General features: G+C 39.6%; 4 protein-coding genes and 4 long non-coding RNA genes across 11 annotated transcripts; 4 read left to right on the top strand and 4 right to left on the bottom strand.

The window, feature by feature from the left end:
* Nucleotides 1-1,212: 1,212 nt before the first annotated feature.
* On the bottom strand, nt 1,213-4,294 carry LOC148846734 (F-box only protein 13-like). Its single transcript, XM_088948128.1, has 2 exons — nt 4,155-4,294; nt 1,213-2,742 (listed from the first exon to the last, which is right to left on the bottom strand). Exon 2 carries the CDS (start codon nt 2,716-2,718, stop codon nt 1,486-1,488), a length of 1,233 nt encoding a protein of 410 aa, XP_088804254.1. The 5' UTR covers nt 2,719-2,742; nt 4,155-4,294; the 3' UTR covers nt 1,213-1,485.
* A 3,898-nt stretch (nt 4,295-8,192) lies between these two features.
* On the bottom strand, nt 8,193-11,865 carry LOC148846733 (uncharacterized). 2 transcript variants are annotated; one of them, XR_016100568.1, is made up of 2 exons: nt 11,457-11,865; nt 8,193-8,614 (listed from the first exon to the last, which is right to left on the bottom strand). It is a non-coding gene; the product is annotated as an uncharacterized LOC148846733 (long non-coding RNA). The 2 variants fall into 2 exon arrangements; XR_016100567.1 differs by lacking the exon at nt 8,193-8,614 and adding an exon at nt 10,508-10,816.
* A 6,742-nt stretch (nt 11,866-18,607) lies between these two features.
* LOC148846732 (proteasome subunit alpha type-5-like) lies at nt 18,608-34,294 on the top strand. Of its 2 annotated transcripts, none has more exons than XM_088949298.1 (10): nt 18,608-19,027; nt 19,185-19,233; nt 19,331-19,412; nt 19,857-19,937; nt 29,260-29,373; nt 29,451-29,552; nt 31,616-31,674; nt 32,569-32,671; nt 33,782-33,847; nt 33,935-34,294. In XM_088949298.1, exons 2-10 carry the CDS (start codon nt 19,220-19,222, stop codon nt 34,025-34,027), a joined length of 714 nt encoding a protein of 237 aa, XP_088805424.1. In that variant the 5' UTR covers nt 18,608-19,027; nt 19,185-19,219; the 3' UTR covers nt 34,028-34,294. The 2 variants fall into 2 exon arrangements, with proteins under 2 accessions (XP_088805424.1, XP_088805425.1); XM_088949299.1 differs by having other exon boundaries at nt 18,611-19,027; nt 19,194-19,233.
* Nucleotides 34,295-36,839: 2,545 nt separating this feature from the next.
* Nucleotides 36,840-53,718, bottom strand: LOC148846730 (alanine aminotransferase 2-like). Of its 2 annotated transcripts, XM_088949297.1 has the most exons (15): nt 53,193-53,718; nt 51,120-51,170; nt 49,691-49,741; nt 43,448-43,513; nt 43,296-43,357; nt 40,101-40,179; nt 39,920-40,024; nt 39,713-39,823; nt 39,369-39,506; nt 39,107-39,181; nt 38,786-38,906; nt 38,533-38,687; nt 38,000-38,074; nt 37,517-37,720; nt 36,840-37,137 (listed from the first exon to the last, which is right to left on the bottom strand). In XM_088949297.1, exons 1-15 carry the CDS (start codon nt 53,349-53,351, stop codon nt 37,021-37,023), a joined length of 1,569 nt encoding a protein of 522 aa, XP_088805423.1. In that variant the 5' UTR covers nt 53,352-53,718; the 3' UTR covers nt 36,840-37,020. The 2 variants fall into 2 exon arrangements, with proteins under 2 accessions (XP_088805423.1, XP_088805421.1); XM_088949295.1 differs by having other exon boundaries at nt 39,713-40,024; nt 53,193-53,619.
* LOC148846731 (uncharacterized) lies at nt 37,028-37,554 on the top strand. The gene is made up of 3 exons (XR_016100656.1): nt 37,028-37,163; nt 37,256-37,334; nt 37,425-37,554. It is a non-coding gene; the product is annotated as an uncharacterized LOC148846731 (long non-coding RNA).
* A 9,550-nt stretch (nt 53,719-63,268) lies between the features above and the next one.
* Nucleotides 63,269-67,112, bottom strand: LOC148846728 (uncharacterized). The gene is made up of 3 exons (XR_016101305.1): nt 66,215-67,112; nt 65,711-65,821; nt 63,269-63,809 (listed from the first exon to the last, which is right to left on the bottom strand). It is a non-coding gene; the product is annotated as an uncharacterized LOC148846728 (long non-coding RNA).
* Nucleotides 63,803-65,045, top strand: LOC148846729 (uncharacterized). The gene is made up of 2 exons (XR_016101304.1): nt 63,803-64,217; nt 64,418-65,045. It is a non-coding gene; the product is annotated as an uncharacterized LOC148846729 (long non-coding RNA).
* Nucleotides 67,113-67,285: 173 nt separating the features above from the next.
* Nucleotides 67,286-71,025, top strand: PME1 (pectin methylesterase 1). The gene is made up of 2 exons (XM_088952054.1): nt 67,286-68,767; nt 70,107-71,025. Exons 1-2 carry the CDS (start codon nt 67,678-67,680, stop codon nt 70,787-70,789), a joined length of 1,773 nt encoding a protein of 590 aa, XP_088808180.1. The 5' UTR covers nt 67,286-67,677; the 3' UTR covers nt 70,790-71,025.
* The last annotated feature ends 40 nt before the right edge of the window (nt 71,026-71,065 follow it).

Here is a 71,065-nt window from a genome sequence, read left to right as displayed (position 1 = left end):
TTTAGATAGAGAGGCCTTTCACTCACAAGAAGATATTAATAGAATAACTATATTTTCCTCATACTCTGAGCGTTCTTTTAGTCCATTATTTTGCAACAATTTGAAGATGACAACTGACCAGTAAGAGAACATCTACCAATAATTTCTGGGCTGATTTACTTTGTACACCATTATGCAATTTCCCAGTTAAGAGGCTGACTGATAGCACAACTTAACTCAACCCCGCTCCCGTCTTTTTTTTTTTTTAAACCCCAAACTTCACCTTTCCCCTAGCCCAGAATACACCATTCTCTCCCTCACCAGCTCAACAAACCCCCTCAAACAGAAAAGATACATAAAATACTTGGTGACCATATCTAAACCTAGGCACAGGGAGATCAATCTTATCTTCATGAATAATAGGTTTAACATGATGAGCTAAATCAGTTAGCAAGGTACCCAGGAGATCTTACTGAGAAGATCTTGCAGGTTTTGACAAACATAATTTTGCTTGGTCCTTCATCCCCAGGTCTTAATATTGCATCTTCTAATGTGCTTGATCAATTTCCTCAAGTAAATGGGTAGTTCCCTCTGGGTTTAAGCAAACTCGGTAGACTTGTTAATTTTAATGAAGTTACCCTCCTGAGTTTCAGTACTATTTGGGAAATTAAACCATAAAGCTAGCATTTACCCTACTTGATTGGTTAATTTGAAGAAATGATATGTATTGATGGATTTTGCGGATAAAGCTTCATTCATTGCTGAACACACACAAAAACGATCTATTCCAAAGATGTATAATGTTTTATCAGCTCAAGTTGCATTGCTAAATTAGACAGTGAGAGTCACATTTGATACACCCATCCATTATCCAAAATGCTTGGGGTGCGTGAAGAAATTACTGAACAATGTTAAAAATAACAATATGCCAATAGAATAAGCATAATAATGGTGATGAACAAGTGACGAGATTAGGAAAGATGCTATTAGAAATCAATCCATCTCAAGAGAAAGCAACTGAGATGCTATAGCCTGGCCAAAGAAGATTGCCAGCATGATAGAGGGCTCTATAAGAACCAAGGAAAACCAAAAGAAAGTGATCTCATGAAACAAGATATGAATCCCAAGATTCAATGAAAGATATGGTTCAAAACTAAAAACATGGAGATCTGGGAAGTCGAAATGAAGATTGACGCATTGGTAAAAACAACCACAAATAAACACCACATGAGATGAAGACAAGGTATATTTCTCTCTCTAATAGCATTTAAAAGAAACTTACATCAGCTCTCCTTGAGGTTTAAAAACAAGAATAAGCTTAAAATCTTCATTAGTTGAACAAAACATTCAAAGGTACTTACATCCATAAAATTTTATGCAACTTTAGTTTGCCATTGTACAATAGGAAGACAGTTACATAAACCTTTCTTGAAATAAAAAGCAAACAGAAAAAAGGCCATCTTTAATTGGATTCATCGTCTCACATGCCCTTCCTTGTACCTTTCTTCATACATAAACCTCCATCCTGGGCTCGAAACAGAAGGCAGACATGAATTCCTTTGCCTCCCCATTCATAAAACACTTTGGCAATTCAGTCCATTCATTTCTCACCAAATCACATAAGTAACAACTACTAAACTCACCAGAATTCACACATATAAGTATCTGATCTCCAGATCCTACACAATTTATATCTGCTTTCTTGCCATAAAATTCATGTGACATCGATGGAGGCATAACTGCAAGCTGATGCCACGACCGGTCCCTCTCACAGAATTTCCAGACTCTAAGATTCGCGGCTTCTAGGAACTCTGACAATAGCACTACCAATACCTCACCCCTACACTCAACAACATCAATGGAATACTCAAAAAAGACCGGAAGCAACCTTGGATACTCAAAGAAGCATGTGTGGGCTAAATTGCATGAGATAACCGTCCCTGAGGAGCTAAGAAAATAAATAATCTCTTCACCATCTTTGACAGTTATAACAGATGAGTATTGCTTCGATGGGCTTCTTTGCATGTTAGTCATGACAACATCTCCTGCTTTACTGAGAAAGTAAAGAGTCTCATCTCCAGCCATCTCAGATTCTAATGAATTGCTGGTTTTCCTACTGAGCACAATCTCTTCTTGCCACAAGTTTTTCTCTGAATCATAGACTTTGACAGAGAGACTTGGGAATTCACCAGAGACTAATACAAGCTTATACGAGGAGTGGTTAGAAGATGAAACCATTGCAATGGCATGGACAGTCTGACTTTGAGTGGTCTCACCTACAGGAGGAATTTCTCGGCAGGCACCTGTGACTGGGTTGCAGACAACAAAGTCACCAGAAATAGTGCGGAAACATATCAGACCACCAGAAGCAGCAACTGGAATGAAATTGCAGCTGGGATTTTGTTGGAGAAGTTGGTTATTAAGATTTTTCCATTTCCTTTCAGCAGTGTCAAAGATAATTGATTGGTCAAGATGGGGACCAACCATGAAAAACCAAGGATCCCGATAGGGAACCTGAGAGCAGGCAAGTTGAAAAGTTGCAGAGTCTGCAACAGAACTCCATCTTTTGCACACTGAACGGAGGCGGCAGAAGCTTGATGTTGGTAGCCATGAGAGCACCCTCTCGAGCAGGTCTTGGTTCAACTCGTCAAAGGACAGGCCCAACATCCCAATATCTCTTTCTTCAGGTAGTTTTCTCTTCAAGGTTTTCTTTGATACCAAGTTCTGATCCATTTCCATGAACTGGAAATATGTAAAGAAGATCTGCAAGACCAAAGGCAAATGGCATGTTATTAGCAAAAGGGAATCTCCCTAGCCTGTAGAAAAAAGAGAGTATGCATGGAGGTGACAAGCTTGTGCAATGTACAAGAAGTTGAGAACACGATATCACAAAAAGAAAATGAAAGAAAGAAAGAAAACCACATCCTAAATTACCAAATATCTCGAAAGGAAAACAAAACTTTGCAGGACAGGTCAGGAAAAATTTTCAAGTAATTGTGCTTTTAGAGGTAAAACCATTAGAGCATAAAATCAGAAAGCTATAACTATTTCAGGAAATCGAGACTCAAGAGCTCTGTTCACTAATTAGATTTTCCTTTTCTTTTTGAAAAGGAATCTAAACAGAAGAGACGACAAGGAAGAGAAACAATTACATAACAATCATATAAAATCAACAAACGAAAATTTGATTTCCTACAAAAACGGCCAAATGTATACGACCAAAATGACAGCTCATTAATGTAATTGCAGTTGACAAAAAACTGAAGAATACAGTACAAAAATCTTTCCAATCTTCATACAAAGAGAGCGAAAACACAGAGAAGTTAAGGATTAAATCGAAATTCCAAAATACTAATGACTCTTCTTCTTAACAAGAGAAAACCCAGAAATCTCAAGAACTGTTTAAAAACTGTACAGACAAGCCCCCTACATATTATTTACAATTTTCTTAAATATATATTTACAAATGCATCAGGAAAACCTTTAAGAAAGGGCCAAAGAACAAACAAAGAACGGTCTAAACTGCACAGAAAGGTCAGATAGATATTGCATTCTTGCTTTAACGTCCAAAGATTAACCAAAAGAAGTTGTTTTCATATAACAATCCAGGATCATTTCCTGCCCTCCACTCCCGTGAGAAGCACAGGAAAGAAATATCTCCAGAACACTAAACAGTCAAGGCATCATCTTTCTTTTAATTAGATATCTTAACACTCTATTGAAATCAACATTTTGTACAAGCCAGAATAAAACAATTCCATTCTCTAATTTAATCTGAAAGGGAAAGATTACAAGACCAAAGCACTAGGTAATGGCACTAGCTAAGAACATTGAGCAGAAGAAGAGATGAATTTCATTTAGCAGGCCAAGGAGCTTCATTAAACAAACAGGAGCACTTAAAGGAAAAATCAAGAAAAAGAAAATAGGAACTAAATCCAGGTAACCCACATTCGATCCTTCTGAGAAGTCAAAGAAATCTCAAGACATAAAAAACGAAAAACTCAAACATTTTATAACAGAAAACAGCTAGAAACAAATCAAGAAAAAAAAAAAAAAAACCTGCTTGCTTTGCTTGAGGCAGCAGACTACATCATTAATTGATGAAACCATCTTCAACTCAAAAAGAAAAACCATAAAATAATGAGAAATAGAGCCAACAGAGATGGAGAATGCACCTGTTATCCGAATTCCTGCCCCTTAACGAACTGTGAATGAAAGACAAGTTTGCTCCTTCTTCCTCAGAGACATATATATGGAGAGAGAGAGAGAGAGAGAGAGAGAGAGAGAGAGCGAAGCTTCCTGGGGAGCTCTTTTTGTTTGGCGTTGACAGAGGGGGTGGTGGGCCGGAATCCGAAACGGTTGGGGGACCACGCTAACATGCGCCGGCACGCGACAGTAAAACGCAACTAAACGAGTAAAACTTTCTTTGCCTGCTGAATGACCATTTTACCCTCGCACGAATCCCTGTCATCTGGCTTCTAATTTTCAAAGGCTATGCTTAGAGTCAAAGGATACAAGTCGGGGCTGGTTAGTTGGGTTGAGATCAACCGTCAGCCCTAACTCAATCTAAGTACCCGATGACTTGGAAGTTGGATGGATTCTAATTGGTTTACTCACCGGTTGCGTGTGGGATTGCTAAAAAATAACACTTCAATTAACCCAACCAAAAATCTAAATCAGGTTCATACTTCTCAACCCAACCCTAACTTAAATTTCAAGTTTTTTCAACCCAAGTATTAACCATAGCTAGTAGACAAAAAAGCCTCAGCATGTCATGAGTCAATCAAGCACTGGTCCGAGCTAGCATAGTTCGGAGTTTGGACCAGCGTCGGGTCCAGGTGTTAAATAATTAATGATAAAAAATTTAAAATGGTAATACTTAAAAAGAAGATATTTGACGCCAAGCCACTACTCTTGATCTTTATCTACGAAGAGACTAGAGACCATCAATGGAAGAATGGCCCTAACCATTGCTTTGGCCAAATCAGAATCAGGTTCTTAAAGCTTAAAAGCTCCAGCGTTTTCATATATATATATATATATATATATATATATATATTTTTAGTCAAATAGACCCACTTGGAACGTCAAGTCAGCTTAGAGCCCGTTGGGGAGGGGCTTCTGTGGTGATTGAGCTGCATTCATGAAAGTCTGATTTTTTTGGTTACTTGTCAGATTTTTGCCAAATTAAATACAGCTTGACAACCTTCTGAATTTCTTTATCTCATGCAATGCCATAGACAGCTGAGTGAAAGCCCTTATTCTCAAGGGGCCGGGCTCTCATTCAGCAATTCTTTTTAAAGCTTTTAGAAGGCCCAAATAAAATATACATTGGAAAAAGTCCCAAATATTTAACGTGAGCAACTCCAAATTAATAAAAGTATATATATATATATATATAGGTTGCATTTAGTGGGTTTCTTCGGTTGACATTTGGGAGAGAGAGGATGGCTATAAACTTAAATAAAACCCAACTGAATTATGTGTAATGCCATGTAGAGAGCCCCATAATCACTAATATAAAAATCATAGCTATATGCAGTAAACCAAACCCTAATTAATGCATAAATAGGCGCAAATTAGCCGTTTCATAAAATATGAACAAAAAGAAGAGAACAGAGGAAAGCGTTTCTTCAACAACTACAAGGTGTAGATGCAAAAGCGGTGGCTGACCTTTGTAAAGCAAAAGCGACCAGACCTAACCTCCTCCGCCTCGTCGAGGAATCTCTCGCTCTCTCTCTCTCCCCAACTCTTGCGCCCTCGTGCCTCGTGGGTTTATATCTGCATACTTTATTTGTTTCTACCTCGCAAGTCAATGCCAATAACCCTGGCAGACACATTAAAGAATGGGGAGAATGAGAAGAAAAAGCCGTTAATTACGACCCCTTTCCTCGGGCTGTTTCAGGCGGGATACTGTTACTCTATCTCTCTCTCTTGTATGCAGAGATCTCGATGCCACCTTTGTCAGTATCTCTTCTAGCTGTTATCCTTCGTGGATCTCTCCTCTCTCTTCTCTCTCTCTCTCACACTCAGACACTCTCTCTCAGTAGACAGTACACACTCTCGTTGAGAGTTGAGAGTTGAGTCTTGAGACTGTGTTAGCCATGTATCGTAGATCTCTCCCTCACACTCACAGATTCAGTCACAGTCACAGTCACAGAGCTAGAGTGACAGACGCACACACACGCATTGAGATTTGAGATAGTAAGATGCTTTTTGGTTCCCTCAGCCTTGGTTTTAATTGCCATGGCATGCCATGCCAATTATGCCATGGGGGTGCACATGTTTGTCAATGGCTAACACGTGGGGTCCTCCTGGCACCTGTCAAATAGCTTTACAAACACCCAACAAGTCAGACCCAGACGGACGGGTAGACCCCGGCCTTTCAGTTTTAGATCGTTAGATATGAGTCTAAATTTTGACCCTTTAATGGGACCCAATTTGATAGAGACAGACCATTGCACAAGGGTCATTCCAACGTCTGGACTCTGGAGAATGCAGATTGCAGAGGCAACCCCACTCCCCACAGGCCAAAACAATTAAATGGTGCAGTAAGACAGTAACCCCAACTCCAATCAAGACCCCTGTCTGTCTATCAGGCAGCGGAGTAACAGTACTGGCATACGTCAAATTAAGCTTGAAAGATCTTCCCACCAGAGATGCATGACTAATTTAAGGGAACGGTGCCGCATATAGTCAAAAATCAAAATGGCTTCTTTCCGGTCAATCACAAAAATAAATCATAATTTCTTTAAAAAAGCATCTTCATATATATATGAATTAGAATTAGAGAAGAAAAATGGACCATATCATATGCATATAAAAAAATATATATATATGCATGGTATTGATATGTCATATTACTCATTATATGCATGCCATGCATGTGTAGTAGTAATAGTAATAGTATAGGAATAGCTTAATAGCAGAGTTGTGCATCATCGTCTTTCACTTTTTACTACTACCAGTCTACCACTACTGTTACGTTATTTCTTGGAAATTTCCTTAAAATTAAAGGGCCGGCCAACGAGACCTTTTTTTTTTTCCCAAAGGTATTCAAGTTGTAACCTGACTGAAAATGGCATTTCAAAAACATGCTTCCAAGAATCCCATCCCTCTCCCGCCTGGAGAAACATTTGTTAGTGTCCCTGCAGATTAAGAATCAGTATAGATTTTTGTCAAGAATTAATTATTGGGAAAGTTCATCCTTTCTTCTTTCTTGCTTATTCTAGCTATTTTAAAATACATTTACATTTACATTTAATTAGCATGGATTCTCTACGCAATTCTCTCACTCTTGTAGCTTACGCCTGTTCAGAATACATACATTATATTAAAATAACAATAATAAAAGATAAAAAGGGCCAAACCCAACCGTGTTCCAACCCTCATCATTCATAAACAAATAATATTACAAGTTTTCCAAAAAGAGAAAAAGGAAAAAAGCAACACCCCCCGTGGCCGTAAATACTTGTATGTATTGTACACAGTTTTAGGCTTAGGTAATAGGGTTGGGTCCGTTTGTCCATCTCGGTAGTCGAGATTGTTTTTCCAATTAAATAAACGGAAGAAACAACATTCCCCGCCGCACGTGAAAGGGCAGTGTGCCTTACTTATGCATGCTTTCTCTTCCTTTATTACTTAAAAGCTTCTTTTTGAATTTATTTTTCAAGAGAAGAGATTTTCTTTTCTTTTTAATTTTTCCCCACTTCCTCTTCTGTTTGGTCAATGCCCGATGTAGGGAAAAGTAGCATTGTAGCTTCCACTATGCTTAGCAGCGAGGTAAGTAGTATAAATAACAAATAAAACTAATGGATTGGATAAAGAAATTTCCAGTTGGCTGACTAGTGACCTGTGGCTGTGATTGAATCCCAGCAGCCCCACCTAACTAATTATAAGCCAGAGAGCAGAGATTTTGGCATTGTGCTCCCCCCAAGACAAGGAGCAATGAAGACTCCTAACTTTGGAAAGCGCTGTCTTGGGTTTGGGGTCACAGTAAACAAACAAATGCCTGCATCGACATAAAATTTCAGCCAGTATTTCAAAGTTCAAACTTTTTTTATGGTAGACGATATTATTTGTGCCTTATGTTTATTTATTTTTTGTGAAAATTTCTTAAATTATCTTTACTATTTAGCTAATTGAAAAACTCTATCTTTATCATTTATATATTTTCTTAAAATATTCTTATTGCTTTTGTTAATTGACAAATGTTAATGAAAAATATAAAATGTTAAATTTGCCCTTTATATTCTTTAAATTTTTAAAATAAAATCTAATTGATGAAAAATTTCATCAATCTCTCAAAGGTATCTCTTGGAGAAAAGTGAAGACACTACAATTGATAACCCTGTATAGGATACCCTTCTACAACTGCCATTGATGCATTACAACCCAAGTGGTGGACGTTTTCTAGAATTGGGAAGATAGGGAATGGAAAGGTGAGATTTTGTATTACAACTTTGTTCTCTTTGATCTGCAAGAGGCAAGGCAAAGCACGTGTTCTCTTTCGCGATTGCAGTTCCAGTCTTGAGAGCTCTCACCGGGGCTTAATTGCTCTTGACAAGGTAATTAGATCCTTATTCTCATTGCATAGAGGCAGGTTACGTATTGCGGTGATACCATTCTCTTGAAGCTGAGAATCAGAAAAAGAGTTGGTGAAATTAAAAGTCTTATAGTGCCAATTCGAACGATTTTGAGGCGATTTTCCTGCTTGGTCTTAGCTAGGAGTCTTAGCTCCGTCGCCACCTGCCTCTGTAGGGAGTCTACGTTCTATACACTCATGGGTGCACTAGACACGTGAACCCGCAAATAGGAGAATAACATGCTGACTATCCCAACGTTAATGGTCAAACACGAATTAACGTGGTATGGTCAGTTCAATCAGACACGAATCTGTTCCAACTTAACCCACTGGTCATGACAAAAGGGGTATTGTTAAACCTCATTATTCGATTTTCTTCACTGATTTCCCATGGAGCTTTCCTCCTTCCACCGAACCCTTCCTCCATTGGGGACGACAAGATAGCTCCGATGGTTCATCAGCAGTGACAAAGAGAACCCTTCCTCCTCTTCTCTTCTTCTTTTCCTATCCATTCTTCTTCTTCGACAAATGGTAGGGTTCCTCTTCCATTCTTCTTCTTCTTCATCTTCTTACAAGTGTTCACTTCTGTTCAATTTTCAACAGAAACAACCCACCTAGGAGGACCGATAACCACAGCATCCACCTGCGGGAATAGGTCCGATTTGAAGTCCAAACAAGTATGGCCGTGTTTTTCATGGTATTTGTAGGTGATAAATTTAGGGCAATACTGTAAGTGAATTTATGTATTTCTGTATGACCTAAATGTTATCTAACAACTGATTTTTTTTTTCATACACTTTATAAGTGAACTTTTGAATTCATCTTTCATTTTGGGTTTTATATGGGAAAATCCTAATCCATCTCATGAGTTGTTGATGTGAATGATTAACATGTCATTTAGCCAAATTTGTGGACTTGTTTTTATTGATAACATGGGCATTGTGACTTGCGTTTTTATTGATGCAAATTCAAGCAACAAACAGAATGAATATTCTGCTATTTTTAATCTCTTTAAGAACAACCTTTATCAGTTTCCTTGTCATTTCTTCACTCATCAAATACCTTTCCTCCATCTCCTTGAACAGTTTCCTTGTCATTTCCTCACATTATTTATCAAAATTTTAAACATACCTTTTAGGTTATTGTACATTTGAATTATAGTTCTTTTTACACTGTTGTGCAAGGTATGAGTTTTCAATCCACTTGTGATCATCCATCATATAGGGACTTGAAAATTGAAATATAGTCCAATGTTTTGTAATTGCAGAAGGAACTGGGTAATTTGAGTATTAAAAACACCTTAAAATCGGCACAAGTTGTTTTGCATTTGTCCCGGGAAAATTGTAAGTGATATAACACATTTTCATGTTCTATGTATGTTAAAATGACAATTGAAAGATTTGATAACTAGTATTGTATCTACGTAGGCAAATAAATCAGATTGTAAGCAGTGCGATTATTTTGCAAGGGAAGTTCCCCAAGGGCTTGATGATGATGGCATTTCAAACATGCATAATCAAGAAGATCTAGAAAGCCAAATTGATGAGGTTGACAAATTAGTGGCTGATATGGATGGTCATCTGAAGATACTGAAATTATTGCAATTTTCTCACCAAATATATATTGAAGGGATGAAAAGGGCACGTTTTCTAATTATTATTTTTATGATTGGGATTATTTTAATGTATATGCATAAGAATTAATCCCAATATAACCTCCAACCCCTACACATGTACCATTAATAGTCTATGTGAAACAATTTTTAATTTTTGATTTAGAGCACTAATGTGGATGGACACTAGCAAAACATTGAGACCTGATATGCTGTTTATACTTTGTATGTCTGATATGTTGTTTATAAAAGATTTGCAATCAATGTTTATTAAAGTCACAATGCCCATGTTATCAATAAAAACAAGTCCACAAATTTGGCTAAGTGACATGTTAATCATTCACATCAACTAAAAACAACTAGGACTTTCCCATATAAAACAAAATGAAAATAAAATGAATACAAAAATTCACTTATAAAGTGTATGGAAATAAAAAAAAAAAACTTTGCTGTTAGATAACATTTAGGTCATACAAAAATACAGAAATTCACTTACAATATTGTCCCAAATTTATCACTTACAAATAGCATGAAGAAGACGGTCATACCTGTTCGGACTTCAGATCGGACCTGTTCCCACCGGTGGTTGTCCAAGTCGGTGGATGTTGTGGTCGCCGGTCCTCCTTCCAAGTGGGTCGTTTCTGTTGAAAACAGAACAGAAGCGGACACTTGTAAGAAGAAGAAGAAGAAGAAGAAGGGTTCTCCTTGTTGCCGCTGATTAACCGCTGGAGCTCTTTTTGTTGCCACCGATGGAGGAAGGGTTTGGTGTGTTGGTAGGGTATGGTGGAAGGAGGAAAGCTCCAGCGGAAATCAGTGAAGAAAATAGAACAATGAGGTTTAACACCTCTTTTGTTACGACCAGTGGGTTAAGTTGGAATTGGTTTGTGTAAGATTGAACCGACCAGATCACGTTAACGCGCATTTAACCATTGACAATGGGAAATTGGGATGGTCGACGTTTTCTTCTCCTATTCGTGGGTTCACGCGTGCACCCACGGGTGCACAGAACGCGGACTCCTCTATGGGGGTGAGCAAGCCAAACTTGAGATTGGAGACAAATTGACAGATCAGTTCATCGGAATCCCCAAGGCACACGAGGCCATGGGGATTTCGTCTAATCGGTTACTATTACAGTCACTAAAAGCAGAAGATGAATCTGCGTTCACCGAAGCTCCGCCTCATCATTAATGTTGAGTTCTCTGCATCTCTTCTGAGAAAAGGATAAAACAAATTCACAATTTCACTTAAAGAAGAGAAAGTATCCCATTAATAATGGTAAACCTTGTATAATTGCGCGGTGTAGACTCCATACAATCATTACTGATGGCTGAAAATGATAGAGCTCCAAGATTACCTGCACCCCCTCACCCCATGATTGTTCTCCCATCTCACTCCTCGGTCGAGAGTCTCTTCACTGGTGGAGCTGGCACCAGCCCTGGTCCTATGACGCTCGTCAATAATTTATTGACGAAAACGATTATGGGTCAGTCTATCAGTCTTTCTCGCAGCTTCTTGTTGGGGCCATGGCTTCGAGTTGCTGTTGTCAGTATGAGGCCCAACTTTTCCACGGATAATTCAACCCAGGAGTCCTTTAAGCAGAATGATTTAGATGATGGAGGTGAAAAGGAATTTCGTTCCTGATAAAATATCAAGAGACTGATCTATTCTTTCTTTGTGGAGTAATAGTGGCAGGGAACTGATTTGTTCGAGACTTCGAGGTAGAGTTCTAACCATTTCAGTTGTGACTCCTGATGGAGCGCGATCCGGCCGATCTTAGCTGTCCGCTACCTTGCTTCTGAACGGGGTAGCAGGGAACCTGAAACGGAGGAGATGGGAAAGCTCCGGGGGGAACCCGGTGTAGAGGCTCCGAAGCTCAAGTTAGAATCTTTCAAAAGCAAGGTAATACCAGATAGCGCAAATTTTGCATACCTCCGTTGTCGGGGGGCAGGGGGCTCTTATAGTCACTTCGTGTACTCGTCCCAAGGCCCTTGTCAGATCAGGTATGATTACCCTTGCGCTTGTCAACTCGGCCGTCGTCCCTTCTGCTGAACAGAACCGTCACTGCCTAACCGTCTAACTGGAGATGGCGGCGTCAATGGCGGTGGCAGGTGGCCGTTTAGAGTGCTGCTGCCAAACGTCAGATCCCAAGTCAGTCAGGCGTGGCGCCCTCGGGCACGGACTTCCCTGGTGTCAGGCATGGTACGACTTGTTTGGCTTTGGTGCCCAGAAGATGATGCGAAGTGTTGAGCGAGGCGGTCTTGAGCTCGGAGGTATCCCGAATTGTTACAAGGTGGGTCAGTTCGGCGAAGTGTATCCCGAGCTGTTACAAGGTGGGTCAGTTCGGCGAAGTGTATCCCAAGCTGTTACAAGGTGGGTCAGTTCGGCGAAGTGTATCCCGAGCTGTTACAAGGTGGGTCAGTTCGGCGAAGTCTATCCCGAGCTGTTACAAGGTGGGTCAGTTCGGCGATGTCTATCCCGAGTTGTTACAAGGTGGGTCAGTTCGGCGAAGTGTATCCCGAGCTGTTACAAGGTGGGTCAGTTTGGCGGTGTGTCCCCTTGTCCCCGCCTAGGCTTGGCCCCTTCTACCGAGCTGTCGTTTCTGCCACGTGTCACATAATGAAGAGGTCGGGCCAAATCTTCCTTCATCAACTCCCAAAGTTAAACATGGTGGGGTTTCAACCGATGAAGATGAAGCGGAAGGACTTCGAATAAGCTTACGATGAATTCTCCGAATTTTCTCTGTCTTCTCCCGCTACAAAGATCAAGACACTCGTATGAGTTCCCGATGAATGAAGATTTGGCCTGACCTCGTAATTACACAATACGTGGCAAATGCAATAGTTTGGCACAACAGCATGCCTAAGGCGTGAGCACCAAAGGGAGGAACCAGCGGTCCGAACTCCCTACCAGCAGTCCAAACTCCCTACTAGGAGCCCAAACTCTCAACTAGGAGCCCGAACTCTCCCTTAGGCCTCGAGCCAAACCCAAAGGGCAGTAGCCCGAACTGGCTTGCCCTATGGCAGTTTGGGACACACCTCTCTGAACTGGCCTGCCCTATGGCAGTTCGGGACACACCTCTGAACTCAAGACTTCACCTCACTCACCACTCCAGCACTTCGCCTCCATGACGCCAAACTGGACAATCGTACCATGCCTGACACCGAGGAAGTGAAGGGTTGAGAGATCCATCACATGGACGCCCAAAGATTGCGGAATAAGGGGCGAATTTCAAAAATTTTTCTCTCCCTTCAACTGGGAATCACATTCCCTATTTAGAAAATCATATTTTCAAGGATAAATCTTGAATTTTAAACTGAACCAGATCTGAACCAAAAGGATTGGGAGAGAATGATACCTGATACGGAGAAGCAATATCTCCCAACGAAGGTGTTCACGCCCAAGGAAGGATCCAAAGACTGCTCCCACTGAAGATGGCGCAGTGCAAAATGGAGCAGAATCAGCAGTGTTCTTCCCCAAGAACTCTGTCCTTCGCAAGAAACAACAGGATGGAACATGAGCACAACTCCCTTTTCAATCATTTCTCAAAGAATTGATGTCAAGATCCAATCTTGACTTCTCCCACAGCTGGAGATCGAACTGGCAAACAGGGCGGCAAGAGCAGGGAGGCGGCAAGAGAGTATTCGCAGGGTGCAGAATTCTCTCTTCTTGATTTCAGCACTAAAGATGATCTGATGTGTTCCTTTTTTTTTTGGTTTCTCTCAAGGCTGCCGCTCCCTCCTTCTTTTTGTTAACTTGAAAAGATCAGCTCCTAATCCCATTAGGAGGTGCTTATCCAAATCATATTTGGATAAGCATTCTCTTCTAATGATAAGGATAAACCCTTATCTTATCTGCAGATTAGATTAGCTTTATCCTAATCTTATTAGGAGGTTTCTAGATCTGAATCACATTCAGATCTGGACTCTCTGAGTGGATAGGATTAAGACCCTATCCTAACTGCTAATCCATCTCAGAATTCGCCCCTTTAATTAACTAAATTAATAGTCCAGTTTGAAATGGGCTTTAGGCCCATTAAGCTTATGTGCTCACTTAACCTTCCTAACTGCTGCCCAGTTGGGCTTCCTTGTATGGCGTGGGACCCAAGCATTGATCTACACATCATCCACATGGGTTCGGCCCAGCCTTTGTTACAAGGCCTAGTCGAATACACTGTTAAAGACAGTGCACCCCCTGAAACCCATCAAATGGGCTCTATGGGCCCAACACTTACCCTAAGTGGTCCCTGGGCCAAGCCACCTTGTAACACCCAGGGACTGTGGGCAGATGCAAGATTAGCCCATCAGGCATTATCCTCAATGGTCTTACACTTAACCTCCCAGCCCATAATGATCATACACTGCCCGACAAGAGAGGACCTCTCCCTCGACTGCAAGGAACAGTGCTGCACTCTCCACTTATATGGATCCCGGGAATTAAAACCTTTTGCAAACATTTTAGAAACCATAATGTATATATTTTGCAAAACAAATTTCAACGGTTGAAATCGGCTGCCGGCAGTCTTGGTTTCCAACAGTGAGAGTGCACCCCCGACCATTACCTTTGTCCGACAAAGGGGCTGATCTTGTCACTATGATCACCCACTCAGATGAATTCTCGGATTGTCCCAACATACCCAGGTTTTGACCCCCGCTAAGGATCTCACTGATTGGTACATCAAAGATAGCCCGATCCGACACCTAGTGCAGTATCATACTCGAGTCTAGGAGTCGGGTGTAACTTTCCAGTTTTGTCCATCAATCTCCAAGGTCCAGGGCAATACTGGAAATCTGGTTCAGTTCAAAGATTCAATTAATCTCACATTGTATGTGCCTAAGGTCTCACCCCGGTAGCTGAGACAAGCCACCCCAACCGGCTTGGTGGCACCACAGTGTCAGCCTTGTCAGGATAGGTCTCCCCAGACCGACCCACTGGCTGTGAACATTCAAAACTAACACGAGTCTCAATAAGTGTCCAGTTTAAGGGTAATACACAGAAACATACCAAGGGAACATGAATCAAATATGTACTTTTATTCATTTACAATAAACTCATAAAGTACATCAATTTTGATTGAAGCTAAGGGCATACAAAACTGTCTAACAGCTCCCACTTGCACTTAGGCCCAATCAGGTACTAGCCGGAGTCCCATGCTTTCCACGTGTTTCTCAAACACTTTCTGTGTCAGTGGCTTAGTCAATGGGTCTACCACATTCTCCGCTGATGCTACCTCTTGCTATCATCCTCCTGTAGGTCCAGTGTTGTCATACAACAATGGAATGGGTGATGTGCTGAATTCCAAATTCATGAATGAACACCTTCATTCATAAGGCAACATCACTTACGGCAATGCGCTTGGCCTCCGTCAGGTATTGATGGCATTTTAGCCCTAGCCATTCCCATTGTCGGAGGCCCTTCACCGTCTCTTTATCAAGAGTGACACCAGAGTCAGGGGCGGCCATCCCCCACCCAGTCTGAAAAGGCCACCCTAGTACACTTTGCACCCCGAAGTAGTCCCGCTTTCACGCTGAGACCTTGTTGGGAAGTTCATGCAAGAGCTTAAAACCTGGGCGAGGAGACAGGTAATACGCCCGCCTACTTCCGAGAAGAGGACCGACTTGTTTCTTAAGCATTAAAATAGATGGGAATATCTCCAAGTCTAAAGGAAAGCCCTGTTCGCAGAAAAGGGAGATTGTCCCCACCAAGTTACGAATGGAGTTCGGGTGAATCTGGCCGATGGTAATGCCGAAGTGGTTTATGACCTCGACAAGAAGGGGGGTGGAAAGGCAATCGCAGCCCCATAGTGAGCTGCTCCCGAAATATCACGATCTCTTCAGGACCGTGTTCCCAAGGAAAGCTACTCGAAGGAATGAAATAGACGTACTCCCTAGGCAAGTTGTAATAGGTAATAAGGGATTGGAGCCCCTCAGGCGTCATGGTCAAAGGACCAAACCTGTCTAACATCCGACCTCGACGAGAGGTAGACACCAAACTGCCTGAAGCGGCTCGGCCTACGGGCTCAAACTATTCCTCAAGTTCTACCTCAGGTTCACTAAGGCCATCGGGGGATGCAACTCGGTTCGTAGAACCTGGATCAAACCCACTTGAAGAACCGTCTGAGCTATCCAGACTAGACATCAAGGAGAAAAGGTGGATTCCAGGAAAGTACTCACCCGAAAAAAGTTTTGAACAGACTTCGGAAATTGGAACAAGCAAAAAACCTTGAAGGCGAACTAAAAAGCCTGGACACGAGTTGAAACTTGGACGCGAGCTCAAGAAGCAAAACGCAGAAGTGACAAAGCGGCTGGGGTCCCCTACTATTTATACCCACAGTAACTGAGAACCAACAGTGCATATCAGAGTCAATCCAACGGCCCGCATTCGCGCTAACCGCACGTCCCTTGAGGCCGAAACGTGATTGGTGCACGTCTTTCTGAAACTGACAAAACGCCGGCGCACGTCTTTCTGAAGCTGACAAGACGACAGTGCACGTCTTTCTGAAACTAAAAGTATGACCAGCACACGTCTCCTCGCCTTTCAAACGGCAGCGACGCATTTTTTCAAAATCAAAAAGACTCGTTGTCACGTCTCCCAGCGGCACGCTTTTTTGAAATTTGAAATAAGTGCGCGCCGCCACGTCTGTCAGCATTTGTAAGTAGGTAAGCGCGTCTCCCGCCTTTTGGGCGCTCGAGAAACCCAAAGAACCCTGACAACGCACCTCGTGCTATTAAGATTCTAAGTACAAGACAAATCTACCTACCACCTCGCGAACTCCCCGCACCAGAGCAAGAACCTTAGCACGAGGAGTGGGGGGCAATTGATGAAGGAAGATTTGGCCTGACCTCGTAATTACGCAACACGTGGCAAAGGCAACAGCTCGACACAACAGCATGCCTAAGGTGCGAGCACCAAAGGGAGGAACCAGCGGTCCAAACTCCCTACCAGCAGTCTGAACTCCCTACTAGGAGCCCGAACTCTCAACTAGGAGCCTGAACTCTCCCTTAGGCCCCGAGCCAAACCCAAAGGGCAGTAGCCCAAACTGGCCCGCCTTATGGCAGTTCGGGACACACCTCTCCGAACTAGCTTGCCCTATGACAGTTCGGGACACACCTCCGAACTCAAGACTTCACCTCGCTCACCACTCCAGTACTTCGCCTCCAGGATGCCAAACTGGACAGCCGTACCATGCCTGACACCGAGGAAGTTCGTATCCAGGGGCGGCGCACCTGATTGACTTGGGATCTGACGCTTGACAGCCGCACTTCAAACGATCACCTGCCACCGCCACCTGCCACCGCCATCTCAGTTACAGAGATGGCTCCAACAAGGATCAGTGGCAGTTCTGTCCCAACAGAAGGGATGGCACCCGAACTGACAGAAGCACAGAAGTAATCATACCCGACCTGATAGAAGCCTCGGAGTGAGTGCGCGAAGTGGTTATAAAAGGCCCCCTACCCCCAACAACAAGGTATATAAACTTTGTGCCATCTGGTTTTTATCTTGTCTTTGAGAGAATACTAATTTGAGTTTCGGAGCAATCTCACTGGATTCCCCCTGGAGTTCCCTTATCTTCCCCATTTCAGGCTCCCTGTTGCTCCAGTCGGAGGCAAAATTGTTGACAGCTAAGATCGGCCGGATTGCGCACCTTCAATTCCATTTCATCTCTTTTTTTTTTTCAATGAAATCTTTGTTGAATTCTGGGAATGGAGGTGAAAAGCATTTCCGTCTTAAGCCCTAACGTCCGTTGAATTTGGTGATTGTCCAATCCCCTATCCCGATGTTTATGATTCACGCTTGGTTTAAGCCCTGCTACCTTGCTCGATTCATCAGGATTCTTTTTACTTGGTTAGGTAATTGACATGAATATGATGTCATACTAAGCATGTTGTCTTCTTTGCATCCCATTATTCAGAGCATTCTTGGAGTCTGTTGCTACATAATGAGACTTTTGACAGAGAGAGTCTCAATCAAATAAGAGAGAAAAAAACTTGGAGTGGTTAATTGGGCACTAGGGGTTTTGCCAAGCACCGACACACCCCACGTTTCATACGGCAAGCACCGATGTCGGGGTGAAGAGAAGTAGTAAGCACCTGGTCCTAAACTGATAAACACCGGCGTTGGGGTGAAGACAAGGGTATTATTGTTATTTTGTTAAAATATAACAATCACTTGATGTGGTATGTGAACGGGATTACAACGGAACCCTAACGATAAGGGATTAATTAATCAATTGTTAAAAATAATAAGAATACTTTAAGATAATATATAAATATTAAAGATAGAGTTTGTCAATTAATTAAACAGTTTATGAAATTTGTCTTTTTTTTTTTTAATTTTTAAATTAAATTACAATTGAGGTTTTTACTTAATATCAAAATACAGGAAAGGTTTATATGATTATTATAAAATCTTATATTTTACCCTTCTCTTATTTTACTCATGAACCACGCAACGTCCTCACAAAATTGTGAGGAATTAATACGGTCTCCTTATCAACGAGCCAATTGACACCTTACTTTGTCAGGATGAATTCGTATTATGGTATCGGGCTTAGATTACCTAATAACTGGGCCGGGCCCATCTGAAAAGTAAAAGGCCGGAGTTCTAGGCCTAGGTCCAAAGCGAATCAATATCTTTTCTTTCGAGCTGGTCGATCCGGGCGTGAGTCCAGCCATCGTTCCAGACTTCCAGTTTTAGAAAATTGATTAGAAGCATCAAGTATCTTTTCCTTGGCGAACCAACCAGCAACCACACTGTCTTGTTTCGCAAGCTTGAACAATTCTCCAAAAACACACTTGGACGGTTGCACCTAGGTCCAACCGAAGAACCTCTCTTTCACTCTCATAAACGCAGAGGTAAGAAGCCCCTATTCTACAATGTGCCTTATTTCTTTTTGTACTGGAATTTTGTCTTTTTTTTTTTCTTTATTCAGATCTAAAGTTCAATTCTTTGTCCCATAGTTACATTCAGAGTAGAATAAGGTCTCTGAAATCTCATCTGGCTATATCTTAGATTGTGCAGATTGCAAGGTTCCAGTCGAATCGAAGATGTTTCTTACCAGGTGAAAACATATTGATACCAACTACGGGATTTTTTGTCTACATATTCTCAACTTTTGTTTTATTTTTATTGATTTGTTTTGTTTTGGGTAACTGAAGGACTGAATATGATAGAGGTGTCAACACCTTCTCTCCAGAGGGGCGGTTGTTTCAGGTTGAATATGCGATTGAGGCTATCAAGGTAATCGGACTTGTGCTTCTTTGTGTTTTGGTCAAGTAAAGGAGGGTCAATTGTGGAGGAAATGTGTGCTTATTGCAGTTGGGTGTGAATGCATTTGGGTTAAAAGAAGGTGCTTTATGAAGGGTATTTGTGTTTCTCGTAGTTGGGTTCAAAGACGGTGCTTTATGGGGTATTTGTGTTCTTTCGGTTGGGTTTCAGCGCGGTTTCCTATTTCCTGTTCTCCTCTTTCTTCCTTAGTGCAATTATTTTTTCGGTGATAATACCCTGTTTCAGTGCAGTTGGGTTGAATTGGGATCGTTTTACTAAATACTAAGGAAAAACGAGTTCTTTGTAGAAAGAAATTGTGTTCGTTGAAATTGGATTTTTCTGCAGTTGGGTTGAGGCTGTTGAGATTTCTACCGACTACATGCGGTTGTTTATTGAGGGAACTCGCGTTTTTTGCAGTTGGGCTCAACCGCAATTGGGATAAAGACCAAGGAAGGCGTCGTGCTTGCCGTAGAGAAGCGCATAACTTCACCATTGCTGGTTGTTCACCTTTATCTAGTTGATTTATATTTTGTTGATGTTTACTTTATGTATTTTGTTTTTCAGCCATTGGTCATTATTATTTTATTTAACTCATCTTGTTTGGTGTTGTCCCTTTTGTGTTAAATTAAAGTAATTTATATACATGCATATAATTCCTCATGCATTGCAATATATATACGCAGACAGTAACTATTTTATCTACTCATTGAGGGAAAAGTTTTTTTTTCCCTTGGATCTGCTACCCACAAAGACGCCACCCACATGCACCAATATGAGACTACATCCGTGCATATGTAACATCTTTCCATGAATGACAACTGAGATGTTTCCGATGTGTGTGGCTTTAGTGTTTTATGAGTAGGCTTGTAGATAGTGTTGTGGGATCTGGACTCCAGTTTTGTGTGTAGTTTCTCTAACTCATTATATTTGGAGTATGATAAATATTCCCATGGGATTTTGTAAATGGTCAGAAATTCATCAATACATATTACTATATTAATAAGCAACACAACATTTTATGTTAACAAATACAGACTCAAGGAACCTTGTAAAGGGAAGGCAATGCATGTATTAGTCTATTAGATACTAATAGCTAATGAATTTGTTAACGATGCAAATGAACCCTAGTTTGTAACATGGACTTGAAAATCATTTGAGTGGATCCATAATTCTTGGGATTTTCCTATAAAATATTGAAGCTGAGGAGTGATGGAGAAATTGGACTGAACAATGTATCTATATGGTTTTGTTTCTTCATTGTTGGTAATGTTTACTTGAATGTTTTTTCTCTTTCCACTCAAAAAAGGGCTGGGCAAGGTCCAAATGGGAATTCTTTTCTTTTCTATGCACCTCAATGATGTTGATCGGAGGTTTCATGGTATGATGGGAGATTATTCCCCATCTCATATATTCAGTTTGCAAATGATTCCATTATTTCTTGTAAAGATAAGAGTAATTCTGCTTCCACCATGAAGGAAATCATAGATAGCTTGGAATTTCTGATGACTTAGAGTTTACATGAACAAAATATGCATTACAAGTTGATTGCATTGCCTCAATCCTGTATGCAACTTAACAAATTGGTCAATGAGGTTTCTGGGCTTACTTTTGGAGAACACTAGGTAGATGAATTTTGGGATCCCATATTCAAGAGATACAACAAGAAACTGGTCGATTGGAGAAAAAGTTACATCTCATTTGGGGGGCAGGGTATGATGTTTATTATATCTAACTTAATAGCCTCCTCATGTCTATAAGTTATTCTTAAATGCTCTAATTAAAATTGCAAACAGAAATGAGAAAATGATGAGTAACTCTTTTCTTGAGGTCACCAAATAGATCATTTGGTGGATTTTGGAACATGGTATGCAAAAACAAAGAAGAGGGGGACTGAAGACACGATGCATAAGGGAGAGGGATATGTCATTTCTAGGAAAATAACTTTGGAGTTTCCTAGATGAGCAGTATGGCCTATACCACGTGGCAATCAAAAGAAAATATGACCATCAAATTAATGAATGCTAGACTAGGAAATGGAGTCTCCTTATTATTTCCTTAGCAATTGATCTTTTCCATGCTTCATACCTTTGTACACATAACAGAGCATGTTAACTGTCAAGAAAAGAAAGAAAAGGAAAAGAACATTTCTATCTGCATCAGCTATGACACTGCCTGGGGATGGAGTTAGGTTCTGCGAGGATTTGTGATAGGGGAGATCCCGTCTTTACTGGAAGTTTCTTGGATTATGCTCATTATCCCCAATGCATAACCGATTGATTTTTCCTCTTGATTTGAATTCGGTTAGTGTCTAGCTTGGAACCCAGGTTTCAAGACAGGTTCATGGGACCACAATTATGAGAACATCATTTGACTCCTTGATAGCTTCTAAAGTGTATTTCTTTCCAATAAGAGCAGGGATGATTTAATATGGGTTTTGTAACCTGTCTTCTTTTCAAACTACTTTTATATGGGAACAGGAATCCTGTTTCCTATTCTTATGAAGGACCATAGAAGATACTGATATTGATTACTATCAGAAAAACTATAGAAGATACTGACTCCCAAAAGGATGCATACATTTTGCTGGAAAGGTTGCTCATGGGGAGGATAAACACATATGAAATGCTACAGACAAAAAGAGTTGGTGTTACTTCTTGTATGTGACTGAAATATCACAATGTGGAGACACTTTGCACCCTTTTCACATATCCATTGCTCGTCTATCTTATATTTATGCAATCTTTTGAAAGGCTATTAATCTCATCCACATTAACTTAGTGGCAGAGAAGGATCATGAATTTTGAAGGGCTATTATCTTTATTCATGGTATCTTATCACAAAGAAAAATCATGAAATGTTTGATGCATGCTCTGGTTTGGGATATATGGGAAGAAATGAATGCTTAGCTATTCTAGACTAAGAAGAGATCCTTCCAAGCAATGATTATTCTTCTGACTATCAATTAGGTTAATAAATTTGGGCTGTCCAACGATACGTCCCGTATCGGGCGTATCATATCATTGGCTTAACGATACGCCCCTACAGGGGTTGTATCAGGGTGTGACCTGGTTCAGGGGGTAGACCAGCCTTAGGCTGACCCCTCTGAACCAGTTTCAAAGAAAAGGGGGGGGGTGGAGCAAGCTTCGATACAGGCTGATACGCCCCTACCGGAGTATTGGTCTGTATCGATATTTTAATCCTTGCCTGTAATAGAATGCAGTGGTGATCTGGGCTCCCCTATGCCTAGAAAGAACTCTTAGAGGGTTGAAGCAATGCTTAGAAACAACTTCAGTATGATCATCATAGCATGTTTTGGACTGGCTGGTAGAGGTACTCAGCAAGATGCTAAGCTACTGTCTTAGTGTTTCTGATTCACGGAATGAAATTATCGGTTTTGATGGACTACAAAATGACACTCATAGAAGAAGTTTTGCAGGTTATCATAGCTTGGATCTGAAAAGTTTACGATGGCCTTTTACCATGAATGCTGGGAGGTGATCAAAGAGGATCTGAAGAGAATATTTGATGAATTTTTAGTTAGAGGCAAAGTGGGAAAGGCAATAAATGCTACTTTTATCTCTTTGATTTGAAAATATGTGGATGTAACTTCAACAAGTGAATTTAGGCCAATTAGTCTCACCACAAGTTTGTATAAGATTGTGGCTAAGGTATTATTCGTGAGGCTAAAGAATGTGTTTAATCTGGTTGCCACCTAAACAAAGAGCTTTTGTTAAAAACAGAGAAATCCTAGATCATATTCTTATAGCTAATGAGGCAGTGGAAGACTTCAAAAAATTGAGGAAGGGGCTTGTGTTTAAGATCGTGCTGATTGGGAGGGTAGGAGAGGCATTAGACAAGGGGACCCATTATCCCCCTTTTTAATTATCTTGGTGGTGGAAATTTTCAGCAAACTTTTGAGGAGGGTAGATGTGAGAGACATTTTTAGAGGTTTTAGGGTGGAGAGATTGAGCCGAATTGTTTCTGATTTGCAGTTTTCTGATGACACCTTGATTTTGGTCGAGTTCAGGGAGTTTCATAATGTGAGAGCTCTTAGGAGAATTCTAGAGATACTAGAAAGAGTCACTGGCTTGAGAATCAACTTTGCCAAATGTAATTTGATGGGTTTACAAATGGAAGATAGAGAATTGGAGGAGTGTGCAATTATCTTGGGTTGTGGGATTAAATAGTTGCCAATTAAGTATTTACTATTTAGGGTTACCTTTAGGGGGTAATCCTTGAGATATTTCTTTCTGGGAGGTGGTGATTGAGAGGTTTTCAAAAAAAAAAGGACAGTTGGAAGAAAAGCTACGTTTCAAAGGGTGGAAAACTTACCCTCATCAAATTAACTTTGTCTAACCTTCCAATCTACTTTGTCTCTTTTAAAGCACCCATGCAAGTTGTGCGAAGAATAGAAAAAATTATTAGGGATTTCTTATGGGATTCAGGAAGTGAAAAAGAAATATCATCTCATGGATTCAGGAAGGGATTTCTTAGGAGAGTGCAGGAGAAAAATTTGTCTCTTCTAGGCAAATGGTTGTGGAGGTTCCCTAATGAGAAAGGTATTGTGGCATTTAGTAATCAAAAGCATTTATGGGCGGCATCCTAATGGGTGGGACACAGTTTATGCCAGAAATTCCACTCTAAGAAGCCCATGGAAAGCAATCTTGGCCCTTCTTCCAACCTACTTACAACACATTACACATAAGGTATGATGCTGTCTCTTGAACCAAGGTGAAGTTTCGGGAAGATTCTACCTTCCTACAAGCATTTCCTGGAAATATAATATATCCACTTCAAAAACAAACCCGTTGCTGGCTTGGTAACATTTGATAGAGAGGGTGGGTTTGGGTCTTGGGCTTAAAGAGCGCTTTGAGGGAATAGGAAATGGATGGAATAACTGCCCTACGTGACATCCTTCAACAGGAACATATGCTCTTTGAGGATAGATGGGAGAGTGTGGGAACCTGATGTTAATGGACTCTTTGCTTGTGCCTCTTTTTTGTTTTTACAAACCTTTTGCCAATGAAACAAAGTGAACCTGAACCCATTCCTAGTGCTAGAGGTGTGGTGTTGCCCTATTCATCCTAAAGTAGAGGTCTTTTGTTGGGAAGCCGCCAATCAAGTCATTAGCACCTTTGAGAGGTTCCAAAGGAAGCAGGAAAACTGGTGTCTCTCTCCTCATGTCTATCTTTTGTTTGAGGAGCAGGGAAAACACCAACCATCTTGTGTGTTGCACTTTTTTTTTTGAAGAATAAATAAAATAAATTTTATTAAAAGAAAAAAGGTTACAGAGTAGGAGGTGACAAGAAGGCACCTCCGCACTACAAAACAACAAAACACCAACACAAACAAGCAGAAAACTGAATACAAATCTGCAGAACGAACACAATCCACCAAGGCTTCCCCAAAACTAGAGGGACTATGTATTGCACTTTTGCACCCAGGTGTTGGGAACATTTCTCTTCTTTGGCTGGTTGTGTTTGGGTAGCACCAAGAGAGGTCAAGGATTTATTTAGTACCAGATGGGTGGAAATGTACTACAAAGAGATACAATATTGTACTACAGAGGTTAGGGCTTTTTGCTGGGAAGTGGCTCTTCAAAAGATCAATACTATGGATGTACTTCAAAGAAAAAATCCAGACTGGAGCCTTTCCCCACATGTTTGTTACCTTTGCTTAAGAAATGGTGAGACGACGACTCATCTTTTGATTTCTTGTCCTTTTGCTTATTATTTGTGGGATTGGTTCTCTTCTTTGTTTGGTTACAGATGGAACCCCCCTCAGGTGTGCTGAACCTTTTTGACTCTAGCTTCATCTGACAACCAAGGAAAAGGGGTAGGGTAATGTGGAGAATAACAAGAGCTGCCATCCTATGGTCAATTTGGGAAGAGAGAAACAATAGGATCTTCCTAGGGCAAGAAAAATCCAAGGAAGCACTTGTGGAGGATGTCACCATCAAGGTTATGCACTGGCTGAAAGTACATCATCTTTTCAAGGATTTTTCCTCAGCGGATTTAATTAGCAATTGGAGTGCTATAGCTATATCTTCGCCTTCCTCCACTGCGGTACAAGATTGTTGGGTACCACCGCCTCAGTTCAAGGTGAAACTAAACTTTGATGGAAGCTCCTTGGGTAATCTAGGTCAGTCGGGAGTTGGGGGTGTGTACAGAAACGAGGAAGGAAAAGTCTTGGCCCTTTACTTGGGTCCAATTGGGGTGGGAGATTCATTAAGGGCAGAAGTAATGGCCTTACTACAAGGTTTGAAATTAGCAAAACAATGGGGAATGCAACAATTAGAAGTGGAAGGTGACTCCAAGCTAGTAATAGGGTGGATGCAAACTGGAAATCTGGGAGTGTGGTCTCTTAGACAGCCTCTAAGAGAGATTATTAGCTTAGCAAGGGGGATTGGGGTGCACTTTAATTGGGTAAGAAGGTCAGCAAATGGAATGGCTGACACTTTAGCTAAGCAAGGAGTTACTAGGGAGGCTTTGTTTTGGGCGTATTTGTAAGTTTTTGATTTTTTTCCATCCATTTTGTGGGTGGTAAGCCTGTAATCTTTTCAATTATCGAATGGAAGTTACAGTTTCCTATAAAAAAAAAAAAAAACAATATTGTGACTGTGTACAGGGAGTTGTTCTATGGGAGCTGTGGAATGAAAGAAATGCCAGAAATTTTTAGGAAAAGACTAAAGGTTTGGGGGATTTGATTGAGGTCACTATGTTAGGAGTTTCTCATTGGGATTTGGTATGTGAAGAATTCAATGATATTTCCTTAAATGACCTTTTAAGGGGCTGGAAAATCATTGCAGATTTCCAAGTGAGAAAACCAGAAATAATGACTACATGGAATGCACCAACAGTAGGGAGAATTAAGTTCAATTTTGATGGGTACAGCCTAGGTAATCTGGGAGTTTCAGGTATTGAGGGGTGTAGTCAGGGATCACAATGGGCTCATGATACTTTGCTTTTCTGGTCCCGTTGGTGTTGGACATTCCTTAAGGGCTGAATACTGAATACATGCTTTGATTCAGGGGTTAAATTTGATGAGTATGGAAGATTTGAAGAAAGTGGAGGTTGAGGGAGACTATCAAACTATAATTTTCTGGATGAGAAATCTATATGATTTCCTCAAAAAAGAAATCAATATATGATTCCTAGGTTGATAGTGAGATAGTCTGCTATATTGAATAGTTCATTCAAGTTAGAGCCTAGATGTGCTAATGGACTTGCAGACTCGTTAACCAGGGCAGGAGTGGCAAGGAAACAGCTTTTAGTGTCACTGCAAAGCTCTAGGTTTGGATTCTATCTTTGTTTGGGTGTAGTTGGGATATGCTAGCAGAAGCAAGCGCAATCTTTAACCCTGCTATGTTCTCTTGGCCCCATAAAATGTGGAGGTTTGCACGGGCAGCCTTGTTATGGACAGTTTGGGAAGAAAGGAATGCCATGATCTTCCAAGAAAAGGGAAGGAGCAGTCAAGCCTTGAAGGACTGCATTATGTACAGCCGTACAGGTCAATACATTGGTTAAAGACTCTGGAATTGTTTAACCATTTCTCCTTTACTGATTGTTGGAGGGATTGGTTATCAGTAGCAAGCTGTTCCTCCTCCAAGGTAAAGGTATTGACTAGCTGGGTCCCCCCTCCTCTCAGTTCATTGAAGCTGAGTTTTGATGGGAGCAGCCAGGGTAATCCGGGTCCCTCAGGGTTGGGAGGTGTACTGAGGAATGAGGCTGGAGAGGTTGTCTTACTCTACTCGGGCCCATTAGGTGTTGGGAACTCTATCCGGGCATAGCTGTTAGCTGAAATACAAGGAATACTTCTTTTTTTTATTGGAATACAAGGAAAACTTCTTGCAAAAGAAATGGGTGTGGAGCAGCTTCTGATTGAAGGGGATTCTAAGACAGTGGTGGACTGGTTAAATAATCCGGAGGATGTCACTTGGGGCTACAAGAGTTAAAGAAATTCAAATGGCTGACAAGGAATATATCTGTAACAGTACAGTGGGTTGGGGGATCAGCTAATGCATTTGCTGATATCTTGGCAAAACAAGGGACAAATAGGGAGACATTGTTCTGGGCGCAACTGTAACCCTTGTTTTAACATCCATGTACTCTTTGATGTAGTTTTTGCGCTTTCTGTTTGGAGAGGCGGCACCTCACGCCTCTCTAAGGGGATTTTCATGTAACCAATCTTTGAATTAATGGAATATGATTTTTTATTTAAAAAAAAAAAGAACAGTTTGAATGGGGATGCCCAAGGCCAGGTTGTAATTTGTAATATCTTTCTATGGGTTAAGTTTGTATTATTTTTTAATCCCTTGTACTAATTTTGACCAGCTGCTTTGTTTTCTGAGCAATGTGGCGGTCTCTTTCTCTTTAATGAAATATTTCTGTTGTTTATAAAAAAAGATTATCATAGCTTGGATTTTAGGCAGGAGCAAATGAGCAATAGCATAGGCCCTTGGGAACTATTCAAATTAGAGGGCTGGGTTTTCCCCTGTATCCTTTGATAGGTGAGTGGGGTCTTTGTTAGAAGTTACTATATTAGCCTATTGTTTTGCTGGTAGATTGGTGCTTAGTGCTTAAAGAGTTTGTCTCCTAAAAAGGAGAAGTTTCTTTCTTTTTTTTTTTCTTTTTTTTGGGGGTACTCATTAAAAAGAAGACATCTTTCAAAGGGGTGTTACCTAGTGAGTGTATATTTTTATTTTATCTGTATGTCTTTGGCTAGTATAATAAACTACAACTAATTTCAACTCACGGGGTGTACTTATGCATTGTTACCTTCATGTTTACACATTAACATGACATTTTGCTGTTATCAACCAGAAAATGAGGTGGGTGTGGGGTATCAGAGCACTCTTGCAATTGTGATAAATCCAGCCTAAAAGAGCAACCATTCAAACATGTACTGCATTATATAAATATATGCTAGAAACTGTTGGCCGCAATTAACAGTTTATGAATATTCACACACATTTGTAGAAATGCATGTATAAACATAGTTACATATGTGTAAACAACCCAAGGATAATCTTCTTTTCCACTTGAAGCCTGCATCAAGCTCCCTTTTTATATTGGGAATTTCCTGTATGGGATGTTGATACATCATGCTCCCAACTTGCCTGATTGCAGTCAGTCCATTAACAATTTAGAATCTCCTTCTATCTCCACTTGGTGTAATCCCAATTGCTTGGCATATTTTACACCTTGAAGCAGAGCCATCACTTCTGCTCACAGTGAGTCTCCCACCCCTATTGGCCCAGAAAACATAACAACAATTCTCCCATCTCCAATCTATCAAAAAAATAAAAAAAAACAATCTCCCATCTCCATCTCTGAATACTCCCCCTATACTTGAAGGTCCTGGGTTACCTCTAGATCTCCCATCAAAGTTCAACTTTATTCTTTGTTGTGTTGGAGGGGACCACATTTCCTGCACAATAGGTTTTATACTTGTTCCTGTATTTATACAAAGCCTTTGCATTCCAATGTGATTGTTTATGTTACATTATTGTGTAAAGTCATGTCTCCTGAAGAAGAGAGCTTGTACATATAGAACAGAGTTTGTTTCCTATATAGACAATAACTTTGGTAGAAAGATATACAAGTCTTGGCTAATGGAAAAAAAAAAAAAAGAAAAACTTGCATTTAGCTAGTGTTTCCTTGTTTCTGATTGATTTCCAGCCAGATATGATTTTTGCTATTTAAGATGCTTTTCGTGACTCACTTGCTGGTTATTATTATTCTCTATTCTGAAACCTTCTATAGCATTATGCAATGTATGCACTCACATGAATTTATGTCTTTTTTAATCTCTGTTGCAGGAGCCCAGTAGTGTGGAGAAAATTATGGAAATTGACGAGCATATAGGGTGCGCCATGAGTGGACTGATTGCTGATGCCCGTACACTTGTTGAACATGCTAGAGTTGAAACTCAGGTGCTGCATTATTCACTTTCTCTCTTAGTAATTGAAACATAGGGCAATTACTAATTTTATGTAATTCTGTTTACCAGAATCACAGATTCTCATATGGGGAACCAATGACTGTGGAATCTACTACTCAAGCTCTTTGCGATCTTGCCTTACGATTTGGTGAAGGAGATGAAGAATCCATGGTTTTTAACTTTGTACCATTTGAATATTAGTATTATTTTGTATTTGGCACATGATAATTTAGTGCAATTTCTGCATGATTTCATCATATTTAATTCTCATCTGAATTTGTTATCCCTTAAAATGAAAAGTTATGTCCAAAGAACCATCATTTTTGACTTCTTGTCTGTTGGAAACTGATTATGGTATCGAGCATCATGGGCACATGGTGGCTTAGTTCAAATAAACTGAATTGATGAGAACTTCTGCACAATTTCATCATATTTAATCTTCATATCAATTTATTATCTTTTAAATCATTCCAAAATGTTAGCATAAAGCCTCTGCAGTTGTCATCTTTAATTTCATCTGTACTTTGATTATCATTTTGCAGTTTTACCAATAAAAAAATTCAAATTTCAGTTTTCCATGCTTCTTTTTTTATTGCTTTGCATTGCTTCAAAATATAAGCCCTTGTAAAGCCTTCTCATTTCACTGGCCATATTCATTAGGCTGGAAGCTTTAACAGTTCCTTTTAGTTGTTAATCCTTAATTGCTATGTCTATGCTCTTTTGATTGGTATTTGTTGATGTATCTCTGTTGCAGTCAGGAGTTAAAATTTATGGCTACAAGCTGATGACATATAAAATATCCTCTTAAGAAACCAATATTTCAATGGATAATTTTAATTACTTGTTTTTCTGAATAAGCATTACTTTTTGGCCTGAGTACTTGCTTTCATCATTCATTTTGCTTTCCTGACTGGTAAAAGAAAATACATTAATTGGAAAAGAAGATGAAAACAAGGTATAAAGAGGGTAATTATCCAAAAAAGAAAAAAACAAAGTATAAAGAGGGGGAATCAAGAAGTAACCACAAAGGTCAAAAGTTCAACAAGACAATATCAAAGCAAAACAAGAAAAATGTATCCAAGACCTGAGAGGCCTAACCCAGGATGGCTGATCCAGTATTATCATTATTCTTTTTTTCTATTTACTTCAAGAATGTTTTTATGTCAACTATGATACCCGGATATTGGTATGAGCATGGGCACAGATATAGGACAGGGATATGACTCCATTTCCTAAAATCCTGGACATGGATTTGAGTAAGGGTGTCCCATATATGCTTTTCATGAACTTATATCTAGTTTTGAAGCCAAATGTCATTTCTCAAAACTTGTCTTGCCAAATTTAATTAACTTTCTAAGATTTGCAGAACTTTTATAGTATAATTTGTTAAAACATACCATTTACATTTTAAATATTTAAAAGTGTCAATGCTGGCATATACAAATGTCCAGGTATCACAGAATGTCAATCCTGCATTTTAGATATTGGACAAGATTTTCAATGCTAAAATTTATCTAAGTTATTTATAATCAATTGGTTGCTTCCAACTGTATGTTGCAGTGCAAGAATATGACCCAGCTCAAGCATAAGTCAAATGGGATTTGCAAGTTCTCCTAGGGGCTGATTATGGGATTTCATAGTTATCTTCATTCTTCACTACTGAATGACCTAAACATATCAACTAAAATAAAACCCTTTTCAAAGGACTGTCCCTTGTTTATTTTCTTTGCTCCCTTTTTTTTTTTTTTTTGATGAATATTTTCTTTGCTCCCATTTGGCATTCTATTTTATCTTAATTCTTAAGGCTGCTTTTGTTTCTCCATAAAATGGGTGTAAAATTTTTCCAAGGTAAAATATTCTTACTACTATTTTCATCACTTTTACATTGAAAACTTTTCTACCCCTTCTAATTTGTTCCAAACTTTATATGTGAATGACATAGAAAACAAGGTTTTGATTGTAAAAGGGGCAAGAATATAACTCAAGTATTTCAAGCTGAAATTCGTTAAGTCCATTTTATGTTGAAGCAAACTCAACTTGAAGTGTTGAAAAGAAATGCAATGTAAAGGAAACTGATTGTATGTTTTTTATGGTTGACATTAAAATGAAACAGAATAAAATTGATGACATTATGGATGTTGAATTGCTTTTATAAGCAAGATACATAGGGATTATTCTAGATCACAATTTTGTTTTTGTACAGTCTAATGGATGACAATTTCATTTTTGTACAGTCTCGACCTTTTGGGGTATCTCTTCTCATTGCCGGTCATGACGAGAACGGTCCTAGCCTGTGAGTACTTTCTCCCCATTTAGTTATTGGACTTTTATATTAAATTTTGACTTAAATTATGTCTTTTAGTTTCAGTTTGGCACTGCTAAGGTTATATTGATATTAGCAGTGCTACTTAATTTTGAGATCTTTACGAACTTTCCATGCCTTCTATATGACTAACAAATGTAGTGAGCTGGGACTCCCCAAGTACCACAACTAAGTCTTGTCCTAACTAATCAACTATATGGGGTTGGCTCCATGATTCGTGTTCCACCCTTTCACTCTGTCCAGTGCCATCATCTGTTGAAGTTGGAGGTCCCTAAATCATTTCACTACTTCAACCAATGTCCTTTTGGGTCTGCCCCTGGCTCTTCTAGACCTTTCAACTTTGTATCAAATCACTTCTCACTGGTGTTGTAGATGGTTTGCAATCTACTTTGTACATGACTAGAAATCTAGTTTCTGTCATGGCTGAAGTTTGTATAATTCTACAATCTACATATGCTAAGGGCTTAGACAAAAGTTTGAGGTCAATGGAACAATATTGATGCATATGACTGCTTTAATGCCTTAATGGATGTGAGACAGTTAATTCCTAATTTGAAACACCAAGTTTATTTAGCTGGACATTTTGAGTGTTATCAGAAATGCCTAGAAGAAATGAGGATATTGCTGAAGCAGTATAACAAATAGACCTTGACATCATTATCTTTTGGAGTATCAAAACTTTGGCGTTCTTGATAGAATTACAATTGCTCCCACAACAATACTTTGAAGTTGTTTCCTTTTTCTTTTTTTTTTTGGGGGGGGGGGGTGGGCAGCCTTAGTAGAATCATAATGCTCCTACAACACTTCGTGGATTTCAAAACTTGGGCATGTATCTTAATTATATACATATTATCTGTACTGTAGGTATTACACAGATCCATCTGGCACATTCTGGCAGTGCAATGCAAAGGCTATAGGTTCGGGTTCTGAAGGAGCAGACAGCTCTTTGCAAGAGCAGTACAATAAGGTATTGATATCTTCTACTTACATAACAAATTATGCACATACATTGCCATCATTCAATGTTGGTCCCAGCTTCTGGTCTCTTAGGAGGGGTGGACTGGATATGGTCCTAACCTTTGGCATTTTTTTTGCACAAACATATGTATATATTTTCTTTTGTTCTTCATTCTTGGGGCTTGTTTGGTTGCACTATTTGATATCTGGAAATCTAGACACCTCTGACTTTCTAACTTTTTAGAGGTCAGAGGTAAAATTAGTGCCACCGAACACCACTTTGGTTGTCTACAAATTTCTTACTTTTAGCTTCGCTGATGTGCAGGACAACTGAAATTCTAGACAATAGTCAGTAGTTTGAAATGGATCAGAACCGTTTTTAAGTTTGGCAAGTTTACCTGCTTAACAGAATTACTAGAAAATAATGAGATAAATAAAACAATAACTAGGTTTTAATACTGAACATCCTTGGTTTACTACTTTGTAAACCTTTCTAAACGAGTTATGTAGTAAAATATCTACTGATATTGGGGTGTTGTAGGCCCACAAATAACAGTCCATAGCATGAGAAAGGCATGATTTTGTATGGCTTCCGTTTATTTGATAAGCGGTGCCATGTCATTGCCAAATCAGCATTTATCCCGTCGTGCTGATCTGTATGCATAGGTATTCACAAAAGTAGGTCTTGATTTATGTGCACACCAACCGTTGGGGGAAGTTTCATTTTAACACTTCCCCCAACAGTTCAGCATTTATTCACTGTTCCACTGATGTGGCGCCTAATTGTCAATAAACAGTTTATCAAGTACTTCTCTCAGTTTTAAAGACAAATCAAGTACAAACATTTATTTAATAAATGTAAGCTATACCGAAGACATACTTAGAAACACAAGGGATGCTAATTTGATCTCAAAAGAAGTTTATGAACAAACTTTTAGATTCAGAAATCTAACCAAGAAATCCAAAATCTATGTCAAACTGAGAAGAAATGATACAAGGAGTATTTGGCCAAAATTTTTAACTTTCTGCTAATCTCCTGACAAAATGAGCTTTGACCAGTTGTTGAATCTGTGTGCGTGTGTGTGTGTGTTTTTTTTTTGTTACGGCCATTTGCATGCAGGATATTACTCTTCAGGAAGCTGAAACAATAGCTCTTTCCATCTTGAAGCAAGTAATGGAGGAAAAGGCAAGTGTTCTAGATACAAAACAACACGCTTATCTTCTGTTGCTTCCTATATAGCCATTCAAATTGAGTTGTGGTTTTTGTTCTTAGGTGACTCCAAACAATGTCGATATAGCAAAGGTGGCTCCAACTTATCATCTATACTCTCCTTCTGAGGTGGAAGCTGTCATTAGTCGCTTATGAAAGAGAACAACTACGTCTTCATTTATGCAATGCATCATACATCTTTTACTATTTTATTTGAGGGATTTTCCTTTTCTTGCAACAGGTATCCTAAGCAGTAAAACAACCTCTACTCTTTTTTTTTAATGGCTGAACGTGTTAAAACCAATTCAGTTTTTAGACTATGGGACTGCAAATTTAGTTGCATTTGGTTAAGATACAACAACAATGTTCAAACATTCTTCATTAGAACTTTTAAAATATTGGTTGATCTCGATCCTTGAAAAACTGGGTTTTCTAATTACCATTGCCAAGAAATGGAGATGCCTCGTAAGATATGGTTAATCATTCGACCCCCCTCAAAAGTCATAAAGCAAAGTTTCAAATTGAATGAAAACTTAATATGGAATTCCTTCCTTGGGTTGATTCATTCAACAATCAAGTTCCAATGCCATCATAAGTATGAAGTTATTATCTAGATTTATCGTCATTGGTATGAACTGGAGCTGCCAAAATATTCACATTCGTGCATAAATGAATATATATGCAGGCATTTATGTTCATGTTTACATAAATGTATTTATTATTGTTTCAGTAAAAGTAAGATTTACGCAAAAAAAAAAGTTTAGAAATTGATATTTCATGTACTGTATCTTTATCAGTAAATTTCTTGTAGTTTGATCAAGTTGGCCGAATTTATAAAATGTTGTCCACCTTTTCCAACCTGAAATTTAATGATCTTGATTTCGTTAAGCGCAAATGAAATCAAAATTCTGTGATGAAATTTGTTGTTAGTTGGACCATATCTATTCATTATTCCAGAGTGATAATGATCTGGACGTTTGCCTGTCTGACAGTCATCATCTATTTGACGGGGTGGTACATGTACCCACAAGGATGGTTTATACCATGGTTTTTGAACTGCAGTTGACCCGTAAGCTTGGACCATTTGGCCTGTGAATCGTTCAGGCAATTGGTTCTGTTTTACCCCAAACCCGGTCATTGGCCAAAAACCATTGGGTTCAATGACCTATTGACCTGGGTGGTTGAACTATCGACTCATTTGACCTGTTCAATATTTTGGCAGTTTTCTATTTTATTTATTTTTGTTTTTTAAAATTTTGCCAGAACAGGCCGTCTGTTCAAAACGGGCAGTCAAATCATCAACCCAAAAACTGATGGCCAGAATGATTCCGGTTCTAATTTCGGGTCATTGTTTAAACATTGGTTTATACCAGTAGGAATAAATTATAAGTTTCTCTTTAGAAACTCAGCTTTGGGTGATTATTACAGGTATGGCATAGGGACAGTGAATCCTATTTCGTCATTTGAGCTGAGATGGGCTGGGCTGTTTAAAATCAAATTGGCCATAATGTTCTTCCCCATGGCCGAAATCAAATTGACCTACTTAGAACACCTACTCATTGACTTATTTAAAACATCACCTGGTTGGCATTAACTTTTTTAAACACTCCGCATGGGCTGGATTTTGGTCCACCCAACCCGGTCCAATAAGAATCCATCACAAGCAACCTGGATTCAATCTGATCCGAATCCAAATAAGAGGATCCGATCCAAATCATTTTAAAGAAAATGGATTGGATATCAATTGCAAAACTAAAACTTGTAGGACCACGGAGGTAGGCCGTAGGTGATGGCAACAGCATTGATTGGTAATTGTTGGTGTGGCATTGATAGGGCAGAAGAAAGATGGGAAAGAGCGAGTAACCCTTTACGTGGGGTGGAGTTACAGGGGTTGTGTTGGCAACAGCGGTGCTGATGGATGGCTGCCACCTCACCTGCCAGAGGTGATGGCATTTTGTTTTTCTTCTTCCTTGGCAATGCCATCACCGCTCATCAAAAAGACGTGAAAGGTGATGGCATTGCTAAGGAAGAAAAAACAAGATGCTAAAGAGAGCAATGTGAGCTTTACGAGCAATAACATCCAACCCATCGTCCTATTAACGTAACGGTACACTTAATACTGGTCTTATCTGATTTGATAAGCTTAACGGACGTCTAAATCCAATTTTACTGGATTGGCCCCAACTCCATTGGTAGCCTACTTGTATGTAAATAATGACGGAGATGGCAGGTAGAAATCGAGTTAGCCACAGAATCGCTGTAAGCCTGTAATACGCAAAAAGTTGTTCATGGAACCAACTTTGAATTAACGCGGCGGAGTCGTAACATAAGAGTGGTTCCAATGTCTTCCCTTTTAACCCAGGTTGGTTAGTAGGAAAAACTACAGAACTTATTTTTCGTGCTTGTGCTTGTATAAACGATGTACAAATGGGCAAGAGCACAGAACACAAACGCCTCAGTTTTGACTTTATCGCCTTTATTTAGGGCTCAGACGAATAATAGTACTACCAATCACATTCTCTCTGCAAGTTGAAAACTACGTAGCACAAGATGACATTGTAGTTTTTGCAATCCTACCTGGACTAGTCATGGCAAGGCTAGTTAAATTTGATATCATCAGTCACACTGTACAAAGATGCATGGACACAAGCTGTTCTACTTCTATTAACCTTTCCAGGTACGTTACAACCATACATCCTACTTGCTATTTAGTGTTTCGGGAAGTGAGCTAGGCACCATATAGAATTGGCCGTTGGATAAATGTTGCCTTCTCTTTACTTTGATTTCTTTGTATCTTTTGTGGGGTGGGAGAGCTTTACCAGAAATGATGGTTGATTAGATAGCTATGATGTTTACCAAACCAGGTCATGCAATTGATCAAAATTATAATTTGTATTATTGTGGTGAAGATTTGCCGGAACTCCTACTGAAATAGCAAAAGATGTGAAATGAAAACCACAAATCAAAATTGTTGGATGATCCTTACCATCAATTTGAAGGCGAAAGAGTTGGTGTTTTCAAGCAATATGATATTATCTGAAAATGGTGAAATACCGACGCAAAGTAACTAGGATTTAAGGTTGATGGAAAAACATGGGCAGATACACTTGTTAGAGGACTAGGTGGTGTCCACTACCAAGGATATTAACTCAGTCACGGAATTCTGCCATGAAAGATAGGTGGAAGGCGGTAAGGCGGGAGACAATAGCTGGAATCTTATCTTCCTGTGGCAGTATCGTGCACCTGATGTGCCAGGTACCCGGAACCTTGAACCAAAGCAGCACACTATCAGGTCAGTCATCCAGAATAAAGGTATAACATACCACAAACTATTCTCCATAATGTGTTATAAGCAGGAGAGTTACTAAACAAAATAACATGCAGATGGGGGAAATTTTGAGCAAGTATGACCGTTCAGTGGATATCTTCCACTTCCAAGATACAGGAATGATTCAACCAAAGGGTCACACTTCTAAACCGACTTTTCTTGTTCTCTGTATTCTTTTTATTCCTCAGACCACTCCACAAAAAAGTAATGTTCTGATGGTTACAGAAATATTGGTTGGTCCCAGACACGTAAATGATCTAAGCTCAAATACTTGAAACAACATGAAATCCATAAATACGAGGGACCATGAATCATACCTGCCCAAAGCCTGATCCAGGTACAACAACGATTCCAGTGGCATCAAGGAGACGGCGAGCATACAATGCGTCTGGAGCTGTTTTTGCTGCTTCTGCAGCTTCAATTGCTTTTCTAGGCATGTGAAGGCAAGGAAACAGATACATTGCTCCCTCAGCTTTGTTGCATGTAACACCTTCTAAACTGTTGAAGGCATCTTCTAGTGTCTGCTTTAGGGATAAGCAGAGAATAAATATATCTAAATATATTCAGGTATATGCTATGACTCTAAAATTATCTGTGAGAACATGCAAGAGTATTGTTGTTGCATAACAGTGAACGAAGCTGCTTTCCAAAAACAAACGGATACTGTTTGCAGTCCTATTTAAAGGTAAAAACAATGGCCCAAGTTTCTGAAAATCAGGAAAGATGCATTTAGCTTGGGTAATCAAAGTTAGTCCACTTCATAAAATTAGATTTATTTGTTCTAATTTGTTTTAACTAACCTTTGCTCGCCTTGCCAGAGATGATAGAATTCCATCTTTCTCTGCACAAAATGATTCAAAGGATTCATCTCCAACCTGCAGATATTCATCTTAGAGCATGTATATAGTGTGGATAGAATCTGAAGCATTAATTTATTAAACTTTTAATACATTTCATAAATTATGCTATTAATTTTAATATTATATCCAATGAACTAGGGCATCGAAAACCCTCAAATATTTCCATGCAAAATTAGACCCCACATTGGCAGGAGCCTTGTGCACTGGGCTGCCCTTTTTACACCAGGATAAAACCCCATCCATAAGATCAGAGGACCTTGATCATAGTAATCAGAAACGTCAAATAATATAGCTTTTTTTTCAATTATGGATATCAACCACATAGACTTCTGGCCAGATGTTTCAAGGTAAAAGATATTGCATCTGATTATGTCCCAAGTGAAAAGACATGTCTCATGTAGTACCAACCATATTTTGACATTTTATGTCAAAAATAGAAAATAAAGTCAAGAAAAAGTGGTAAAGGATGTTACCTTAGGTGGGTTCATAACAAGGCTTGCAAGAATCTGACCAGAGATGTTTGAACAAAGGTTTACAGATGCCACTTTGTAAATTTGTTCCCTTATATCAGCACCGAAGCCAGTAACTTCCATGTATCCCCCCCTTTTTCCACACTCCCCATAATACCCTTAATGTCAGCAAAAAACCATGTCTCTTTAGTTCTGATTAAAAAAAAAGTCTACTTCTGCCTAAGTTATATTCTTTAGATCAATCCAAGTCAGATACCTTTTGAAACGGACTGAAAAGATACCAAAGACAAATCTTTCTCCTCATATCCCATTGACCTGGATATCTTCTTGAAAGAGTGAAACTTCTTCTCTGCAACATAAACATTTTCTTGGTATACCTGTATCAAGTCAAGACTCATATTATTGATGAATGCAGTAAAAAACATGTTTATTGTTTCTGGATTTAGTTTGCTTAGACTTGGTTTGATCAAGGCAACAAATACCAAGTCCAAATCCATTAGTCAACCAATTTAAATATTTGACTCAGATAACAAACTCCACAAAAGACTAAGTTGCTTTGAAGTTTAGAGGGCAAGACCTCGTCTGCAAGGAGGACAAGGCCCTCTCTCTTGCAGAATTCCACTATCTCCCGCTGATTATCTTCAGCAAGAACCTACATCAATGGATCACCATGAAAGAGAAACTTTGTTACCAAACTGTTAACTGATAACAGCGCAAAGCAACTAAACACCAATAGAAGCAAACTAACAGAGGCAGGGTGGCAGTCATCATTATGCTTTCATAATTCCACAAACTAAACTTACATAATAACCAAAAGTAAAACAGTAATTATTACTTACCTGACCAGTTGGGTTGCCTGGATTAATCACTACCAAGGACCTAACAGTAATACCCTTGGACTGTGCTTCTCCTAATTGTTTCTTAAGTTCCGAAATTTCTAACCCCCATCCTGTTGCTTCATCAAGATAGTATGGAACCTGTAGAGATCAACATGTCTTTTTTGTAATTATTATCACCAATATCACATACGGACTCAAAAAGGAATCATCCTCAGTGTTATGATCTAGAATTGGATGAACTAAAAGGACACCAACTCATCAATGTTGGGTAAAAAAAACCAATGAAGTTGAGATGGCCAATAAAAAGTATTTAAACTATGATTATATAATAAATATGAACATACAAGGGTACCGCCATGGAGAGCAATCGAGGCGGAGTACAAAGGGTACTGAGGAATGGGGCAAAGGATGCCATCTTTCTCTGACCTTATCAGCAATTGCATCATCATATGGACCTGGGTAGGAAATAGAAAGAAAAAACATTTGATGGTTCTTTTGCTCCTATCTCTGATCTGACAATTTGAAAAATAGGGGATGAAGTTAAGGGTTACCGCAGGGCTTGCACCATCAGTTAAGAAAATATCATTTGGATCAGCAGGAAAACCATCACGAGCTGCAATACCAGCAGCAATTGCATCACGTAAACCCTTGATACCCTGATGTGAGAGGAACAAAAATTAGCATTAATGCAAATTTAACTGATTGGAAGACCAAGTGCAGTGTGATAATTACCTGACTGTGACTATATGCACCTGTTGCCCTTCCTGGTATCTGATCTAGAATCTGCCAAGCTCGCTCTATGGCATCAGCACTGTAACAAAGCATGGGTAAAAATTAAAGAAATTTTTATAAAGTAATTTTAGAAAAACTAAATTGCAACTTATTAAAAATGTGGAGGTTAGTGCTCCTGATTAGTTCCGATCAAGCCATTGAGAGAGAACACTTGCAACTTAAAATGTGATTGGAAGTGAAGCAGAGAAGATATAGGGACCTCCACAAGGTAACACATATTCAATATGATAGATAATGCTATTCAATCGAGACATAAATCATAAAGTTGAAGGTAAACAAAATGAAAAAAGAGAATTTGGGAAATTCAACTTAAAATCCATGATGCCAGATATATATACTGATACAGACATGGATATTAGGATTTTTTTTATCAATACATGGGTATTAGGAAATTGAGGTATCGCTTTCCATTGAATCTGTTTATATTATATAGTTATTTCTCAAAACTAATATCTCACCACATATAATTAAACTTCTAATGTATACAGTATTTTATGGTCATCATCATCTAAGCCTTATCCCAACATAATCCTGTTTTGCCATTCCATTCTTCTTAATGCCAAACAGGTTTTTATACTATAATTAATGAAAACATTACAATTTTTATCTTTTAGAAGTTAATAAAGTACACTCTAGAAGTTCCCATGCAGCATGCTGTATCTGGTGCCATGTTTGTCACCATTACAGTTATGCTAAGCATGTACAGGTATCAGGGTATCATAGTTCAATATCAGAACTTAATCAGGTATTTGAAACTAAATATCTTATGTTTTAGGAAGTCATGAATACACGCAGGGTTTCAAATGCAGAATATACAAGAAAAACAAGCTTGGAAGAAACACTACATCCTTATTTATGTCAACACATGAAGACATCTATTTTGGTATCAGCATAAAACCTGGTAGACAGTAGATAATAAACAAAAAATAAATTTTGCCGATGAGAAATTTTCCTTAATATATATATATATATATATATATATATATATTTTGGATAACCACCTCAAGTTGCTCCCAGAACCAGAAAGAGGCTGCTTGCAAATTGAAGCACTAGTTATCATTTGCGTGCCTAGTCACTAGTGCATGCCACCCCTTAATTAAAAAAAGGACAAAGATCCCTGAGAAAACCAACCTTCTCCAGCACTCTGTTGCAGTGAACATAGCTTGTCAAGTGAATCACATACAGTAAACAAAAAATGAAGAGTAAGAAAATAGTCTCTAAACTTGTGAGCTGGATGCAAATGGGCAATTTGAGAATATGAAACCAAAGGCAAACCGCAAAGAAGATGTGGTGTTTAGCAAGGGAAAGTTGCTCTTAGATTCAAATAAGTTAGAAGATCAGAAAATGGGTTGCATTAACTGATTTTTTTTTTTAATTTCTTGACCTTGTTTGCTAATGGAGTCCTGTCTCTCTTCTAATCCTATTTATTTTATCCAACACAAAGTAAGTGTTTCCTATAAAAAAACGTAATAAAAGAGTCCAAAGCTCAATATAGCTCCATTGCTGGGAAGTATGACAAATTTATCACACATTAAGACATTCAAATAAAGAAGAAAATTTATTCAAGAAGAAAGAGAAGATTACAAGAGAGGTGATAAGAAACCACCCAATACAAAATAGAAGAAACCAACCCAAGCAACCTGAAATCAGCTCCCTCCCAATAAAGCCTTGGAAAACACCAATAAGAAACAACCAGCCAATCCTAACCAAAATTGAAATCCCAAAACACTCTTGCTATTCAACCCTACAACTCAAAACACTTTGCCAGTTAATCTCCCAACCCCACCAAAACCAATCCCCTGCTACAAAAGACCCCAAAACCCCTCTGATGCAACATTCAAATGTCCCGGGGCGGAGCCAGGAATTTTTTATGAGGGGGCCAAAACCTACCACCCCTGCAAATGTTAACTGTTTGAAATTAAAAAAAAAAAAAACTAAGCTTGTATAAGTACAAGCATAACTATTAACAAAACTCAAGACACATGATACAAAACTTGATATTTTCTGGTTCTCTACATTAAATAAAACAATGACATATGGTTTTGATTAAACAGGTAAACTTTTTCTGGATTTACTTTTTAAATCCTAGGTTTCAGATAAAATGATTACATAAATTTATGATTTTACTCTCTATATCACGACAAATTCACAAAAATAAAAATGGGAAAGAGTTAACTGACACCGTAGAAAAGGTCATGGAAATTTTAGTAATTTCATCATTAAAAAGTGAGGAGAATTTTGGGAAGAAGCCCTTGGTAAGTAAAGGAATTTAAAAATATTTGGGTAAAATTTTCCTTACTTCACCATTTACTTACTATTCAAGGTTAATGATAATGAATAAAAAAGAGCTGCGGTTGGGGAAATACTTTTTATCCCACCTAACATAACACAATGCCTTAGTAGGCTATTGGCTCAAGAAATTAAGCCAGATCAAGAAGCAGATCTGGTATTTCTTGTTGATTCTTCCTCCCTAAATCAGTATATACCATCTAGATAGTTATTTTCCACCATCATTTTGAAGATTGAAATGTAGAGAAACAATTTATATCTATAAATACTCAACATTTTGAGTAAGATTGCTGGAGGTCTAAAGATTTTAAGCACAGTCCCTGTTCAAGATGCACTACTCCTCAAGTAGTAGACTAATACCATTTATTAATTCAACTTCAACTTTTAGTTGTTTTAGACCATCCTTTTTTTTCTTCTGGATCAGAAGTTAATTAGACCATCTTTTAATTTGTCCCAGCTGAAAGTACACATATTTTTGCATTTTTTTTCAGATACACTAACTATTTTTTAAGTTATTAATAAACTTTGAATAATCTCTCATAAAAAAAATAAATTTTGAATAAATTTGGCAGGTGATTACTCATCTATGATGACAAAGATCATCTACTCAACTTTCTTAGCATGGATAATTGTTAATGTTCAATGATCCATAAAAAAAGGATTGATTATGTTCAAAGATTTTATTTTAGGGTACACAAAATTCAACTGTAGCAGGGGAGATGTCTTCGCATGCCCACTTCCAAATCAATAGTTTATCTAAAAGTTTTATCAGTTCTTATTAAGGCTTCACAAATTGACAATTCCGTGAAAATTGTGTTCGTTAAAGTTTTTAATATTTTAATATACCTGAACAAACCCTGTGTTTCACTTCTGTCCAAAATCGTTGGATGATCACATAATGCAAGAACCTGAGAGAAAAAGGTAACGACAACCATTGAGAATTTCTCTATTTGAGCAAATATGTTAATAGTTTTGTCCAAAAGCTAATATTTACCAACCTCTCGGAAATATGTAATTGGCTGCTGACCAAGAGATTGAGGATTTCCAATATTACAGTAAAGTATCTGCAGAAAAGGATTCAGTATAGAGGTGAAGTGATATTTATTTATTTTTTTATTTACAAATTACAATGAAGAGCTTTATTAGGAATCAAAGAAGAAATACAAGAGCACAAAAAAGGAGGCAAAGCCATGCATTCAGGAAAAGAAAACACATGCAGTAACTTTAGACTTGGGATAAACTTAATTATAGGATTCTCAAGGCACCAGTTGGGCACACTATGACTGCTATTATGGATATTTCAATGAAACTCTGTAGCCGAGTCATCTTAACATAAATATGAAATCCTCAAACTAAAGCAGCAGGATTTTTTTCTAGTTCTGTTTTGGGGTTATAACCTAGTTATAAGTTACAATTGTAATCATTACACTAATAATGGGTCTATTAATGTTTCCAGTTCAGTTAGTACAGTAAAAAAATCAAAAATATCACAACATCATGAATAAATCTCTACTAATGTATCTGGCAAGGTCAGTTAAAAGTTTCTCACTTGTACAGAAACTCTAAGGAGGTGATAAGTATATTTAAGGTATGAAGTCACTAAGGTTTCTTGCTTATGAAGAAGATCCAAGTAGCTTGCAACTTGCAAGCAGGTGCTAAGAAGATGATATATGTAGACTGAATGAGGATTGCTTGTGAAGAAATATCCAACTCTATATAAGTGGATCTATGGTTGTATTTTGTGAAGGGGATGGAAGAGCTAGAGGTAGACCAAAAATGACTTGGGTAAAAGTAGTAAGAAATGATTTAGGCACTAATGATTTAACAATGGATATGGCTTTAAATCCAGAATTTGGACCCCTTTTAGCTCTGGTACCCTTTCTTGTGCTTCATTTTTTGAAACCTTAACTCAGCCTCCTATCCCCTTTGGGTTGTCCTTTCCAGTTAAGGAAATTTGGAGCAGGCCTATTCCTCCTCGGGTTGGTTTTTTTTGTTGGGAAATTTTCCTGGAAAGAATCAACACTTTAGACTTACTTCAGAGAAAGGGACCCAACTATTGTCTACTTCCTAATAGATGTGCTCTTTGTAAAGCTGATGGGGAATCTGGCTACCACCTCATGGTCTCTTGTAAAGCTGCTAAAACTGTTTGAGAGTAGGTTTTCTCCCGTTTTGGGTGTTCTTGATATCCTCCGGAGACTGTCCAAGGTTTGTTTTCTCCTTCCTTTTTCAGTTGGCCTAGGAAGCAAGGGAATACTATGTGGAGATGTATTAGGGCAGTGGTATGCTGGTCATTGTGGGAAGAAAGAAACTCACGCATTTTTCCCGACAAGGAAAGAACATTGGAAGAATTGTTAGATCAAATCCTTTTAAGGGCTGTCCACTAGCTAAAATCTTTGGAGTTGTTTTCAGATTTTCCTGTGGATGACTTGCTAAGAAACTGGAAAGAGATTGCTTTCATTGCTAGATGCAAGAGGACTCTTTGTCCGTTTTGGTCCCCTCCCCCCTCGGGCTTTATAAAGCTGAATTTTGATGGCAGCAGTGTAAGGAATCCAGGGCCCTCTAGGATTGGAGGAGTCTTCAGGAATGAGGAAGGGTTTGTTATTGTTTTATTCTCTGGCCCTATTGGAGAAGGTGACACTCTTAGGGCTGAGATCCTTGCAGCGCTTTAAGGAATTCGAAGAGCAGAGGAATTAAATATCAGTCGTTTGATCCTGAAAGGTGATTCGAAGGTGGTGGTTAGTTGGTTGAAGACAGAAGACAGTGGTTTGTGGAACTTTAACAATGAAAAAAAACAGTTCTTATGGCTGGGTAGGGACATTGAAATTCAGTACAGCTGGGTGAAGAGGAGTGTCAACTCATTTGCGGATGGGTTGGCCAAGCAAGGAGTGAATAGGGAATCTGTTTTTTGGGCTAGTTTTTAATCTTTTCTCTTTGCATTCCCTTTGTTTTCTGTTTTTGGGGAGCTAAGATATTTTATCTCCCCTTTTGTATCCATATTCCCTCTTTTCTTTTAATTTAATGAAGCTGGTGTTATTGATAAAAAAAAATGGATATGGCTTTAAATAGAATGGATTGGCAAAAGAGGATTCATGTAGCCGACCCCATATAGTTGGGATAAGGCAGAAATTATTAGAGAAATCAAGTTTAGTTTGTTCTCGTGCGGAACTAGGATACAACTTCTTTTCTCTCTATGGAGTTGATACGTAGTTGATGAGGCCCCTTAAAGTTTTGAATGATAAAAAGAGGCCTTTTATGTTAAGTCACCAGGGCTTTTATTCTTGTGACAAAAACCCAAGTAGTTATAAGTAGGTAATATGTGTCAACTAAACAAGAATTCCTTACTCATTGAGAAATATTTAAGTCTTCCAGATTAGTCTCTTTTTCTAGAACCAAAAGGGCTCCGACCAGTGTCACATTTTTTTATCAGCAAATTGAGAATTTTATTCAATTAAAAATTAAAAGAGTTACATCAGAAAAAGTGAATATAATTCAACAGAAAATGTTACATTAAAGCCCAAAAAAAAGTTGTTGCCTTTGAACACCCTGTTTAGCTAGAGAGTCCGCCATTCCATTTGCAGTTCTCTTGACCCATGTGAATGAGGTATTAAGTTCCCTTGTTATGATTACTATCTCCCTTACTGGATGTCTGTAGTTCCAAGTAACACTACTGCTTGAATTGGTCCAAGATATCACTGTTTTTGAGTCCCCTTCTATATGTCCAAGTTCTTAAGATCAGCTTGCTTGGCAATCTTTAGCCCTTGCAGCAGGGCTAACAGTTCAGCTTTTAAGGAGTCTCCTTCCCCTAAAGATCCCAAGTACAAAGCCAATACTTTGCTTGAGGAATCTCTAATTACACTACCAATGCCTGCCATACCCGGGTTCCCTATAGAGCTCCCATCAAAGTTCAGATTTAACTTATTGGGGCCTGGGGGCTTCCATTCCATCACTTTTCTTTCTTTCTTCTCAGCAGTGTGTGCTACTTCATTCCAGGCTCTTACAATATCAGTAATTGAGATATTTTGAAAGAGCTGGAGTGATTTTACCCAGTGAACAACTTTTATCTTTATGGCCTCCACAATAGCCTCTTTTGGCCTATGCTTCTCATTGAAAAAAAAAAACTGACTTAAGAGTGTCAAGCAAGCAAATAAGAGACTCACATTCATTCTCCCTCAAACAGTCAAACCCCTTCTAAAGCCAAAATCCCAACTCAGTCCAGAGTGAGAAAAAGGTGACAAAATTTGAGATGGGTTGTAACTTGTAGTTAGAGACTGAATAGATCAGTGAATAGGGAACAAAAAGGAGTATCACCCAGCCAGAGATCTTCCCAGAAAAGCACCCTAGAGCCACAACCCACATCAAATCTGATGAGATAGACCTGGCAAAATGTTGACCCAACCTGCGAACCCGACCCAACCCAACCTGAAAAAATAGGGTTAAGGTCTCATATTTAGCAACCCGGATGTGAAAATGACCTGACCCGACCCAACCCGAAAAAAACTGGGCTGGGTTGGGTTGGGTCATGGGTCAACCCGCTGACCCGATTGTCAAGTCTAATTGGGATTATTTATGCATTGTTAGAAGAATAGGAGTGGGGATAGGGGATCCCCTTGTCTCAATCCTCTTTTCGTTGGAAAGTAGTCTCTAGCCACACCATTAATCATGATTGAGTACTGCAATAAACTAAGGCATCCCTTTATCCACATCCTCCATGCTCCCCTAGTCCAATTCTCCCCATCATAATTTCTAGGATAAAAGACCAGTCCGCAAAGCCATAAGCCTTCTCTAAATCCAACTTGCACACCACACCCCTCCCTCTCCTCCTCCTCTTCTCTCTGATACACATTCATTTGCTACCAACACCTGGTTGATAATTTGTCTCCCTTCAACAAAGGCACCTTGACGTTGTGAGATGACTAAGAGTAATACTTTTTTTAGTCTCTCTGCTAAAACCTTTGCTATAATCTTATAGAGGCTCCCCACTAGACTTATTAGTCTAAATCCTTTCTAGTTTTTGCTTCCTTCTTTTTGGGAATGAGGGCAATGAAAGTTGAGTTTATACCTTGAGAAATTTCCCCACCAGTGTAAAACTCATTGAAAACTTCCATCAAATCTCTTTTGATAAGGTCCCAACACTCCTGATAAAAAGCCAAAGAGAAACCATCCGGTCCAAGGTGTTTATACCTTTCCATTGAGAAAATTGCCTCTCTTATTTCTTCTAGAGAAAGCTCTGCCTCTGAGGTTGCAACCATAGCTTTAAGCACTCTAATCCATTCAACATCTGGGGGAAATTGACTTCTCACCCCTTGACTCTGGAAGATACTTTTAAAATGATTCACAAAGACCTTGCTAATCTCCCTCCTGGTTACCTCATGTCCTTCCACTTCTAGCCTAATTTTCCTTCTCCCATTGGCTAAAGAGTGAAAATATTTTGTATTCCCATCCCCCTCCAACAACCACTTGCATCTAGACATTTGCTTCCAAAAAATCTCTTCCTTCCTAAGGACCTCTTCTAACTCACACTTTAATATCCACCTTTCTTCTCTTTCCTCGCTGCTCATAATTCTAAGGGCTTCTTTCTTATCTAGCTCCTCAATCCTTAAAACAACTCTTTCTTTGATCTCCTCCACTTTACCATAAGTTTCCTTGTTCCATGCCTTTATTTTCTCTTTTAGGCCCTTTAGCTTCCTTAAAAAGTTAACCCCTCTCTTCAAGCCTATGCTCACCACCTCCTGCCACCAGCGCTTAACCTTCTCTGCAAATGTATTATCTTCCAGCCACATGTTTTTAAACCTAAACGGTGAAGGGCCCCTATCAAATTTTCTTGAGCTAGGCAAATAGGGCAATGGTTCGAAGTCTCTCTCACTAAAGCTCGTGAAGTTAGATTTTCCCACAAAACTTCTCAATCCACCGAAAAAAGGAAATTGTCTAGTTTAGAGCAAATCGACGAATCTTGAAAGTTCGACCAAGTATAGTCAGCTTGTAGCAATGGTATCTCTTTTAGTTAAAATAATTCTACAAACTCATTAAACTTCCTCATACTTGTTGTGATTCTTTGACTTGGATTGATTGTCTCTAATGTAAATCGGATTATGTTGAAAATCACAACCCAAACACCAAGATCCCTCCCACAACCCTCTAATGCCATTCAACTCCTCCCAAAAATGAATCCTATCCTTATAGGACTTTGGACCGTAAACATTTGTCAAAGCCCAATCCTTGCCATCGATTAACCTTTTAAATTTGATTGAGACTGAAAACTGTCCCCTATTAACGCTTCCAGACCTTCCAACTCTCCATTCCTCCACATGGTGAGCATACCTCCATAAGCTCCCCAAGAAGGTGCAAAAGCCCAACTTAAACCTCTAGCTCCCCAGATGCTCTTAATCCATCTCCTATCTATTTCCTGAAGTTTTGTTTCTTGTAACATCACCACATCCAGTCTTTCCTTTCTGAGGGCTTCTCTAATAAGCCACTCCGACTAGTGTTACATTACAAGGATGAAAGGAAGCCTCATACAGGTAGAAATGAAACACATTGGTATAAAATCTAATTTCTTGAAATTTCATTTAGTTAAGAAAACCTGGAAATTTTCCTTCTGATGCAAATACTATAAGATTTTCTGCATATGAACCATGGAGGGAATGCTAAAGATTTCATAGCACGCATGCAGGCTTGTATTTACGGTGATAATAATTTGTTCTCTTTTCTGCTTTCAATAAAGGTCATTACTCATAATAAGCAATACTAACTTGCTTTTTTCTGTTTTAATTGGTAAGTGTTCATTGTGTTAATTCATTAATTTATGATAAAAAAATATGAAATATGTACAACAGAAGGTATGCCAAACACCCCCAAGCCCCAAGATAGAAGTTGCTATATTTTCCACTACTATTTAATATTACAAGCCTAGGGATCAAGAGTCCCTAGTGTAACCCGCTGTACAATTCTTCCCCACCCATTCCTTGCTTCACTAGAACATAGAGTCCACCAAACTGTGTGTTTCCCATTGGCAGTACAAACTTGCTTTAGCTGAGTCCAGTTGCCAGACCTCCATGCAAATTCTGGGGTATGACATATTACATTTGACATGGAAATCAATAAAGACTAGGGATAGGAAAAGAATATACGATATTCAGCACAAAGTTATACAAATATGGCAAATGTTCCAAATTTGAGCAATAAGATACTCATATAGTTAATTCAGAAGGACCCTTAAGTTGTAGGAAAAAAAAGAAATATACCTCTTCGAAGGGATGAGAACCTGGCTTTTCTTGTAGTTCTTGTTGTAGATGCTGCAAGTAGAGAAAAGGAAAAAAAAAAAAATCCTTGTGAGAAATATGTCATCATACAAAGATCAGTGTTTTAAAAAATCCCATCAGGCTTAGACTTTGAGGCTCATTTCAAGAAGAAAAACACCTCAAGGTTCAACCTTGAGACTCATGCCCGAAGATATAAAGTACATTCCTCATACTGATGTTATATGTGTGTACATACATGTATTAATGTATAATTGTATGTGTGCGCCTACGTCTATGCTTTAACACGTTAAAAGCCATTTTAATGTATTAAATAGCATACAGTCAGAGTTTTGTAATGGTAACCCCTACAACTTCCAATATTCTCAAATCCAATGTTTATCTGATCATTTATTCTTACATGATTTTTTTTATGAATTTTATTCTTATTCTTACATGATTTTCCTACATAAAGTATACACATCTTATGCATATTTCTATACTCATGTTTTTTTTCCTCCTTAAAAATCAGTAAACTATGAGGCCTGAGTGTAATCCCTTGAGGCCTACACCTGATGCATCTAAAGGTCCTGGAGCCTTGCTTCCCACCTTTGTGCTTTTAAACATTGATGAAGTCCATAATCTCAAATTCAATACATTCATCCCATTAATCTAAAACACCCGTCCTATGTTACTCCTTCAGAAAAAACTGTTTCTTGAGGGATGTTATACCCATTTGTATGATAAAATCATGAGTTGAACAGAACTATCTGTCTGCTACCTGTGTCTCACATGCATCCATTTCAGGGATTCTTCCATTTAAAATACTCTCTATGCTATATGAAAAGACAAAAACACCTCTAAAAGTATGCTAATAAATCTCTCCATTTCATTGTGCGACCAAGCATAGCATTCCACAGATTTATTTGATTACATTATCATGTGGACAAGCATATCCAAATGTAGGAGCATGAATTCACCAATAGATAAATAGCATTTAACATTAGTATGCAGAATAACAGCCTTAATTTCAGCATTAGTTGTTGGGCTCCTTTATTAAATTCAAAAGTTTTTTATTTACCATGCCATTTTTAAACTGAGGTCATACGATTTTCTTATGAACTATTCATTTATTCTTGATCTACCTGAAAGAGTATGATAGGTTGATATTTGGTGCACAGGCTGAAAGGCCTAGTAATGAGTGGCCACCCAACACAACCATTTGCCAGCCTGCATATATGTATACCTACATTTTGGCAGATAATTCATTTCTTTTTCTTTTTCTTTTTCTTTTTTGGATTGATCATCAAAACACAAAAATTGTCTATCAGATGGTACAACATAATATAGCAAATTAGCAATAATGATTTCAACTATGAGAATAATTCCAAGAGAAATTGTTATGCAATTTGCAGACTAGTATTTGATATACTACCTGGGCATGTGTAACGATTTCTCCACGGACAGCATATTCACATTTTAGTACCTAGAAAAGGGGAAAAGTCAATCTTAAGAGCACAAGTATAAATGAATAAACTAAATGGCATTGGGAAATAACGAAAAATGCAGAACATCCCTAGAAAACACACCATGATTACCAGCTATAACCATAACTCCACAATTGGCAATCAAAAGTTAAGGGAGAAGGCAAGTGGAGAAGGTGAAACAGTTAAGCATTAAATGATATTTACTTGATCATATGGTTGAAACTTGAAAGCTCAGTAGACCTCATCTACTGAACCAATTCAAAACTTGGATGGTTCAATGGCTTATAAATTGGAGAATATTGAAACCTGTGTCAATGAACAGGTGTAATACACAAGAGAAGTTATAAGATCCATTAACATAATTGAGTGTTGTGTCTCAAGGGGTATTAATCACATGTTGGCACAAATCTGGCTGCATCCAGTGTTATGATGATTTACAACACCACTGTTTTATCTTACAATACCATACAGGTTATCAGTATTGCATAACACCTAATAGGACATAATGAAAATATTGAAATCCTTGAAGGCTGAAAAAGGTCATGAGTTTCAATGTCAATGTCCAGGAAATTAGAGAAATATTGAGGGATGTATTAGAAGGGCATGCTTACATATACAGAGCTTAAGAAAAATAGCAACAAACAAACAAAGAAAGAAAGATAACATGTATAAGAAGAGCACAGAGGGGATGAAGGTAGTCGTTGGTGAAATAATAAAATTCACTTTTAAAGGTATAAAAAAATGTAGCAGCACGGTCAATAAGAAAATAAAGATAAAGAAAACTCAAATAGGTTCACATAACGCACATGCAACTGAGCAAAGAATAACACAGTCCAGAAAAAGAAGCGTCATATGTACAATGATACACTTGGGAAGCACAGTGTAAAACACATATTGTCTGTTGCTTATTGCTTTAATGGAATAATTAAGAGAGTTTAACAACGGAGATCTATTTTTTATTGAAGACATAATATACACACATTCCGGTTTTATTTAATCTTTTATTCAAGTTATAAAAACAAATTTTTTATTGTACAAATTTGATCAAGATGATATAATAAATTCACAAGTAAAACATCAAGCATTCCCATTATCTTTTTTTTTTTTTTTGATAAATGAACATTCCCATTATCTTTGCGTAAATGGAATTTGTACAACTAAACATATATAGATGTAGTTAACCATCTTTTTAGGATTTAGTAGTGGAAAAATTTACTAATAAATCAGTGTCCTGGGAAAAAAAATTGTATCTTCGTTGGGGTAAGGATAATCACCGTCATTAGATCTACCTTTCCCAATCCCCCTATTTACTTTCTCTCAAGCTTTAGGGCACCAATGAAAGTTGCGCATAAAAAAAGACTGCGAGTGATCTTTTGTGGGAGACTAGTGATTCAAAAAAGGATCATCTTATAAATTGGGCCAGTGTGTTCATGAGAAGTACATTTGCAAAATTCAACATATTAATCCATGCCAAAATACAGAATCATACAAAGATGAAACTTGATTGATATAGGATAAATACACCAATATTTTTTTAAGCCAGCTAAATACACCACATTAGTCTATATAAAGCTACCGGAATAACAAATAAACAGCAAGAAGTTAATAAAGGAAAGAACTAAAAGCATAATATCCAGCATGCCCAACTACTCAGATGATCCTTCCCCGCCCCATCCCTGGTCCCCCCTAAAGAAAAAGTTCAACAGTAAGAGAAAATGCAAACGCAAAATAACTCATACCCATATACGCAAACAATATATAATACCCATTTATGTGAATACCCCAAACCAACAAATAAGCAGCGAAGGAGATGAACCCAGATGCAGAGTAAGAATTAAACATATCCACCCACGAGAAGAACCCAAAGCAACAAATAAACAGAAACGAAATGAACCAAGTTGCAGAAAATGAAAATTCAAACATACTCATCAACATTAACTCTTATTCTCCTTTTTGGAAATAATATATCAATTAACTCGAACAGGTTAAGAAGAAGAAGAAGAAGAAGAAGAAAGAGCTACCTTTGGATTGATAGTTTCGCTAGTAACAGTAGCAGAAGAAGAAGACATGGTCGAAGGATCAGCAGCGGAAGTAGAGGAAAGGAAGTAAGATTGAGAGGACAGTGGGCGCTGCAATGATCCGATCAGATGTTTCGCTCGGTTCGCGACGAATCTCCGCATCGTACTTAGCGGGCTTTTAAGGGGACTTCCCGAGATATCAAAGGACTGCACGACCGAACACGAGTCGCCTTCAGAATGTTGCGTCTCAGACGTGCTCTTTCCTCCGTCGTTCTTTTCACTGTTCACGTTTTGGAATCCAACACCGATCGGGGCAGTAGACACAATCAAACGAGTAGGAAACCTCGCAAATTAGGAAACGAGTGCCGCTGACATGAGTCTGGAACTCTGGATCTGTGTTGGGACCGTCTGTTATTGGGACCTTCACAGCGAGTTTTGTGGTTTTCGAATCGTCGTTTATTCAAACGGTCGGACCGTTCGGTCCGATAATCATCTAGGCAACCGGTTCAATTTCACCCATGAACCGGAACAAAAACCCGTTGATTGGAGTCAAACTATCAATTTATTCTTCTCGAACAATGGTTTTTTGTTGTTTTATTTTAGTGAAAATTCTTTATCAGTTATTTTAGGGATTGTGTCAAGTCAGTGCCTAAACCTCAAAACTTGTCTTTCCGGCACTTTGAACTTTCAAATTGTGCCCTATCTATTAATGTCTAACGGATAAGTGAAATAATAAAAATATCCATCAGTTATCATCTAATTTTCTACTTCCACATAAGCTAATTCAAGAGTTGAGCAACTTGAAATGGTAAAGCTTCAGATGTGGCAACTTCGGCGGAGGATCGTCACGTTTGTTAATTTTGAGTTTTTACAATCTTCTATTACATGTTCAAGTATTACGTTCTTATTTCATCCATATTTGGCAAAACTCAACAAGTTGTTTTGTGCATGACGAAAATACGTGAACCTTCACTCCTGATTTTTCGATTGAGTTTACCAATTTCTCATATTTCTTCCTCATCTCCATGTTATGACATCTGAAAAGTTGGTTAGTGATTAATAAGGTGTGGATAGCCATCTCAGCTTATGTGTAATCCCAACATGCTCGGTCCCATAAGAGATCAGACGAAATGGGTAAAATGGTCAAAATATCCATAAATGATAACTTTGCTTTTTAAAATTATTAGACACAATTCAAAAGTTCAAGGTATTACACATTTTAAAGTGTAGGGGCTGACTTGACACCCCCAAAATATAGGGCATTGACCATAAAATTTTCCTCTATTTTAAGGGAAAGTTCCACTATAGTTCCCTGAACTTTGGGGATATTGTCAAGTTAGTACCTGAACTTTCAAATGTGTCACTATAGTACCTAAACTTTCAAAAAACATCGAATTGGTTCCTATCGTTAACCAATCATTAGTTATTTATTAAAAATGTCAGAACTACCATTCAAAAGAAGACATTATTCATTGTCTTCTATCTTGAGATTGAATCGGTTATCTTCAAAGAAAATGAGAGAAAAAACATGAAATATGATAGAGGGAGGCAATAACTAAAAACAAAGAAATAACTAAACAAGAATGCATTTCAGATCTAAAGGTAGAAGACAATGATTTCATTACTCTAGAATCTCAAACACCTCAACCGGTTCGGTCTCAAACAATGTCGTCTTTTGAAGGGTAGTTATGACATTTTCAACAAATGCCTGGCAATCGGTTAATAGCGGGAGTCAACTTGACACTTTTTGAAAGTTTAGATGTTGTAGTGACATATTTAAAAATGTGGGTACTAATTTGATACTACCACCAAAGTTTATGATACTAAAGTGAAACTTTACCTTATTTTAATTAATTTTTCACATTTTAAATTTGCAACTGGCCGTCATTCCAATCAAACGGTCAAACTGCTGACCCAGAAATTAATAGCTAAAGTGGGATTGATTCAAATCAGTTTTCAAAACATTGAGGTGTATTGTCCTCGAAGCCGATGTTAAGATCCAATGAATCACTCAGTATATGTTTGGCATCGATGATGAAGTTGCAGCACCATTTTCTAATGGCAGTGCCTTTTTTTTGTTTGGAATCGTTGCTACCAGGTTGGACGTTTCCCAGAGCAACAACAACTTTTTCTATTTGATACCATTGTTCCAGGAAACGTTTTCAAACAAATACTCATTATCCAGTGCTACATCACTATCATGTTAGTAGCAAGGAGTTGCAACTTCAGGAAACGCCAAATTTGGCGTTGCTCCAAGCTATAACTTCCTGATTTTCGAGATGTGGCTTGAAACACTGTTTTTTATGAAAAAGCAATTCTAAACAAATACCCATTTCCTAAAGCACCGTTTTTTAAGATGTGACGCCATTGCTCCAGTAAACGGCAACGATGCCAAAACAACCCCTCATATTCGAACTCCCTACAGTTGCACGAACACGCGGCCACATGAACAATTGACTCACCTAACTAATAGGGCTGCAAACGAAACGAACAGAATCGAACTTGTTTTGTCTATATTCTGATTTATATAAAATAAAGGTCTAAAAAAATATTAGGATTTGAATCAAATATTATCCATTGGATTTATGTCAGGTTTGAGTCAAATAATTAAATTAAAAATATTAGAAATTGATTTTAGTTGGCCGGCACATCCTATCCTGTTGTAAGTTGTAACAACCACGTGACACTTCTCTAACTTTTTTAAAACTGAGTTTTGCCCTTGCTAAACTAATCACCATTGCCCTTATTATATCTAAAACAAACCCAAATTTGTTTCCCAAAATATACACTGCATTTTCGGGCAGATAGACGCATGCTTTGCTCGATATCTATTGCTGATTTTGCAATCAATATCATCAAGGAATAGGATATTTGAAGGCCTTGTTTGGTTCGTGGGAATAGGGGTCTGAAATTAGAATAAGAATGAGCTTATTTCGATTCTAACTCTTTTGGTTGGATAGAGTCGGAATTTAATTCTCATTCTTATTGGAACGACATTTCCCATTTTAAGAAATGGCTTTCCTTGTCTTTCCCATGAGAGTAAAATTCTATTCCTATTTATTTTAATTCCATTTCTCAATTTTGTCTGAATCAAAAGACTATGAGATTGGATCATTCTGATTCTAATTCTAGAGGATTTTGATTCTAATTCTAACTACAAGCCAAATTGCAATTTTAATTCCAGAGGATTTTGATATTGAATTCAACTACGCCTTAGTTGAAGGAGCTAAATCTTTGTTTATACAAAACAACTCTAGATCGGTGTCTCGATTAACGAACCACTCTGCTCCCAGATAGTAAGTTTCTTATTCAAAAATTTAGAAATTTTGCTTGGTTCACGGTAGAGATGCCCGGAATTGATTCAAAAGTTATAACTCACAAATTGAACACCGATCCTTTAGTCATGCCAGAAAGGCAGAAGAAACGCAACCTCGCCCCTGAACGTTGGAGGGTAGTTGATGAAGAGGTTGAGAAGCTCCTAGCCGCAGACTTCATCAGGGAAGTCCATTACCCGAGCTGGATGGCTAACCCAGTTCAAGTGAAAAAGGCCAATGGCAAGTGGTGCATGTGCATCGATTACACCGACCTAAATAGAGTCTGCCTGAAAGATTGCTTCCCGCTGCACAAGATCGACCGCCTAGTGGACGCGACCTCAGGGCATGAGTTGCTGAACTTCCTGAATGCCTATTCCGGTTACAACCAAATTAGGATGAACCTTGCTGACGAAGAGAAGACCGCCTTCATAACCGAGCTCGGGTTATACTATTATAAGGTCATGCCCTTCGGATTAAAAAATGTCGGGGTAACCTTTCAGCGCCTTGTAAATAAGATTTTTGAGCCGTTAATCGGCAATAAAATAGAATGTTATGTTGATGACATGGTCGTGAAGAACCAGCTTTCGATTTTTTTATTGAATGATTTAAAAAGTGTTTTCCAAATTTTGCGAAAATATAACATGAAGTTAAATCCAAATAAGTGCGTCTTCGGAGTTACTTCGGGAAAATTCCTAGGCCATATAGTCAACCGACGTGGAATTGAAGCCAATCCGGATAAAATAAAAGCCATCCTAGATATGAGACCACCTTGCAAAATAAAAGAGGTTCAGAGGCTGACTAGCCGGATAGCCACCATGAGCTGCTTCATGTCCAAATCGGCATATTGTTACCTACCATTTTTCAGAGCCATAAAAAAGAATAAGAACTTCAAATGGACTGAAGAATGCTAGCTCGCCTTCGACGAGCTGAAAAGATACTCAGGTACCGCCCCAATTTTAACTCGATCTAAGGAAGGGGACGTATTAAAGTTGTACCTCTTCGCGAGCGATGATGTGGTCAGCTCGGAACTAATCAAAGAAGTAGATCAGGTCCAATGACCCATCTACTATGTTAGTAAAATTTTGCAGCACGTAGAAACCAGGTACTCGGAGCTCAAGAAATTAGCGTACGCGCTAATCATAGCAGCTCGCAAGCTCCGCCTGTACTTCCAGGCCCACACTATCGTCGTCCTCACCAACAAACCTTTGAGGCAGATTTTGCTCAAACCCAAGGTGTCTGGCAGATTGACGAAGTGGTCTATCGAACTAAGCGAGTACGATATCCGATATGAGCCTCGAGTGACAATCAGAGCCTAAGCCTTGTCCGATTTTGTAGCAGAATGCACGTTTAGTACTGCGACCCCCGAGTCGGCCGAGCTCGAACACACGAAGGGAGCTTCAACCAGTGCGGTGCCAGTCTCGACTAGAGCCGAACCAACCTGGGATGAGGAAACCTGGATTCTCTACGTCAACGGATCGTCCAACCAGTAGGGAAGCGGTGCATGACTGATTATGTACGGTCTAGGCGAGGTGAAGCTGGAATACACACTTCGGTTAGGATTTGCGGCATCAAACAATGAAGCAAAATACGAAGCATTGGTCACCGGGTTAGCCCTAGCAAGGGAAATGAAGGCAAAACACATCATCATATGCAGCGACTCACAACTAGTGGTCAACCAAGTTATTGGTGAGTACGAAGCCGGTGACTCCACTATGGCAGCTTATTTGGCCAAAGTCAAAGAGATTCTGTGCAGCTTTATCTCCTACTTCATCAGACAAATCCCAAGGTTTGAGAACGTTGAGGCTGACGCCTTGTCTCGACTAGCCAGTACGAGCAGTAAGACCATGCATACAATGTACATTGAGGATTTACCTCGGCCTAACATTCTCAGGGGGCAGAAGAGGTCGCTCCCGTATCACAAGCGGAACCGAGCTGGATCGACCCACTTGTAAGTTATTTGCTTAATGGGATCCTACCTGCAGAACGCAATGCAGCCTAAAGGGTAGAGCGCTAGTCAACTAAGTACATCCTTATAGACGGACAACTGTACAGAAGATCTTTCACGCTCCCCAACCTGCGCTGCTTGCGACCCTTAGAGGCCGAGCATGTACTCCGCGACACCCATGAAGGCTTGTGCGGTGGACACTTGGGGGGCAGAGCTCTCGCATAAAAAGCATTGCAGCAAGGCTATTACTAGCCCATGATGAAGACAGATACACTCGGGCTTGTTAAGAAGTGCGACAGGTGTTAGAGGCACGCCAACATTCACCATCGACTTGTTGCTAATCTGAAATACCTCACAAGCCCATGGCCCTTCGCGCAGTGGGGAATCGACATCCTTGGCCCTTTCCCGCCAGTGATAGGACAGAGGAGGTTCTTGGTCATAGCAGTAGACTATTTTATGAAGTGAGTGGAAGCCAAACCTTTGGTGATGACCACAGCCCGCAACATACAAATTTTCTTTTGGAAAAACATAGTATATCGCTTTGGGCTACCTCGGGTACTTATCTCCAACAATGGGAAGCAGTTTGAGAATATCAAGTTTCAAAACTAGTGTGTCGAAATGGGAATTCAACAAAATTTCACCTCGGCGGCACACCCCCCATGCGAACAGGCAAGCAAAAGTCATTAATAGAGCGATACTTTCGCGAACTGAAAGCTCGCTTAGCTTGAGCCAAGGGGTTGTGGGTGGACAAATTGCCTAGTGTCCTTTGGGTCTACCGAACTACCATTAAGACCGCCACAGGTGAAACCCCCTTCAACCTTACATATGGCACATAGGCGGTGATCCCGACAGAAATCGAGGTACCCACATTACGATTGGGGGCCTACAATGAGGAGGGGAATGATGACAAGCTCCGTACCAACCTAGACCTGGTAAAAGAAGTACGAGACCTGGCTTACATCCGAACCGTAGCTTACCAACAAAGAGTAGCTCGGTACTATAACGCTTGGGTCAGAAAATGATACTTTCGCGCCGCCTAGTTCTTCGGAAGGTTATGGTACCTGAGCCCGACGTTGGTAAGCTTGGGTTGAATTGGGAAGGTCCATACCGAGTAAGACAGGTGTTCGGGGAAGGCATGTATGAGCTCGAGACTTTGGAAGGGAAGCAAGTACCTCGAGCATAGAATATCGACAACCTGAGAAGGTACTACTTGTGACCACCAAACTGGAAAGAGGATTGCGAGTCACTCCCAGAAGCCTAAGGGCCATAGTGTCGAGCTGACATAAGACCCCAGCACTACGACAAGTCCTAGTCGCCTCTTTGGCATAGGTAGACAAGTCCTAGTCGCCTCTTCGGCATAGGTAGACCAGTTCTAACGCCTGAGGCATAGATAGTTTGGATACAAACCCTACGACTTCTAGCCCACCTTGGTGTATAACAACAGGTTAATCCCATTTGAAGTTAGGCCCGTTGGCTTGGCACTAAGGGATAACCAACACCTAAGCGAGTAGCTCGTGTGTAGACAGGTTGGGTATATACCCTACAGTGTCTGCCCACTTTGGCATACAATGATACGAAGTTATCCCTACTTGGAGTCCAGCTTGTTAGCTCGACAATTCGAGGAAACCTACACTTAGGAAAAAATTTCACTCCTATTTGGTTTAGTTCGCCAGTTCGGGAGTAATCTACACTTGGAAAAAAAATTTGCACACAAAGATTGCAAAAGCATTTGTATTTCATTGATATGGAATTTCAGGTACAAAAAAAAATTCTACAATGGACCGAGCTTGAAGTATTACAGAAGGGGGTCCAAGAAAAGAGGCATCTAGTCACTTCGGGGCTCCTCATCCTTACTAGAGGCTTCAACAAGAGGATCTGTCTCCATGCGGCTCTCGCCAGCACTAGTCGCCTCATCTTTGTCGAGCAGGTCGTCGTCACTTTCTGCTTCAGAGTTCGGATCTTGGGTAGCTTCAACGGCCATCTCCTCTATGATCCTCGAAGTGGTTATGGTATTGAGGTCGAGCTGGGGAAATTCACGTCGGGTCAACCACCTGCTAAGTTCGAATCCTTTGTGGTAACTCGTCGTTCTTACCTCGACCAACTCTTTCCAAAACTCCGCTGAGGACTTGTACTCCTCGACAACCTTAGCCTTTGACTCCTCCATCGCCTGAAGAAGTAGCTCGATTCATTCCTTCACATGGGCCTCGAGGTTCTCCATCTTTCTCTTCAATGCCGCCTCATGCTCCTCGAGCTCCTTCTTCTCTGACATCAACAAAGTGAGCAACTCCTTCTTAGCTCATGCATCGTTCTTCAACTGGTTATTTTCGTTGCGAGCTAAGTTCAGTTCAGCGTGGGCTTTCTTGGAAGACTCATCGGCTTCGAGGGCCTACTTCAAGTTCACCTCGGACTGATAAGCCATGGCGTGGATGGTAGAATTCACCTGCCAAGAGAAGAAAACAAGCATCGGTATACAAAAATCCAAGTACAAGACATTTTAAAAAGATAAGTCCGAGAACTTATTACCATGCAGTGAGTAGTCACTCGGGCCCCGAGTTGAGCAACTGGCAATTCGGCCCAACAAGCGACCTCCTTAGCAAATACCGCGTCCTTGCTCTTGAGAAGATTTTGGAGTCAAAATACTCTGAACTGTGTCATCGCTGCTCGGAGAAACGACAACTGTCGGGACGGACTCCGAAGACGTAGCTTCCTCGGGCACGCAGGGTGGGGAGGGCTTGCCTGAGTCCTCTTTGACCAGATCTATCACAGGAGGCTAATCGGGCTCAGGGACAACGGCTGGTGGGTGCTCAAAGCGGGCCTTCTTGGAGGCTCTCTTCTTCTTCCCCCTCTTCATGCTCCCAAAGAACTCGTTGGCGGGGATGTCCATGACAGCTGCAACAAAAAACGAGCTGTCAGATACAACACCGAAGTAAAAATGATAGGGAAAGTACAACAAACAACGACCTACTAGGAGGACTCAGACTGGCCTGCACGAGCTTCTCCTCGGTCACGAAGTCTTCGAACTTCAGGCCGAGCTCCGCCCAAGATCAGAGCACCTCCCTTGTCTTCAGGTCCAACCTAACACGGGGGTCCTAGATGGCTGCCCTCCAATGAGTCGGGAAAGGCCACCCCTCAGTGTTGTGGACCACAAAATAGCGCCTCTTCTAGGCCGGGACCTTGTTGGGGAGCTCGTGCAAAAGTTTGAAACCAGGGCGAGGTGACAAATAGTAAGTTTGCCTATGCTCGGGCAGAACACAAGACGAATTCTTCTTTATGGAAAGAATAGAAGAAAAAACGTCAAGTTCAAGGGGAAGGTTGTAATCGTGAAAAAGTGAAATGGTCCCTACGATGTTGCGGATAGAGTTTGGGTGTAACTAATCTATGGTGATGTTGAAAAATTTTACGATCTCGACTATGAGAGGGTGAAGTGGAAGACGAAGACCAACTGCAAGCTGTTCCTCAAAGATCACGATCTCGTCATTACTGTGATCCCAAGGGAAGTTACCTAAGGGGATGCTATACACAAAGTTGTTGGAAAGTTTGGCAGCCGACCTTGATGTGAGGTGGAAGCCAGGTTACCTGAGGCCTCTCTCTCCCTCTGAGGTGAGTTCACCTTGGGAGGACCGTGGACCACATCCTGACCCAAAGTAACCTCCTCGGTAGGACGAGGATCCACGGTCTGAGCCGAGGATTTGCGGACTTGTGGTGAGGAAAACGAGCCCCTTGGCCCCTATTTATAGCCAGTATATCCGAGGATCAATGATCAATGTAGCGCGTGTTTTAACGTCTGTGAAGTTTATAAAACAGCGTGACGTCTGCGCGTAACTCAGACGCAACCTAGGTTATTCTTGAGTTGAGCCAAGCGGTTGAATAGGTCCGACCAATGATTCACCCGTCAAGGCGCTTAGAGCTCGTGCCAAATCCACTTGGACTCGTCATGAACTCCCCGCACCGGGTTGAGACCCTTGACTCGGGGAGTGGGGGTCAATTGATGAAAGGTGATTTGGCCTGACCTATCGAGAAGGGGACACGTGAACGCGACCTGATTAAGGGATGACAGCTCAGCCTGACAAGCATAGTTCGCAACAATTGGAGCTCGAATATTCAGCCACCTCGGCCCAAAACTCACCTCGACGTCGAGGCACCTCAGCATCCAATCCAGTTTGAAACTAAAGAATTGAAGTATCAGCTCAGAGCTAACAACCCGAATCGCCACGTAACTGACTTCAGATGTCTCTCCAACAGATCCCAAGTTACTCGAGATCACGATGAGCTAACAGATCCCGACTTTTCTGAGATCACGATGAGGACTCATCCCAGCTCCGTCGGAGTCGGAAGTGAAACGATAAGCCTTATCTACGTATTGCTCCTTCGGAAGTGGAACGAACCCTATTTTCACACCCTGGAGATCTCGAAGCACTTTTGTGAGACCCACGACTACTCCAGTATATAAAGACGGGAACCTCAAGGCAAAAGTACACATGATTAGTCTACTCTCTAGCACTCAAGCTCTCAAGCACTCAACTCACATTTACAGCATATTGATTTAAACATTGGAGCAACATCGTCACCGTCCACCTGAAATTCGAATCGTCCTCCATATATAATAGTCAAATCGTGCACCATCAATCTTCATGTACAAGATGAGCCAAATCTCTAGGAATCTCTAGGAATGTGGGGATTACTATTGATCAACTTTAAGTAAATATCTTTCATTAATTCCTTTGTTAGGCAAGTGATCGGTACAAAGAAAAATAATGTATTGTTTTTCTTTTTATGTTTTTTTTAGGCTGGATTGAGATGGTAAGATTGTATGCTTTGTATTTTGGTTTTCGGGCAAGGTGGATTATGTCTCCCCTATTTCTATCTTTTTGCCTTTAATTAATATAGGATAAAATATACAAATATTCCTTTAAGTTTCTAATAACCATAAAAACCTCTCCCGTAGTTTTACTTTAATAAAAACCTTCCTTTTAACTTTTAAGGAATTGGACAAAAATCTCCTTTCCTTGATTGATCTAGACGAAAAATCAATAAAGTTACAAAACTACCCTTGATTAATCTTCAGGAAATCATTAAAATATTTCAAAATACCGAATTGCCCCTGCTTGTATCTTTCTAAATTTTTGTGTATCTTTCATTCTCTCTCCCTGTGTCTCTTCTTCGTCTCTTACTCGAAGCTCCTGCGATCTTCCATTGTGTCGTCGGAGGGGAAGGGTCAGCCGTTGCCTAAATTCAGCGAGTGGGATTTCAACAGTTCTGCATTAGCCGAAGGATTCACTGTTACTATATTTAATAAAGCCGGAGATGAGAAGAAGACCGGTGGGACTGTGGGGGGTCAGTGTCACTGGAAAAAGACGAAGCCTGCAAGCAAAATGACAAAGATCAGTTTCCCCAAAAGAAAAGATGGTTCTGTTGTGTTTGAACTCTGAAGTCTGAACCCACGCTTGACGCTTCCTTGGGAGAGACGTCAACAACTTTTTTTGTGGTGGTATCAACAACTCTGAAGTCTGGACCCACAGGCGCCCATTTGTGACGAGCAGATCCTGTCACCTTGCAGGTTATTGATTTTATTTTCCATTGAATCTAACAAACCCTAAGACGGGTCGTCTGGAACTCTGAACTATCATTACCTCTATCAGTGTGTTCTAAAAGGGGAAGTTTTGATCTGGGGTCTATTGTGATAAGGAAAGTCGTTCTGCTGCATTCTAACATTTGATTGCGTCTTGGAGGGTCACTGCAGGGCAGACGAATTTGTGGTCTAGAATTCAGGTTTGCGAAGCTTGATATGTTAGATGTGATAATTAATTCTGGTTGATGTGGTAGCCACTTCACCGTTTCTCTTGTGTTTCACCTTGTTCATTGTCTTGGGTTTGTAGGAATCCTCAGATATTGGACTTTAAGTAATCTAAGTCCCTGTCAAAATCTAATTTTTCTGATAACCACTACCCTATCTTGGATTACTTTTTCAGAGAATGGATTCAAGTGGAGTATCTAATAATGTTCATGATCATGGGACTTCCGTGGACGAACAAAAGAAGAGATTAAGATGTAACTACAGTGCAAAAGTGGGAGAGAAAAGGAGAGAGAGAGATCAACGAAAGGAAATGTTTCTGAATGTTGGAGATGAGACTCTCTGGGAGTTGGCTTCCAGGATATAGTTGTCTGAGATTCCGCAAGCAAGGCGCTACCCACACAAGCCTTCGACTTCTCTGTATCCTTTTAGCAGCCTCGGTTTCTTGGTGATAATTCGAATTATCCAGTGAACTTTTGCTCTGAAAGTGAACCGTAACACAAGTAAAAGTGTTGCTTGAATGAGAGCAATTCCGATATTTTGAAATAATTTAATGACACTGACGATTAGATAGGGGCAATTTTGTAACTTTATGTTTGAATTAGTGAGGAAGAGAGGTTTTTGTCGAGTTCTTTTAGGGAAGATTTTTGTAAGTGAAACTATATGAGAGGTTTTTCTTTTGGCTTCCTGTGTTGCCATTATCCTATAGGTTTGTTCTAAGCTCTGAGGTCGCGTCCACTAAGCTCTGTACTCTCACTCAATCCCGTTATATATAGTTTTGCTTCCTGTGTTGCCATTATCCTATAGGTTTGTTCTAAATGACTAATTCTGTAGAGATTTGAACGACTGTTTTCCTTTGATTTGTAGCAATTTATTCTTCTTTTCTACTTGTTGATAGGTTAGATTCTGATTGGATTAAATGGGATGAAACCTCTCGGGTTATTGATTTGTTACCTGCTCATTTCTTTTTCCTCTAAATGTTGGTTAGCCTAGGTTGTGGTTTCTTGGTTATTTAAATTCAGGTTGAGTGATCATTTGATTCAGCCCGGTTAGTGAAGTGATAATTTAAATCCAGGTTAATTTAATAATAATAATAATAATAATAAATCCAAGTGATAATTTAATAATAATAATAAAAAAAAATAGAAAGGTAAGAGAAAAATAAAAATAAAAAAAAATACAAAATACAAAAGATTAAAAAAATTAGAAAATAAGAAAAATAAAAAAAAAATAAATAGTCCTATAAAATAAACATACAAATAGAGTTTCATGAGATAGTAACTGAAAACAATAAATAATTGATGCAAAAAAAAAAAATAATAATAATAATAAAAGAATGAGGACAGTAGGTTGCATGTGAGGTTCATTGAACCTACAACGGAGAGGTTGTAGTTACTACATCTCACGACTCTATATTTAGTAGGTCATCAGCAATCAAGGCCATTAATTGTATAAACCCATTAATTCATACCTGAACTGGAATACAGTCAACTATATGATAATTACAAAGCTGAATTTGCTTATTATTTGTAGAATGTCGAAAGTGGGTTTAGAATGGTCTAACCCGCCAGAATAAAAAGCCCTGCAACAAGTCAACAACTATTTGGATCAGCTAAGAGGGTATGGACTTGTTCAAAGTATAAATTGACAAAAAAAAATAAAAATAAATAAAAATAAGTAATGTAAACCATCATCATCCATTTGTTAGAATTCTACATTTGATCAAATATTATATTATATGCTGTATGAAAGATGACAAGAAAAGAAATCATAATATGAAAATCACGCTTTTGGAATTGGAAATTCAAGAACAAATTTATGAGTTTCTAGTTTAAAAAATAATGCTTTGTTGAAAGTATATATGAGGCCTGAGAATGAAATCATAAAAATTAGATTAAAGAACACAATTTATTTTTGGTACAAAAACCAAGGAGAATGAAACACTCGCTATTATATATGAGGCCTGAGAGATTACAGGTTCCTAAAAAAGAAGAGGAGGCTAATTAACACGTAGCTAAAACCATCATTGGCAAGCCGTGTTCGATCTCCAACAAGCAACAAGAAACAGCAAAAGAGGAAAAGAGGCCGGAAAACAACAGCTCCTGCTCCTGCTCCTGCTCCTGCTCCTGCTATTATAATTATGACCTTACCCAGTTACAACGTCCCAAATGAATTATGAATGCTAGCCATAAGCCAGCTACACCAAATAAGATTAGGGAAAGGCTGTTCGGTTGACACGGTCTCACACGTTTTGACCGTAGTTTCACACTTTCCGACCATTGATTACGGGGAGAAGGAGGTCTTTATGATTTTCCATTTTCCATTTGACGTAGGCGTTTACTTGCTCTCAACAAAAGAAAATCCATATGGCAAATTGGCAATTGTCACAACCCCATGCGCCGCTTGCTTCAAAGTTCAAACCCCGCAATGACAGCATCGAAAAAATATCAACGGCCACAAGTTTTAAGTTTAAAGTTTAAACAGTAAAGAAAACGCCAGAAGCAGAGATCAGAGTCATCATATTCATACCATATCATCGGGTATTTTCTTTTTTGTTAAATAAATATAAATAATGCCTAATAAAAATTAATAATTGACGGCTTCTTATCGTTTACAAATGTCTACACACGCTTCAATCTTGCTATGCTTCGGAGGCGGCCGGATGATCCGCTGCTCGCCGCTCGTGGTTTGTTAAGTAGCCCGTTTATACTTTATACACAGTGTGGCGACCCTAGCGGATCCGGGGCTGGGTTGGTGTTGGTTGGGTGCCTTCGGAGAAAGTGGGCCTCCACACTCCCCCAGGCCCCCACCCAAAAGCAAGTCACCTCAAAAGAAAAGAAATGCTCTTATCTTATTCTATTCAGTATTCACTATTGGTCCTTTTACATTTAAAATGACCAAATACCCCCCCCCCCCCCCCACCCCCAAAAAAAAAAAAAAACATAAAATTAAAACCGTGGGTAAAATTATTTACCAGAAAGAAAAACTGAAGGTGATAAGTAATGACATGACATCCACTGATCCTCATTCCATGATTTCCGTGCAGGGGCCAGATTGCATCGGCAGACAGCACGAAAGAGATGTTAGGTTCAGGCAAAGGGTGACTGAGGAGAATCTTGATAATTTTTTGACCCAAGTTCCCAACTCCCAACCGAGTGAAAGAAAACCATTGGCATCTTACAAGTTACAGCTACGGGTTAGGAATAAGGGCATTTTTGCCATTTAATAAATGTACGTGGAAACCTCCAAGCTCCTACTGTAAGCATCCAAATCCAACTCAGCCAAATAAAACTCCATGATTAAATATTAGACAAAAAGGAGCATTCGTCGATAGCACTTCTAACCTAGCTTAAGCTCTTCCTATAAATCATAAAATCCCATCATCTTCCTGCATCTCTTCACTTGAGAAATTGAAACACTGAAACGCCCACCCAAATCATGGACACTGTCAAGTCCTTCAAGGGATACGGCAAGGTCGACGAGCATGAAGATCTCGAATTCCGCCGCAAGACCCGCAAGCGTCTCATCATCATTTCCGTATCGGTGATCCTCCTTCTCACCATCATCGTCGGTGCTGTCGTCGGCACAGTCATACACAAAAGCAAAAACGACGACGACGGCCAGAACGAGCAGACTCCCTCGTCCTCCGAAACCTCCGTGGCTCAGTCTATCAAGGCCGTCTGCAGCGTCACCCAGTACCCCAATTCCTGCTTCTCAAGCCTTTCTTCACTGGCCGCCCAGAAAACCACAGATCCAGAAGAGCTCTTCAAGCTCTCCCTACAAGTCGCCCTTACCGAGCTCTCAAAGCTCGCTTCTTTACCCACGAAGCTTATCCCCAAGGTCAACGGCGATCCTCTTCTCGTATTAACGCTGCGTGATTGCCAAACCCAGTTTGAAGACGCCATAGATCAACTCAACATGTCTATCTCGTCCATGCAAGTGAGCCAGGGTGAGAAGTTGTTATCGGCTTCCAAGATCAGCGACCTCAGGACATGGCTCAGCGCGGCAATCACGAACGAGCAGTCCTGCTTAGACGGGCTACAAGAGTTGAACAGCACCACCGCTGCAACAGTGTTTGAAGAGTTGAGGGTAGCAATGAAGAACTCAACCGAGTTTACAAGTAATAGCTTAGCCATCGTGTCCAAGATACTGACCCTTCTCGAGAACCTCGATATTCCAATCCATCGGAAGCTATTGGATGTGGGGTCTGACTCTGATGAGTTTCCGGAGTGGATGCACCCTGATGACCGGAGACTGCTGCAGGAGACGGGAGTGACGCCGGATGTGGTGGTGGCCAAAGACGGGAGTGGCAAGTACAAAACAATCGAGGAGGCGGTGGTGGTTGTGCCCAAGAAGAGTGTGAAAAGATTCGTGATATACGTTAAGGCGGGTATGTACCTGGAGAATGTGGTGCTGGATAAATCGAAGTGGAATGTTATGATCTACGGTGATGGAATAGGTAAGACGATCGTGTCCGGACGATCGAACTTTAAAGATGGGACCCCCACCTTCTCAACTGCCACATTCGGTAAGTAAGCAGCAAACTTGACGATATAAATAAAATATTTTGTGTTTAATTTTTTCTATTCTAGTATTCTCTTTCCATTTTTTGGAATGTTTTTTGCACTGGTATGATGCATCTCACCTTTCATTCTTGCAATCTTGCTTCAATGTTATGCTTCTTCTTTGTTCTTAGAAATCTTAAATATTAGGCTAGTGCTGCAGCTGCTGTTGCTTATTCTTGTGTATTGAATTGAGTTAATTGGTGATATAATGAGGTTGTCCTGTATAAAATTTATCTTCTTAGTCAAGGACTCAAAGGGTGTTGATTGATGACTCGGAGATGTGAATTAATAGAGCAATAGATGGAAACTGACTGACAGGTCTCCACCTCCAACTCTCCTCTCCAAGTGGGAAGATGGAGGAGGAATAGTAGTAATACGTTGGGCGCAGGCCGCAAATTACGTAGGATGGATCGAGTCAAAGGTAGTGGTAGATAGCTGTACCGTGCGGGGCCTGAGGGTGCGAAACTTTACATTGCTGGTTGCTGCATGTGATATAGTTCAGCACTTCAGCCATGACTTTTAAAAGTCCCAACAAGCATGGAGGGCCCACTGAAAATGACTAAAGGGAAAAATAAAGGAATAAAAGAGACCTGCTACATGTATGCTACATGATATGGCCGGCAGGTATTTAGTTGGGTATAATATACATATGGGGGTTTTAACCGTTAAAAGAATCTTGGCCGTGGATTGATGTCATATATTGTCATGTGTGTGGGTGTGCTTGGAGGATTGGGTTAGCCCAGAGACCCGCATGTCCATATATTGACATGTGTGTGGGGCTGTTGCTGTAAGCGGCCCGCGAAACACGGAGCATTAACATCATAACATGGGGGTAGGATGTGTGATGCGGGCTCGAGAAAAATTAGTCTGATTGATTGCAGGTGACTGGTGAGTGGGGCCTGGGGGAGTGGTGGTGGTGGTGGAGGTGAGTGACATTTCCATATTTCCTCGACTCAGGAGAAATGAGAGAGATGTGGTGGTCATCACATGACATCAGGTGGCATTTACCTGTTAACAACATAACATATGTGTATGTCTGAGATTCCATCGTTTCAAATTTTAAATAACAACTGAGATTCTCCTATTCATCATACTCCAATTTAAAATTTAAATAAAATGGAAACACTAATCTCAATTACATTACATATATATAATATCAGGAATGCCTAAATTTATTCTATATATAGCTGATTATTGTATACAAGTAATATGTAAATGGAAAAAAAAAATGAATGGAACAGATTTCATCTCCATCTATGATATCTAATCTAATGCTCGCTTTAATTCCGTCTGCATGCACAGCTGTTGCTGGAAAGGGGTTCATTGCTAAGGATATGAGCTTCGTCAACACGGCGGGACCGGAGAAGCATCAGGCTGTGGCCTTACGATCCGGATCAGACTTGTCCGTATTCTACCGATGCTCCTTTGATGGCTATCAGGACACGCTATACGCCCACTCCAACCGTCAATTCTACCGGGAATGCGATATCACCGGGACCATTGATTTCATATTTGGGAACGCAGCAGTGGTTTTCCAGAATTGCAATATCAGACCCAGACAGCCCATGTCCAACCAGTTCAACACCATCACAGCACAAGGAAAGAAGGATCCCAATCAGAACTGTGGGATCTCCATCCAGAAATGCCAACTCGTGTCGGCAGGTGCTAATTTAACGGCCAAAACCTATCTTGGTAGGCCCTGGAAGCCATATTCAACCACAGTCATCATGCAATCGACCATTGGTGGGTTTCTGGATCCCGCAGGATGGATTTCCTGGGTGTCCAACGTGGATCCACCTACCACAATATACTACGCGGAGTATATGAACACTGGCCCTGGCGCTACTACTGACAATCGGGTGAAATGGGCTGGCTATAAGCCCACTATATCTGCCACTGAGGCTGCGAAATTCACGGTGGATTCTTTTATTCAGGGGAGCCAGTGGTTGCCGGAAACTAAGGTGACATATGGTGCAACCTTATGAGAACCGGACCGGTATTTATTGTTTTTTTTTTTTTCTTTAGGCCATTTGTTTTTGTCTTTTCTTCACAACATTGATTCTAGCTTATACTTGGTAATTGATATACAGAGAAGTGTACCTTTTTTATAGTCTGATCTGATCAGAAAAAAAAGCGAAAAACTTATAATCCTTGTAATATTCTCATCATGCACTATGCTGAAAACAAAAATCATGTAATAAATATATGAGCATTTGAAATACTGTCCAGTCTTTACTTAGGAAATAGGAATTGCCACATCA

This window comes from Nelumbo lutea, chromosome 6 (assembly GCF_056320005.1).
Source record: "Nelumbo lutea isolate HS-2025 chromosome 6, American lotus-T2T, whole genome shotgun sequence".
Lineage (NCBI taxonomy): Eukaryota > Viridiplantae > Streptophyta > Magnoliopsida > Proteales > Nelumbonaceae > Nelumbo > Nelumbo lutea.
Note: the sequence above shows the minus strand (reverse complement) of the source record. Positions and strands in the feature narration are given on the sequence as shown.

Excerpts from the sequence above, each read along its gene's own strand:
- LOC148846734 (XM_088948128.1), bottom strand. The coding sequence starts at position 2,718 with ATGGAAATGGATCAGAACTTGGTATCAAAGAAAACCTTGAAGAGAAAA.
- LOC148846732 (XM_088949298.1), top strand. Across the intron at positions 19,938-29,259 it reads GCATAACTTCACCATTGCTG|GAGCCCAGTAGTGTGGAGAA; the intron begins GTTGTTCACCTT and ends TCTCTGTTGCAG. Across the intron at positions 33,848-33,934 it reads AGCAAGTAATGGAGGAAAAG|GTGACTCCAAACAATGTCGA; the intron begins GCAAGTGTTCTA and ends TTTTGTTCTTAG.
- LOC148846730 (XM_088949295.1), bottom strand. The coding sequence starts at position 53,351 with ATGCGGAGATTCGTCGCGAACCGAGCGAAACATCTGATCGGATCATTG. Across the intron at positions 40,180-43,295 it reads GAAACACAGGGTTTGTTCAG|TGCTGATGCCATAGAGCGAG; the intron begins GTATATTAAAAT and ends GCTTTGTTACAG. Across the intron at positions 40,025-40,100 it reads GTGCATATAGTCACAGTCAG|GGTATCAAGGGTTTACGTGA; the intron begins GTAATTATCACA and ends CTCTCACATCAG.
- PME1 (XM_088952054.1), top strand. The coding sequence starts at position 67,678 with ATGGACACTGTCAAGTCCTTCAAGGGATACGGCAAGGTCGACGAGCAT. Across the intron at positions 68,768-70,106 it reads CTTCTCAACTGCCACATTCG|CTGTTGCTGGAAAGGGGTTC; the intron begins GTAAGTAAGCAG and ends CTGCATGCACAG.